Source organism: Kogia breviceps, chromosome 3 (genome assembly GCF_026419965.1).
Source record: "Kogia breviceps isolate mKogBre1 chromosome 3, mKogBre1 haplotype 1, whole genome shotgun sequence".
Taxonomy (NCBI): Eukaryota; Metazoa; Chordata; class Mammalia; order Artiodactyla; family Physeteridae; genus Kogia; species Kogia breviceps.
In genome coordinates this window covers 75,147,342-75,216,094 of record NC_081312.1, presented here as the reverse complement: position 1 = coordinate 75,216,094, position 68,753 = coordinate 75,147,342, and the positions used below count along the sequence as shown (strand labels likewise).

General features: G+C 48.9%; 6 protein-coding genes across 20 annotated transcripts; 2 read left to right on the top strand and 4 right to left on the bottom strand.

The window, feature by feature from the left end:
- Positions 1–1,128: 1,128 nt before the first annotated feature.
- Positions 1,129–6,773, bottom strand: PSMB5 (proteasome 20S subunit beta 5). Its single transcript, XM_059058769.2, has 3 exons — positions 6,221–6,773; positions 5,181–5,487; positions 1,129–1,636 (listed from the first exon to the last, which is right to left on the bottom strand). Exons 1-3 carry the CDS (start codon positions 6,416–6,418, stop codon positions 1,350–1,352), a joined length of 792 nt encoding a protein of 263 aa, XP_058914752.1. The 5' UTR covers positions 6,419–6,773; the 3' UTR covers positions 1,129–1,349.
- A 5,429-nt stretch (positions 6,774–12,202) lies between these two features.
- PSMB11 (proteasome subunit beta 11) lies at positions 12,203–13,078 on the top strand. Its single transcript, XM_059058766.2, has one exon. The coding sequence runs from the start codon at positions 12,203–12,205 to the stop codon at positions 13,076–13,078; it is 876 nt and encodes a 291-aa protein (XP_058914749.1).
- Positions 13,079–17,124: 4,046 nt separating this feature from the next.
- Positions 17,125–27,660, bottom strand: CDH24 (cadherin 24). The gene is made up of 13 exons (XM_059058713.2): positions 27,468–27,660; positions 25,609–25,912; positions 25,134–25,428; positions 24,823–24,942; positions 24,578–24,745; positions 24,232–24,419; positions 23,630–23,883; positions 22,310–22,446; positions 19,825–19,946; positions 19,630–19,741; positions 19,020–19,268; positions 17,254–18,265; positions 17,125–17,163 (listed from the first exon to the last, which is right to left on the bottom strand). The coding sequence occupies exons 2-12, from the start codon at positions 25,807–25,809 to the stop codon at positions 17,775–17,777; spliced, it is 2,337 nt and encodes a 778-aa protein (XP_058914696.1). The 5' UTR covers positions 25,810–25,912; positions 27,468–27,660; the 3' UTR covers positions 17,125–17,163; positions 17,254–17,774.
- Positions 27,661–28,550: 890 nt separating this feature from the next.
- Positions 28,551–60,489, bottom strand: ACIN1 (apoptotic chromatin condensation inducer 1). 14 transcript variants are annotated; one of them, XM_059058699.2, is made up of 19 exons: positions 60,178–60,489; positions 58,705–58,770; positions 56,568–56,679; positions 56,026–56,145; positions 48,984–49,072; positions 46,855–48,114; positions 46,139–46,354; positions 45,520–45,635; positions 37,983–38,124; positions 34,483–34,525; positions 33,480–33,613; positions 33,233–33,385; positions 32,108–32,249; positions 31,730–31,875; positions 31,237–31,344; positions 30,989–31,096; positions 30,431–30,755; positions 30,215–30,315; positions 28,551–29,486 (listed from the first exon to the last, which is right to left on the bottom strand). In XM_059058699.2, exons 1-19 carry the CDS (start codon positions 60,487–60,489, stop codon positions 29,160–29,162), a joined length of 4,020 nt encoding a protein of 1,339 aa, XP_058914682.1. In that variant the 3' UTR covers positions 28,551–29,159. The 14 variants fall into 14 exon arrangements, with proteins under 14 accessions (XP_058914682.1, XP_058914683.1, XP_066884861.1 ...); XM_059058700.2 differs by having other exon boundaries at positions 33,233–33,349; positions 33,480–33,610; XM_067028760.1 differs by having other exon boundaries at positions 33,480–33,610; positions 60,178–60,395.
- A 157-nt stretch (positions 60,490–60,646) lies between these two features.
- On the top strand, positions 60,647–63,620 carry C3H14orf119 (chromosome 3 C14orf119 homolog). Of its 2 annotated transcripts, none has more exons than XM_059058776.2 (2): positions 60,647–60,825; positions 62,230–63,620. In XM_059058776.2, exon 2 carries the CDS (start codon positions 62,231–62,233, stop codon positions 62,657–62,659), a length of 429 nt encoding a protein of 142 aa, XP_058914759.1. In that variant the 5' UTR covers positions 60,647–60,825; position 62,230; the 3' UTR covers positions 62,660–63,620. The 2 variants fall into 2 exon arrangements, with proteins under 2 accessions (XP_058914759.1, XP_066884872.1); XM_067028771.1 differs by lacking the exon at positions 60,647–60,825 and adding an exon at positions 61,737–61,813 and having other exon boundaries at positions 62,230–62,747.
- A 170-nt stretch (positions 63,621–63,790) lies between these two features.
- On the bottom strand, positions 63,791–68,242 carry CIROP (ciliated left-right organizer metallopeptidase). The gene is given in 15 exon segments (XM_059057530.1): positions 63,791–63,946; positions 63,948–64,002; positions 64,872–65,070; positions 65,246–65,459; positions 65,865–65,968; positions 65,971–66,136; positions 66,242–66,338; positions 66,407–66,476; positions 66,653–66,958; positions 66,961–67,029; positions 67,169–67,253; positions 67,457–67,622; positions 67,714–67,807; positions 67,932–68,164; positions 68,166–68,242. Coding segments are annotated over 15 exon segments (2,091 nt in total).
- Positions 68,243–68,753: the final 511 nt, after the last annotated feature.

The window sequence follows — 68,753 nt, the reverse complement described above, 5'->3', positions numbered from 1 at the left end:
TTTGACTGTAGAGCAGGTCTAGGTCCACGCTGGCAGCTCCTCGGCTCCAGGGGCTCAGGAGGCACCTTTCAGCAAAATGAATCTCCTTAGGCGCGAGAGTCATTTGTTTTCCAAACTCCCTTCTCTGGTCTAATTCCCAATTTCCCTGCATTTTACAAATGCAATTAACAAGCCTCCATCAGTTCCTGGCCGACAGCCCTCATCAGTCAATACGGAGACTGCAGGAGGCTGAAGGGGGAGGGAAGGTTCAAGAAGGGAAGGTTGTTGCAGTATGGGGGAGAAGAGGCTTTACCCCTCTATTTCTGTGGATAACCCTTCCCAGCCCCTTGGCCTCAAAGGATGACACTGCACTGTCACCCTCACCAACCACTTTCTTCCTTCTTGCCAACTAAGACAAAGCAGTGTTTATGCCCTCCTCTCCCATTTCTTAATTTCTCCCATCAACCTCCTCTATCTCCCCTATGTCCTATGTCTTCTCTTTAACAGAAGGCCTTGCCATCTGCTGCCACCATAGCTTGGGAAGCCCCTCAGCGCTGGGTGTGATAAATCAGCCATCTCTGCCCTCAGCAGGGCCTCTTCCCCACCCACAAGTTCCAGTGAAAATTTTGTGCCGCTTCCTGCCCAGGAGACTATAAGTCCACCATCATTTCCCTCTGTCTCCCACACTGGCACACACTGCAGGGACAGGACAGGGTTCACCAGGCTGGTGGTCACTACTGCTTTCACACACACCTCTTTGTCCCCTTTTCCCAGGGTCAAAGCCTTCCCTTCCCAACTGGCTTACCCTCTTCACCTTTCTGCTCTGCATGTAGCATTAGCCTCCCCTCCCCCACCACAGGAGGAGAGCTTTTTTCCTCTGCAGCTCAGCCTGGTACAGCCCTGTGCATCTTTCCACCTCATCAACTTTTCATCTCTTTGCAAACAGAATCAGGAAGTCTCTCCCTCCTCCCTCCCTCTCCTTCTCCTTTGTTATTGGCTTCATGAGTGGGGACATTAATGTATTCACTAGACAATGTCTTCACACCACTGTTTCCTGTAATTACAGTCACTTCCCTCCCACTGTCCCGGCTTATTTGACTGTAAAGTGCTTGGAGGAGGGACAGTGTGGAGAAAAGACACAACACAGGCTGAGATCGAGTAGTGTAATGTTAACATCCAAGAAAGTAAAACAAATAATACCTCTGCAGTAGCTCAGTAACAACGGGTAACACATGGAGGTCAACGCACCAGAGATTTTAAAAAACTGATCGATACAATCAGGGACCCCCTCCACTAGAAGATGGGGAGCTGTACCCATATTACCAACAACAGTGACCCCAAGCAAGGCAAGCAGCCACATCTGCCCTCCTTCAGGGGGTAGATCCACTATACTTGTCATGTAGATCAGCTACATTGTCACTGGAGACTCGGATCCAGCCATCCTCCCGGACATGGTAGAGGTTGACGGAACCTCCTGAGTAGGCATCTCTGTAGGTGGCTTGGTAGATGGCTCGACGGGCCAAATCATAGGCCTCTTCCACCTCCAGGTCATAGGAGTAACCCCTATCCATGACCCCATAAGCATACACAGAGCCAGAACCTACAGAGAAGGTGGCCCCTGAGATCCGGTTTCCTTCACTGTCCACGTAGTAGAGGCCTGGAAAGAGAGATGAGGTTAGTAAGAAAAAAATGATCACCCCTTCTGACATCTGATTCATCCTCCAAGGCAACAGTTCTCCATTCCTGTTGAAACCCAGGGAAGACCAAAAGAAATACAAGAAAATAGCACTTCTATAAAATTACTTTAAAAAAAGGTGAAGAAATCAAATTAAACTTTAAGACTTCAGGATTCTACACATACCATCCCATCCTACCTCACATTACAGTAACTGCCTTGTCTGTCTCCTCTGTACAACCAAAAAGCAAGTATAATTCAAATGACTTAGGTTTCAAGCACAGAACTTCAGGCACTGTGAGAGGTAATATTTAAGACAATCCTGGGATTCCCCTGGCGGTCCAGTGGTTAAGACTCTGCACTTCCAATGCAGGGGGTGCAGGTTCGATCCCTGGTTGGCGAACTAGGATCCCACAGGCTGTGCAGCCAAAAAATGAAGGAAAAAAAAACCAAAAAGACAATCCTAACCCTCAGAGTTTAGACTATCTGGAGTGCAAAGCACACCTCACACAGTAAGAGAATAAAGCCTATAATTTAAAATCATATTGTAAAGACCTGCACTGTCCAGTATGGTAGCCACTAGCCACATGTGACTACTGAGCATTTGAAATGAAGCTAGTACCACATCATAATAATATTTTGGATCTACTGGGTTAAATAAATTATTAAAATTAATTTTCCTTTTTAATTTTAAAAATGTGGCTATTATAACATTTAAAATTACATGTATGGCTCACCCTATATTTCTATTGGACAGTGCTGATACAGTGGTAGGCCAGGTCAACCACCTATTTTTTATTTTAATTTTTAAAATTAATTTCTTTTTTTTGGCTGCACTGAGCAGCCTGTGGGATCTTAGTTCCCCAAACCTGGGCCCTACGCAGTGAAAGCGGACAGTCCTAACCACCTGACTGCCAGGGAATTCCCCCAACCACTGATTTTTTTTTTATAAAGTTTTATTGGAACATAGCCACAGCCATTTGTGTATATATTGTCTATGACTGCTTTTTTGCTAAAACAATGGAGCTATGTAGTTGAGACAAAGATCATATAGCCTGCAAGCCTAGAATATTTACTTATATTTGGCCCTTTATGAAAAAGTTAGCCAACCTCTGCTATAGACAAAAGTTTAGACAAAGATGTAGTAAAATTTTTATCATTTCCATCTGCCCACTGGGCCTCTCCAGCTGGATGCCTTTGTCACCAAATTCATATTTAAATTTCCTGTCCTCAAATACTTTCAGTGGTTCTCCATTACCTACCAAACTCACCTGTCTTCTGCCTCATCAATCCACTTCCTTCTGTATTTTCAAATTCTGTCAATGCATCACTAATCTTTTTCCTATTTCAGTGGTTCTCAACACTCACTATGCATCAGAATCATCTAAGGAAGTTTTGTGTTTTGTTTTTTTTTTTCCACAACAAGCGGCTTGCAGGATCTTAGTTTCTGGATCAGGGATCAAACCCAGGCCCGGGCTGTGAAAGTGCTGAGTCCTAGCCACTGGACCACCAGGGAATTCCCAGGAAGTTTTTACAAAAGATGCCTAGGACTTACTCCAGGTATTCTTTTTCAACTGGTCTGGGTGGGGGACAAGCACGGGTCTAGATTCGTAAGTTCTTCAGGTGATTATGATACAAGCCAGGTTGAAAAGCACTGCCCTTATCAGTTTTCAGGTTCCGATGGTTCTAACATGGAGCCCCTCAAGTCTCATTGCCACTACCTTGCGTAGTAAGCCCACCATCTGGTTCCAATTGCTTCACAATTAAACTAGACTTTAGTTCCAATTAAATTAGATGTCCAGTTACTTCCCCCAAAATCTCATGCTTCTTCCCTGTCTTTTGTTCATTGTTTCCTTTCTCTCATTTTCACATCCAGGAAAATGAGTCCTCCTCAATTCCTCCCATCAGAAGCAATCCCCTCCACCTCACAAATTCCTTCAGCATTTTATTGGTTCTCTTTAAAGTGGCATTCATCTCATTCAGCCTTGCATTAAGTAATCTGTGACCCTTTCTCAGTCAGCTTGAGGCCAGGGGCTGACTCATCCTGAATGGGACAGCTTGTCAGGAGGGCTTCTTGAGATGGTACAATTTAGGTTATGCTATGACTTCCTGGGTTTTCCTTACTAGCCAGTTTCTGTACTTTCTTACACTGTTTTCCACCACCTGGGACCAATCCAATAGCTAAGGGTTCAAAACAACATTTCTGAAATGCTACCCTACACCACACAAGATGTATGGAACTGTTCTTTCACACTTTTCAAAGAGAAAAGTGTTTCCATTTCCAAAGTAACAAACTGAGCTCCTCTATCACATGCACTTTTAAATCTCTCCTCATTCATCCTCAATATTGAGTAATGAACTAATATTCTCCAAAGCAAATGAAAAAGTGGCAGGTATCCTACAGTTGTTCAAAAGAGGAAAACTAGGCATTTAGAAAGCAGGTAAATGAGGGAATTCCCTGGTGGTCCAGTGGTTGGGACTCAGTGCTTTCACTGGTCAGGAATCCCTGACAGTTCAATTCCTAGTCAGGGATCCCACAAGTCGTGCAGTCAAAAAAAAAAAGGGGGGGGGGGTAAATGAATGAAGCAAAACCAATAGGAGGAAAGAGTAACTATTTTCAAGCACCAAAGGGGAAAATTAAACAGAAAGTGACTAGCTGTATCCCAGCTTGACTAAAGGGACATTCAAAATTGGCTGAAAAAGAACTGATATCAGATACAAGACTGAATTTCCTGGAAAGGTTTTTATATACCAGAAAGAAAAATAGGCTAAGGAATTTCTTTTCAGAGATGACAACAGGACCTAGGTGATTATATCAAGCAAAGAAAGGAGATGAGCCCAAAGGGCCCCCCTTCTAGGCCAAAGACTCTCTTCAGGAAAAAAGGGAAGAGAAATAACTTCTGAGTAGGAACTTAGTTTCGCTGTCCAATATGGTAGACACCAGCGACATGTGGCTGTTGAGCACCTTAAATGGGGCTAATGACACATGCCAAAATGATAATATTTTAGTTATTTTGGATTAAGAGAACTGTTAAAATTAATTTCACCCATTTCTTTTCACTTTTAAAATACAACCATTAAAAAATGTAAAATTACATGTGCGGCTCACATTGTATTTCTATCAGACGGCACTGACTAGAGTTTTTATGCCTATTAGCCGATTTAATTATAAATACAACTCTTTGCAGGTCTTATCATTTTACAGGAGATGCCAGAAGGAAATACATTATGTGTCAGACACTACATGCTTGACATGTATTACCTCATGGAACCTATGTAACAGATGATGAAACAGTCTGAGAAAATAAGCAAACTGCCCAAGGTCACATGGGTGGTCAATGACACAGCTGATCTACTTTCCTGCCCCTTCCTACACTACAGCCCTTCCTTGAACAAACAGACAAAAGGACTGAGAACTAACCAACACATCCCCAGCATTGACATAAGCTCCTTCATTCACCTGTTCATCCAACCCCTCCTCTCTGTAGTGCCAGCCCAAGAATCACATGGTTGCAGCTTAACTCACCAGGGCCTCTCTTATCCCAGCCACAGATCATGGTGCCCATGGACAGCCCCATGCCTTTATACTGATACACCATGTTGGCAAGCAGCTTGGAGGCAGCTGCTACCGAGATGCGCTCCTTGTTTCGAAGCTCATAGATTCGACACTGCCGAGCCAACAGCCGCTCCCAAAAGCTGCAATCCGCTGCACCCCCAGCCATGGTACCCAGCAGGTAGGGGTTGATCTCTATCACCTTCTTTACTGTCTGGGAGGCAATGTAGGCACCTGCTGTGGCCCGGGAGTCTGCTGCAACAATGACTCCATGGTGAAACTGTTAAGATCAGAGGAAACACAAAACAGGCCACATGAGACGACAAAAACATCATCTTTGACATTTCTTTATGCATCAGTGCAAACCCAGAACATCTCTGTCTCTGCCGTTTTATACTTCACAACATCCTTTCCCTCATATTAATATCACTGGAGCTTCACATCAATCCCTTGACATGGAAGTACCTTCAGTATTACCTTCACTTGATGGCTGAGGAATGAGATCGAATGACTTACCCTAGATCATACAGCCAGTTATTGCAAAGCTGGGCCAAGAATCCCAATTGTCTGGCTCCTAGTATAGTGCTTCCTCCCACCAACCTTCCTCCTCAAGCCATAACGTTTCGGTAACCCTGGCCTATCGGGGCTACTCAGTTTCTAAAACCTTTGGTGGTTACAACAGCCTTCCCTCTGCCAGTGTTCAGTGCTGCTGCGGCCTTTCCTGGACAGGAGCACCCTGGGGTCGCCTAGGTATCAGCCCAAGCAGTCTCGGGCTCCTTCTCCCACTTACCACACGCCCCGCCCTTCCAGCCCCATCGCCCCCCACTCCCGCCAGAGCTAGAACCGAGGCCTCTCGGGGCAGTGAGACAGCGAAACCGCCGGGACGGGGGTGAGAGGCCCGAGCCTCCGCCTGGGTTTCGTGGCCGCGGCCACCGCGGGTTCCGGACCCGCTGGGAGATCGGGAAGGGCGAGGGCGCGCGCAACTCAGCCCGGCGCGACGGCTGGGTCCGCACCTTGAAGGCCAGGGTGGTGGTTCCATGAAGCATTTCGATTCTCGGCTCCTCTGGGACACCCCAGCTGGGCGCGACCAGGCTCAGCCCATCGCTGGGACTCCCTGGACCCAGGTCCAGCAGATCCGCACGACCTCCGAGCCCGAAAAACCCACGCCGGTTCACGGGTAGCGGCCTCTCCAACACGCTGGCCAGCGCCATGTCTAGTAAGGGCAAAGGGAAACTGTCTGCCAGAACGCCTAGCAAAGAGCGGCCGGGCAACGCCTCGTCGTCACAGCTTCACTCCCTATTAAATCTATTACAGGGAGCAACCATTTTAACTCCTGGCAACCACGCCTCCAAACACAAGAGCCAGACGCGAGTGATTATTTTCACCGAGGAGGAAAAAATAAATGGCTTCACTCCCCTTAAATTACAAAGGGATGTGGCTGCCATCTTGATTTTGGTCACGTAAACAACACGGGATTAGATTAACCTCAGATTCATAGGAAGCAATCGCAAACGTCCAGGTTGAGGGAAGGAAGTGGGGCCGGCCATCTTTCAGCAGGGCGTGACTGGATGAAAACCTGTTCTAAACCAGTAGCGGTAAACCAGCCCCGCCCCGCCCGGTGTCCAAGCAACGCTTACATCACTACTGCTTCAGCAGTCTGTTAACGCGACTGAAGTTGCCATTTTGTGTAAGGGCACTCTCTAATACTGGGTAATATAATGATCTACGCTGAGGCCATTTTCCTATGAAGTTAGTAAAACCACAGTAGTTTGTGCTAAAAAGCGCAACAAAATAAGAGCGCTATACCGCTTGTTGTTTGATAACATCAATCGCCACGCTAGCCATGTTCTCTAACATTAACCAATTTTTAAGATTCAGTATTGTCTTTACTCCCACCCTCTGGTGGAAATTCTACTAAGTAATGAATTGACCAAACGGCAGATAGAAGAGTAAAGAAGGAAAAGCAAAGGGCCCAGTTAATCCACAGACTGGGTTCGCAATTCAGCTCCTGAATAACTGAGTCAATAGTAATTTACCATTTCAGAGCCCGGAGGAAAGTTGAGGCTCCATAAAGACGTACATAGAGGTTTTCTGACTTAAGTTAGCTAAGATAAGCTCTTATTCAGGAATGTGCTGTATTTCATTGTCTCTCCCTCTCATCACCCACCTTCATTTTTCAACCCTTTTGGGAACCATAACAAGCAAGGAAGTGGGCAAGTGTATGAAATGTTGCCTCCTGCTTTATGGTTCTATGAAGTCAGCATCTGCCCTTTCTTGTTGGATTCCAGCAGCATCATCCATCAATATCTAAATTCCTGGGCTTCGCTGGTGGCGCAGTGGTTGAGAATCCGCCTGCCAATGTAGGGGACACGAGTTCGATCCCTGGTCCGGGAAGATCCCACATGCTGTGGAGCAACTGAGCACATACGCCACAACTACTGAGGCTGTGCTCTAGAGCCCGTGAGCCACAACTACTGAGCCCGTGTGCCACAACTACTGAAGCACGCACCTGGAGCCTGTGCTCTGCAACAAGTGAAGCCACCGCAATGAGAAGCCCGTGCACCACAACGAAGAGTAGCCCCTGCTCACCGCAACTAGAGAAAGCCCGTGTGCAGCAATGAACACCCAACACAGCCAAAAATAAATAAACTTATTAAAAAAAATATATATATATATATATATATATATATATATATATCTCAATTCCTCTTTCCTCTGATGCCCAACTCAGCCCCTCCTCCTCCCAACAGACTCTGAGAGTGTTGTGTTTTTTTGGGGTTTTTTTTTGCGGTACGCGCGCCTCTCACCGCTGTGGCCCCTCCCGTTGTGGAGCACAGGCTCCGGACGCGCAGGCTCAGCGGCCATGGCTTACGGGCCCAGCCACTCCGCGGCATGTGGGATCCTCCCGGACGGGGGGCATGAACCCGTATCCCCTGCACTGGCAGGCGGACCCTCAACCACTACGCCACCAGGGAAGCCCCATGAGAGTGTTGTATTTTTAATGCTGAAATTTGGCAACTCTTTCCAAACCCAAACATCAGAATGTAATGAAGCAGAAGATCTTTCTGTGGGTCTCACACTTGGATGGTGTGGAAAATGCAGAGTGCCTCTGTTTACTGAGCATGTATTATTTTGCAGTCACTCCTGCAATGCAACTAATCCTCCTGACTTCTCTCAGTGGTTCTTTCACTCTGCCACTAATGCTGTCTGCCTCTCTTAAGGCACTTTCACATTTTACCTGGTTATAAATACACATTTATCTCCCACTGTATTGTGAGCTTTTAAAGACTGGCATTTCTCGGGAATTCCCTGGCGGTCCAGTGGTTAGGACTCCACACTTTCAGCGCCAGGGGCCCAGGTTCAATCTTTGGTCAGGGAACTAAGATCCCACAAGCTGCATGGCATGGCCAAAAAAACCCAACAACTGTAAAGACAGGCATTTCTCTACTATTTACCTCTGTGCCCACTGTGTGCTTAATACACGTTTGCAAAATGAACACATGAAAGCATGACAATAATGTTGTTCCAGTCACAGAGGCTTGAAGCCCTGGCTCATCTTGACAATTCCCCTTCCTTTACTCCATGTCCACTAGGTTGCCAAGTCCTGTTCATTTTCCCTCTACAGTGCTTCTCACATTCTTTTTCATTGCAACTGATACCACCTTTGGATTCTTATCTCCTCACTCCCGAATAACTGAAACATTCTCCTGATTTTTCTGGGTACAAACTATGTCTCTAATTTATTCTGCACAGCACCAGATTGATTTTCCTGAAACATCATCTTGATCTTATCATTTGCCTGCTTAAAAATGGTCTGTAAGGTTCAGTTCCTCAGCATGCATTCAAGGCCTTCCATAATCTGTTCCCAATTTACCTTACATTAGTTCTCTGCTCCAAGGTCCCACTCAGGGAGACCTCAAAGAGGAGAGGTACAAATGATCAGTGCTGCTGTTGGTGGGAATATAAATTGGTGCAGTCACTATGGAGAATAGTATGGAGGTTCCTCAAAAAAAATTAAAAATAGAACTACCATATGACCTAGTAATCCCATGTCTGGGTGTTTATCCAAAGGAAATGAAATCACTATCTCGTAGAGATAGCTGCACCCCAATGTTCATTGCAGCATTATTCACAATTGCCAAGACATGGAAACAATATCCATCATCAATGCATGAATGCATAAAGTGTTATATATGTAGTAGAACATTATTCAGCCATAAAAAGGAAGGAAGTCCTGCCATCTGTGACAACTTGGATGAAACTTGAAGGCATTTTGCTAAGTGCAAGAAGGCAGATGGAGAAGAACAAATACTGTATGATCTTACTTATATGTAGAATCTAACAAAGCCGAACTTTTAGAAACAGATAGTAGATTGGTGGTTGCCAGAGGCTCAGGGTTGGAGAAAATGAGATGTTGGTCAAAAGTGTACAAACTTCCAGTCATATGAGGAATAAGTTCTGGGAATCTAACATACAGCACGGCAACTATAGTTAACAATACTCTTGTATACTTGAAAGTTGCCAAGAGAGTAGATCTTAAATGTTCTTATCATAACAACAACAAAAATGGTAATCAAGTAAGATGAAGTATTTAACTTACCTTATGGTGTAAACATTTGCAATACACAGACACACACACAGAGGTATCAAATCATCATATTGTACACCTTAAACTTACGCAATGTTATATGTCCATTGTATCTCAATAAAGCAGGGGTTGGGGGAAGAAAACAATGATAAGTGCTGTAGTTCAGAGGTGAGAGAGTTTGGTATAGATTGGGGTGAGGTTGGGGTTCCAGGAAGGCTTTGCCAAGGAGGTCTGGATCATTTCCTTAAATATCACTTAGATCCCCTTTCTTCTCAAACTCACAGCCCCTCCTCTCTCAGCGCAGATCTGGGAAAGATTTTCAGAATAGGTGGTACTTAAGCCAGACTTGGAAAGATAGGATTCAAAAAGATGAAGGGGAGGTGGGAGATGTGTTAGGAATCGTGTGAAAAGAGGTTGTGGTGGATGGATTAGGATTGGACCACAGTGGGCCTTAAATGGCAGCCTGGGGTGGACTTGATCTTGTAACCCTTCAACGTTTCTTACTAGAGGAGACATGGGATTTGAGTGATACCTTAGGAAATCATGTCAGTGTGGAGGATAAGGTTAGAGGGGGAGACTGGTGGGTGGCCAGTTACTGGGCCACTCACCTGGGCAGATCTGACTTAATAATGGCCTGACTTAAGAGACGTGGCAATCCAGCCATATATAGTCTAAGACTTAGTTGTTAGAAAGAGGAGACGTTCTTATCTCTTTGGTAAGATTCCCATGTGGTCCTACACCAAGGAAGAAAGAAGGACTAGTTGGACCTTTGTGTGACTTCCTGGTTTCTCCAGTCTTCCCCTGACACGTTACACTTGCCCTTAGTACTGAGACTCCGGGAAACTATGATGCCACAGCCTCAGCATCATGATGTCTGGAGGGTCCGGGCTCTTTCCTTTGCATGTATGTCTGTTTCTTTGAATAAACCCCTTCCCATAGCACCTCTCTGAGCTGTAATGTTTAGTAAAACATACTCCATATGGAGGAAGCTGTAGCTTGTCACTCTGCCCCAAGTACTTTATGTTTCTGAAGGGCCAGCTGTCAGGGTCCACCCTTGGTTGGTCTAAGACTTAGACTCAGCATTACGGCATCAAAGTCCATTGTTTCTCCTGCCTTGGAACCACAAACCAGTCTCTTGCCATTGAGAACTATTGGGCAGCAGGGGGACCAATAGATCCTTTCAGTTACATCCTCAGAACTTTAACACCAGTCAGAGAAGCTATACTGCCAGAGAACTGTCAGAAGTGCCATGTTTGTATGCAGCTGGAAGTTCATGTTCACCCCCAAAGCGGAGGAGAAAAAGATCTCCAGGTTCTAGCTCCCCTTCACCTGGCCCCTCAGTACTCTGCCTTTCTGAAGTTAGCTGAGCGCCCCATACCAGGCTCTCTTGCTCTTGTCTCTTTTGTCCTTACCCCAGGCCATTTCTCTTTCCTCACCTTGACCATGAGGTGAACCTGTGAACTCAGTGTCATAGCTCCCCGACCCCACACCCCGGAAGAGAGAACCCAGCATTAGAGACTCCCGCCACGGTGGATCCATGGCAATCTATTCCGTTTTTTTTTTTTTTTTTTTTTTTTGCGGTACGCGAGCCTCTGCCTGCTGTGGCCTCTCCCATCGCGGAGCACAGGCTCCGGATGCGCAGGCTCAGCGGCCACGGCTCACGGGCCCAGCCGCTCCGCGTCATGTGGGATCTTCCCGGACCGGGGCACGAACCCGTGTGCCCTGCATCGGCAGGCGGACTCTCAACCACTGCGCCACCAGGGAAGCCCTATTCCGTTTTGTTGGCCAAACCGCACAGCTTGTGGGATCCCAGCTCCGCAACCAGGGATCGAACCCGGGCCACAGCAGTGAAAGCCCGGCATCCCAACCACTAGGCCAACCGGGGAACGCCCATGGCAATCTCTTCTGGCTGTGCCATTGCACTGACTTGTCTCCACCTTTCCCTAGGCCGGGAGCCCTTTCAGGGCAAGGGCAGGGCCTTATTTATCTTTGCGCACCCAGTGCCCCCCACAGGAAAACCCAGAGGAACCCAGCTCTGCTCCTTCCATGGTGCCCCTTTTTCTTTTCACTTACCCAGCCACCACCCAACTCCAGGTGCTTGGAGGATGACAGACAGGAGACTCCTTGGATGACGCTTGGGTGTGTCATGGGCAGCGTCTCCCCAGCGCTGGAGACTCTGCTGGCCTCGTTCTGTCTCCCCTCAGCAGTCCTCTGAGGGAGAGGGCGTTGCTCTGTCAGCCACTCCCAAAGCCTGGCTTGGGGTTGGGGAGAAGGGAAGCCACAGATCACACGCCTTCCCAGCTGGTTCTGGCTGCAGCCCAGCTCCTCCTTGCCCTCTCTCTTCCTCCGCCTGACCCAGCTCACAAAACCCTGCCTTTCTCCTTCCAACCTTCGCTGGCCCCCAGGGATGGCTCTGCAGGATGTGTGCAAGTGGCAGGCCCCCGACACCCAAGAAGCCTCACCTCACCTGCCTCAGGCTGGTGGCTGGGCTGCGCCCCAGGGCTGGGACCCTCAAACCTTCCTGCAGATCCATGGCCCCAGGCTGGCCCATGGTACCACCACCCTGGCTTTCCGCTTCCGCCATGGAGTCATCGCTGCGGCTGACACGCGGTCCTCCTGTGGCGGCTACGTGGCCTGTCCAGCCTCACGCAAGGTCATCCCTGTGCATCAGCACCTCCTGGGCACCACCTCTGGCACCTCGGCTGACTGCGTCACATGGTACCGGGTGCTACGGCGGGAGCTGCGGCTGCGGGCACTGCGGGAGGGTCAGCTACCCAGTGTGGCCGGCGCCGCCAGACTCTTATCCGTCATGATGTCGCGCTATCGGGGGCTGGATCTGTGCGTGGCCACTGCCCTGTGCGGCTGGGACCGTTCCGGCCCTGCCCTCTTCTACGTCTACAGCGACGGCACCTGCCTGCAGGGGGACATCTTCTCTGTGGGCTCTGGATCTCCCTATGCCTATGGTGTGCTAGATGGCGGCTACCACTATGACATGAGCACCCAGGAAGCCTATGCCCTGGCCCGCCGTGCTGTGGCCCATGCCACCCACCGTGATGCATACTCAGGGGGCTCCGTGGACCTCTTCCACGTGCGGAAGAGTGGCTGGGAATATGTGTCCCGCAGCGATGCCTGGGTGCTGTACTCGGAACTGCGGCAGCTCCCAGGGCCAGGGTCAGAGCAGGAACGGGAGGAGGAGGCCACCCCGGACAGAGCCGGTGAAGGCGGAGAACCGTCTGTGGCGCCAGCCCCGGGGGACTCGAGGATGCCCGCAGAGACGCTGTGAGCAGCAGTACCTGGGGGGTCCAGCCCAGGAGTGGGTGGAAGATGGGGCCGCACGGGGGGCTGACTCACGGCGTCTGGCTCCTGCTCTTGTGGGTTGCCGGCTTCATTTGTTCCAAGTCTCCATCCCTTTCTCCTCCTGGAGCCATTGACGGCTCTCTCCGACATGTTCCTGTTGGCACCCAATAGATTGATCCAGCCTCCTTCTCAGCACCGAGTCCTCTTTCAGCAAGTACTTATTGCGCACCGGCTGCACGCCAGATGCTGTGCTAGGTGCTAGACCCTCTTTTCTTGCCATCCTCCTTTCTGCTTTTTCCCCTCCTATCCCCAGTCTCTCTTCCTCTCGTGTTTTAGTCTTTAGCTCAGCTTCAGAGTCTTTGCCACTTTCTCACCTTGGGGAGTGGAGATGGCAGGAGGAGAAAGAGGTGGGGATAGTAGCCCAGAGGGCCCAGGCTGGAAGGGACAGGGACAGTGCAGCATGCACAATCTGGGGGTGGTGATGGGCTTCCCACATCTGCTTTTCTTCTCTGCCCCCCTCCCCGACTTGACCCTAATAACTATGATGCAAACTCCTTTACTGAACGCAGTTTTCATGATAACTCTTTGAGGTAAAAGTGATCCTCACTTGACAGAAGAGGAAACAGGTTCACAGGGTTCTGTGAGTTGCCCGAGGTCACACAGTCAGTGCAGAGATGATGCTGGGATCCAGGCCTTCCGCTCCAGGGCTGTGCTTCTTCAGCTCAGTTTCTCTCCCAGGGGCTCTTCCTGCCAGGTGTCTGGGGAGTGATGGGAAGAGAGCAGCTGGGCCGTGCCCCTGCCTGGTGGCCAGGGAAGGAGGAACCCAGAGGAGCCTGAGGGCCTGGAGGGCTGAGCCCAGGAAGCAGCCCCCCCTGAGCCCTCTCTACCCCCCCCCGCCCCCCCCCCCCCCCCCCCCCGCTTGTCAGGGCCCAAGCCATTACCCCAGGCACCTCCCCCCTCTCTTGCACTCTGGCTTCCAGGCATGTCATGGCCGTTGCCCGACTTCTCCTCCTCCCCCTATCCCTTTGCCTTCTCTCCAGCCTCGCTTTCCAGTAGCTCCCTCTGGGCATGAAGAAAAGAGAGAAGTGGCTGTGCTAGTGGGAACTGCTGGGTTAGCACATCCTCCCCCCCGCCCCCCCACCCCGTCCCCTTGCTGGTCCCTTGTAAGCTCTGACTTGGCGATGCAGGCTGACAGCTCCAGGAGAGATGCTCCCCTGCCCTTCCCTCCCCAGGCCAAGTGAGGGAGGAAAGCACGGTCAGCCTAGGAGGTGGCACCTGAAGGTTCCTGAACCTTCTTTCTCTATCCCACTCCTACAGCTTCCAGTCCCAAGATGAACAGTACCTTTCCTCCCTCCTGGACACCCCTCCTCCCAGCCTCCAACCCAGTCGTGAGCCCCAAGCCTGCACCTCAGGCTAAGAATTCCTCCAGGCAGGAGCTGGCCAGACAGAGGAGCCCCAGCAGGCTCTGGCTTTCAGGGGATAATGGGAGAGGAGGGAAGAAAGCTGAGGGAGTCCCAGGAGGGAAAGAAGTAGGGGAGAGGCGGGGAAATGGTCAGGGGGAGGGGGGCTGCAGAAAGGCGCCCAGTACAGGAGGACTAGGCTTCGAGCCAGGATCTGGGCATCTGGCTGGTGGCCTCCATAGAAATTCTTCATTCCTCACCCACTCCTCAGCCTCAGCGGAGGAGGTGCAGGACACTGGGAATGATCACTAGAGGTCAGGGACCCCTAGGCCAGCTTGGTCCTGGAGGAACACAGGAGGAAGGGCAGCTTTTGTCCAGGGTTCAAGTGTTTGATTGACTCAGACATAAAAGGGGGCACCTCCACATGCAGAGGTGAGGGTGGGTCTGTGACCTGTTGTATGTGAGTGATCCAGGATAGGCGATGCACGTGCAGTTCCTATGTGCAGAGACAGAAAACAGGCTGGAAGTTATCAGGGAGAAAGACGGGCCTTATCACTTCTTTTGGGGAAAAGAATTCCAGAGTGGGGTGGGGCAGGGCTCACCCCACTTGTTCAATACTTCTGCATCTTCCCACCCCTGTCCTGAAGCCCCAGGGGTGAGAAAAGGCAGGGAGGGAGGGGTGGGCTAGCTTGGGGTTGCCACTTGAGCCCAGCCCAAGGCTCCCTGGGAACCACATGCGGCTCACCCCCTGGAACACTCTGTGCCCCTCCTCTTCCCATTAATCAGGGAAGGAGGATTAAACCCAGATAGGGAGGGCATAACAGGGGGGGAGCCCCACTCTTCTTGCATCTCCTCCCATCACCTCTCCACTTCTCTCTCTCCTCTTTTCCTTCCATGGTTCTGCCCTACTTCACTCCCTTTGACAGATTCTGTGTTTCCAATGGTGAGGTATTTAAGACCAGAGATAAGCCTGAGGGGCTAGCTGAAAAGCCTGTTTCCCTACATTGTTGTTTTCCTTGAAGCTTAATGAGTTGGGGAGGACCCCAGGAGGGTGTTAAGGAGGGCCGGGAGAGCAGGCAAAGGCCTGCATCCCACTTCCATGCAGGGGCGGCCCAGGAGTCAATTCCTCCTTCTCTCCACTTACTCCTGAAGGCTTGATGCGGACATCAGGGGAGACCAAAGGGGTGGATCTAGCTCTGAACAGGAAGACTTGTTCTTCTGGCACCCTGCTTGGAGTGCTGCCTCCTAATTGTCTCCCTCAGGGGCAGACAGTCTGCTCTCACACAGGCCTTCAGGCAGGCAGGGGCCCGGTTCCAGCCTTCAGCAGAGTCAATGACAATGCCAGCATCAGAGCAGGGTCCTTGTCCTCCCACTGCCTGGTTGCCCTAACCAAACGGTGTAGAAGGTACAAGAAGGCATCTTCCCATTAGAGCAGCTGTCCCTGATTATCAGCACTCCGCACTTGGAGGGGAAGGTCACAAGGACCTATCCTGACCCATCTACTTGAGTCCCCAGGAGCCCTGCCTGGAGTTACGAGGCGTGGGTGCTAACAGTTGACTTTTTTTTTTTTTTTTTTTTTTTGCGGTTCGCGGGCCTCTCACCTTTGTGGCCTGTCCCGTTGCGGAGCACAGGCTCCGGACGCGCAGGCTCAGCGGCCATGGTTCACGGGCCCAGCCGCAGCGGCATGTGGGATCTTCCCGGACCGGGGCACGAACCCGTGTCCCCTGCATCGGCAGGTGGACTCTCAACCACTGTGCCACCAGGGAAGCCCCCCCGAGATGACTTTGATTCAGCCCTTCTAACAGCCCGCCTCTCTGGTCCCTCTCCCTCCTCTTTGTGCCCACAAAGAGTAAGACCAGAGACTGGGAAGAATAAAAGGTGGGGCAGCAGGCCCCAGATCCACTGTGACTGTGCCACCTTGCCCTGGCTCACCCTTTCTCCAACTGGGACCACAGGCCCCAGGAGGCACTGGCTTGCCCCCCCTCTGCTGTTCCCCACCCATACTTACTCCTAGTCTAGAACTCCTCTTCCTCTCTTCTTAGTCTTTTATAGCTCCCCCTTTCTCCACTTTCTCCTTCCCACTTTCCCCTCTGGCCAATCTCCACATCTTAATTTCCTTGGACAGTTTGAGACCAACAGAGAGCCCAGAGGTCATGGGGGTAGAGGTACATGTCATTATCTCCTTCTTCCCTGAATGGTGTCAACCCAAAGCCTCCTCTATTAAAGGGACTTGAAGCAACTATCCCCCAAAGGAGAAAGGAGAAGGAGCCGAGGGGGTGGGCTTAGGCCTCTCCTCCAGCCCTTTGGCAGAGTGAAACTCTTACAGACACCTGAGTGCAGAAAGGAAAGCAGGACTGCACCTTTACAAAATAAAGTGTTTGTTTATTATGAAATTAGAGATGGAGGCCCCTCCCCTTCCTCCTTCTTCTCCTTCCCCAGCTGCCTCCCTCTTTCCTTCCCATCCCTCCCCCTGGGGCCTGGGAAGCACACAAGACAATGCCCAGAGCTAGGATGCCCAGGGCCGGCTGACTGCTGGGCAGAGCTCCAGGGAGGCGGCCACGCTGGGGGCTGGAGCTCTTGCCCCCGGAGGTGGGCTGGCTCCCTCTCTCTGCTGGAGGCCAGTGGAGCCAGGATGAGGCCATGAGTGATGGATGGAACCATGCGGGCAGGTCTGCAACGACAGGAGAGCCCGAGTGAGAGGTGGGGCGTGAGGGAGGGCTTTGGGCTACCCCTGTTTTCCACATAGTCTAGGGACACTGACCTGGGGCAGAACATCCTCTGCAGGAGGGTGGGCAGCAGTGGCTGGAAGTTTCTCTTGTTTCTGGGATGGACAACGGAAGAAACCAAAAAGCCAGTCACAGGGACCCACAGAGAATGCGGGCAGATGTGGGCAGGAGACAGACAGAGAGCATGTGTGCGGGCACGGGAGACAGACAGAGCCGTGAGTGACAGACAGATTTAGAACGGGGGAGACCAAAACAGAGCCACAAGAAAGTGGAATCACAGTGAGAGAACGGAGAGATTCAGAGTCTGAGCCGCACAACGCAGACCCAGACAGGTCAAGTGTCAGAGACAGAGACAGAGATCCCTGGAGAGAGACGAACAGACGACTCAGGACGAGGGAGGTAAGGAGGAGGTTGCCCTAGGGAAGTGGGGAGGAGGGACACGGGGATCGGGGAGGCCTGGGGACCCCTGGGCTGCTGCCGCCTGCCTGGACCCCGGAGGCTCACTCAGAGGGCCTGTGCGGCCGCCGTGCTGCGGCGGGCAGGGCCAGGCCGGCTCTCAGGGGGCCGGGGGCTCCTTGGCCCCATAGAGCTCGGCTAGGGTGCGGAAAAGCGGCCCCCAGTCGTCCAGCGGCTCAGCGGGGCCCGGGGCACCGCCGATCTCGCTGCCGGAGCCCAGGGAGCTGAGGGAGCCGCAGGAGGAGCCCCGGCCCTCGTAGCCATACACCTGCACTGAGTCGTAGGGTGGGACGCTGGGGTCGTCGTCCGCCCCGCGCAGCCGCAGCGCCAGCAGCTGCGCCACGTCGGCGGGGCCGGGGGGCCGGGGCTGGCGCGGCGCCCTGGCCCAGGGCAGCACATCTCGGCGCACGGGCGGGCCAGGCGCGGCCCCGTCGGGGTTTTGCAGGGCGCTGATGTCGAAGGCCTCCGTGTCCTCCTCGCCGCCGCCCTCGTCGTCGTAGGTGATGATGTTCTCACGCACGTCCTCCTCCTCCAGCACCATCAGGGCTTCCTGCTTCTGGCGTCGCAGGGCCACGAAGAGCACCACCAGGGCTGGGGGAGAGGCGCACACAGGCCGCTGAGCCAGCAGGGCCAGGCATGGGGCAGCCTGGTTCCAGTCAGAACGGCCTAGGGGTGGCAAGCCCTGGGTTTGACATCTGGCAAAGCTCGTTTGAATACTGACTTCAACCCTTTACTCGCTGTGTGACCATGGAAAGTTGCTTAACTTCTCTGAACCTCTTTCGCCCTTAGATTGCTTGTGTGGAAAAGAGGGAAAACATATTTACACCTCAGTGTTGTTGAAAGGATGAAATACCAAGTGCTGTGCCCAACGCCACACGGGGCCCAGAGTCAGGGCTCAATGAACAATTTTTATGGCTCATGACTGTCATTAGATTGACAGGCCAGGGATATGAGGCCAGAGCTTTTGTCTCGGATGCATGAGGCAGTGGGAAAATCCAGGCATGAGGGTTCCTTCAGGACCTAGGATGGATTTCCCTATGTCCAGTGTCCTCGTTCCTCTCCACACACCCTGCAGGCCTGGACCCCACATTTTTTTTTTTTTTTTTTTTTTTTTTTGCGGTACGCGGGCCTCTCACTGTTGTGGCCTCTCCCGTTGTGGAGCACAGGCTCCGAACGCGCAGGCTCAGCGGCCATGGTTCATGGGCCCATCCACTCCACGGCATGTGGGATCTTCCCGGAGCGGGGCACGAACCCGTGTCCCCTGCATCCGCAGGCGGATTCTCAACCACTGCGCCACCAGGGAAGCCCGGACCCCACATTTATGTCCCACTGTGGCCTGACTCACCAAGCAAGGTGCCCACACAGGTGATGATGGCAAGCAGGGCCCCGGTGCTGAGCCCAGCAGGTGAGAGCTGAGCCTCGGGCCGGCAGGAGGCCACGGAGCCATCAGGCCGGCAGCGGCACACGCTGACAGTTACTGTGGCAGTGCTGCTCAGTGCCGGCTGCCCCCAGTCCCACAGTTCTATGGGGACCAGGTAGGGCGCCTGGCGGGGCGGAGCGGGGCGAGAGGGCAGCAGCAGGCTGGCAGAGCCATCTGTGGGAGAGGAAGGTGTTGGGTCACCTCCTGGGACACCTTCCTAGTAAGGTCGGTGCAGCCCACGGAGACAGCTTTCTGTGGGGAAGGTTTGCAAAGAGCAAAACCACATCCACCCCGTCTTTTTTTTTTTTTTTTTCCCCACTGCGCGCACAGCTTGCAGGACCTCAGTTCCCCAACCAGGGATTGAACCCAGGCCACGGCAGTGAAAGCCCAGAATCCTAACCACTAGGCCACCAGGGAACTCCCCAAACCACATCCACCTTCTTTTGGGTGGAGGGCCCAGGTAGGTGGGCAGGGCCGAGGGTGGTAGAGGAGAGGAGGGAAGCAGGCATGGGCACGGTTGTAGGAGGCTACCCACCTCGGTTGTCCCGTACAGTGAAGTTGGCATCAGGGTCCAGAGGACCTTGAAGGGAAATACGGCTATTGTTGCCGACTTCATCTCTGTCCAGGGCCCTGATGACCTGAATCAGCTGGGAGGAAGAAAAGAAGCCTTGTATGGAGTGGGAAGCTGGAGAGGTCTTGAGTTCCCAACCCCTCTGCCTCAGCGGCTCACCTGCCCGGGGGCTGCAGATTCACACACAAAGGTGTCGTAGGGCTCAGTCAGCTGGGGAGCATTGTCATTCTCATCCAGGGTCTGGATGGCCACTTGCACCCGGGAGGCCTGTGCGGAGCTGTCTGAAGCCAGAACACAAACACATACACCCCATGCAAGCACACACATCACAGTTACACACAACACATGGGGTGTGTGGGCATGGATGCCACACGTAGCACATAGCATGCATGTGGGACACATGATGATAATGCATGCAATATGCAAGTAGCAAACAATGTTGTGAAATGAATGGAACAAGTGCATACAACAGCCATGTGGTACCCAAGATATGTGCAATACATATACCATATACACTCAACAGGAGTGTAGCACCCATAACATGCATATACAATAACCCACAAGCAGGGTACACGTGCCATAAAGGAAAGGTAGACAGAGGATGCATACCCGATGCACACAGACAGTAGCCATGAAAGATACAAACACATTCATACCATCCATTTGATGTACACTCAGTGTTTTAAAACAAATGCAACATACATGAAGTGAATGTTCGACATGTACAGTGAATGTAGTATCACGACCCCCAGGATGCAGAGAATTCATTTTCATGCACAAAACCGGTGGATGGACACACACACACACACACACACACACACACACACACACACACACACACACCATCAGAGGTCCGGGAGGCTGTGGTGTAGCAATGAGTATCACTTAGAGTTGACCTTGGGGAGGGAGGAGCTACGTGATACTCAGGGGCAGAGCCAGGCCAGCCTGGGTACCATAGCCAGACACAGGCCCCCTCGTCATTGAGTGGCTCCCACCATTACCCTGACTTGCTCCTCACTGCCAGTGGCATCCAAGAGAAAATAGAAATTGTACATCCCTGCCTGCTCCAGTGTTCACCTCCTCTAGGCTAAACCTCTCAGTTCCTTTAGTCTTTTCCCCGAGTTGAGGGAGAGCTGGCTGGCTCTTGGGAAGGTGCTGAGCTGACAGCCTGGGCACAGGAGCAGACTGCCTGGCTAAAGGGTCTGGGATACCCTGAGATGGGACGGGGCTGGGGTCCATTCCTTCATTGCAGTTAAGGCCCAGGGCCTGCTGGTCAATACTGGGACTTCTAGGGGTGGGGAGCAGGATTTGGCAGGAGATGAGAGACACTGAGGGGGATACACATACACACACACGCAGGGCTACGTATACAGGCAGCCACAAACACACTACATATACCACAAATACACACAGGGATGTTCACACGGACAGACACGCGTGCACTGCCACACAGCTGCATGGTCATACACATAAACCTATCTATATACAATTCGACACATATGAGAGGCAGTAGGGCAGAGGAGATAACAGCTGAGATTCTGCAGCCTGACTGGGACTGAGGGCCCACAACTTAATGTCTGTGTGACCTTGGGAAGTTACTTAACTTCTCTTTGCCTGAGTTTCCTCCCTTCAAAATGGGGGACAAAAATCATACCTTCTTCATAAAGTTGTGGTGATGATTAAATGAATTAATCCATATTTGATACTTAGAACAGTGTCCGATACACAATAAATAGTAAATCATTACTATCTGTCCACAAACACTCACACGCACAAAACAACATATACGAACAGCTACTTGTATCTATCACTATACACATCCAATTACACATATGCACAAATAATATAAATAAATTGTATACACTCAACTACGTACACATATATGCAGCTACAGACGTATACTCACAAACATATGTGTATGTATGTATATGTATTTTCCACACATATGGAATCATACACATGTAAGTACAAACCAACGTGTACACCACACGTAGCTCTTCACTGACATGTACAAGTACGTATGCACACAGTGACAGCTCCCCTAAACAGGACACAGACGGCAAACGTAGGAGACCCTGAGGCATGAGCAGGCGTGGTGAGGAGAGGTTCACAGAAGGGAGGGAGGTCTAAGGCTGAACCACACTACTGGTGACAGGTGACTGACATGGGCAGTGCATAGAGCTGGTCCCTCTCCCTACCCTTGAGGGCTCCCGGCAGGGCTTCCCAGAGAGGGGCTCCTGGCACCACCTCCCCACCCTGGCCCCGGTCAGCTCCCAGAGGAGGGGTCCAGCCCCTCCCTGATGCCCCTTCAGCCTGAAGCAGAGAGTGGGTCAGGCAGGGTCTCCCAGGGTGCAGGAAGCTATTCAAGGTTAGGTTTATTTCCGGGTTGGGGAAAGTCAGGTATGGGAGCCAACTGAAGGTGAGGAGAAATGCTCAGGCAGACCCACTGTGCCCAGCCCAGCCAGGAGACCAGAAGGCCTGCCTGGTGGTGATGATGCAGGCTGGGGACCCAGCGGCTGTACGCTGGGTGAGAGTGTGATGGCATTAGCTGCCCTCCCCCACCCCCATACGTCCCCAGGGATGGCCCCTCTGCTGGGAGGCTGCTGCCTCCTCCCGGGTCTCCCAGGGTCCCAGGACTCCTCACCGACTTCTGTGGCCAGCACAGTGAGGTTATGCCAGACACGAGCCTCGCGGTCCAGGGGCACCGCCGTGCGGATGGTACCGTCTTCAGGCTCGATGGAGAAGCAGTGCTCCGGGTCCGAATGGGGGAGGATGGAGTATCTGGGGAGATGGAGCGGGGCTGGGGGCTGATCTGCGGCAGGGCCAGAGCTCGCAGCTACCCCTCCCTCCTTCTGTTCACCTTGCTGGGCCTCGTGGCTCAGCTGGGCAGAGGGCCTGAGCTGGCCAGAGACGCGCACCCAGAGCCATAGTTCACGTTCGGGTCCCCTCAAAAGACAGATATCCCCGGGGAGTCATCAACATTAAACACCTGTCCTAACATGCCGGGGACTGGGTTTCATGGGCATGCAGGGAGAGAGAGGTGACGTCGGGTAAACACTGCCTGTCTTTCTGACTTCTGGGGCTCTGTTCTGGGGACCAGGGACCCAAGTTCTAGCCCTGCTCTGTCTCAGGCCAGCTGTGTGACCTTGGGCAAATCTTTTAACCTGTTTCCTCAACTACAAAAAACCTCAGTGCTATGACAGGGGTGCTGGCTGGGGCGGCGGAAAGAGTGGGTCTTCTTGGGGCCGACAAGTCCGGATTTGAATCCCAGCACTGCTACTTACTGACTGTGTGACCTTGGGCAAATTACTCAACCTCTCAGGGCCAGGCCTCTAAAGCAGGGGTCCCTAAACCCCGGGCTGCAGACCAGTACTGGTCCGTGGCCTGTTAGGAACTGAGCCGCACAGCAGGAGAGCAGAAGGCAAGCGAGCGAAGCTTCATCTGCCGCCCCCGGTCGCTCGCATTACCGCCTGAACCGTTCCCAACGCCCCCCCAGCCCCCTCCGTCCGTGGAAAAATTATCTTGCACAAAACCAGTCCCTGCTGCCAAGAAGGTCGGGGACCGCAGCTCTAAAGCAACTGGAGCTGATACGGTTACTACCCTTATCTACTATCCGACTCTCACAGGTTGTTGGGAGAAGGAAATGTTGTCAAGTGGGTAAAATGTGAAGCGCTGAGCGAGTGATCCATAGCCATGGCCATCAATTGATCCATCGCACTCATCAGATGAGATTCCGTCCGCTCGAACTGCCACTGGGAGGCGCTACTATCATCCACCCAGAGGGATGGGTGGAGAGTGTGGGAGGGGTTAGCAAGGTCCTCCAGCCCTGCCCTGGCCCCAGGCCTGCAGCGAGGGAGACTTCTGTCAGGAGGTGAGCGTGATTTGCAGTAAAGAGGGCACATCCTCGGGCGGGAATAGCCTGCTGCTGAGCCCTGGCCCTGAGCCCGCCTGCACCCCAGCTCACCTGATTGGGCTGGCCCCGGAGTCCAGGTCAGCAGCTGACACCCGGCCCACCAGGGTCCCGGGAGACTTGTTCTCGGGGACTGCCAGGCGGTAGGCAGCCTGGGTGAAGGCAGGTGGTTCTGGGGCGTCCTGCACAGCCACGCGCACTGAGGCCACGTCCTTGAAGGGCCCTCGTCGCAGGTAGGCTGGGTCGATGAGCGTGTTGGTTGCCTCCACACGGAAGGAGTAGGAGCGACGGGTCTCGAAGTCTAGGGGCTGTGGTGAGGGAGACGGAGTGACTGAGGCCGGGGGGCAACCCGGGAGGTGGGCACCAGAGGGGCAGTGGCCTCGGTGGTCGGGGTGGGGTGGGGTGCCGGTTACTCGGTCAGAACTCTAGGTCTGCCCCCAGTTCCATCACAGACTTGCTCTGTGCAAAGTCCTGAGCCAGTCACTCCCCCGTTCTGGGCCTTAGGCCCTCATCTGAAAGATGAGGAGATGACCGTAATCTCTAAGCTCCAACACAGGGATCCCGACCGAGCCTGTTCTAGCCCTGTTAGAAGCGTGTCCCGTGGGGCAGGAGGCAGGTGTGAGTGGGTCTGCAGCGCTAGCAGATGGGAGGCTAACCTTGCGGACAGTGAGGAGGCCATCTCGACCCCGGGAGTCTGTGCTGATGCTGAAGGCCTCGGACCCCTCCCCATCCAGGATGCTGTATGCCATGAGGGCGTTGTCCCCCAGGTCTGGGTCCTGGGCCCGCAGCCGGCCCACCAGGGTGCCCGGCCCAGCGGTCTCCACCACGGAGAACTGGTACAGGCCTTGGGGTGGATGGAGGGAGACGTTCTGAGAGAGGTCCCCGGCCCTCCTTCCTCCCCCAGCACGTCCTTCTCCAAGGCCTGGCTGGGGGAGGCTTCTCCCGAGGCTGTAGGGCTGGGGGTGGTCAAAGGGCGGCTCAGGCGGGGCACTTGTCCCTTACTCTGAGGGAACTTGGGGGGGTTGTCGTTGACATCGCTGAGGGTGACCGTCACCGTAGTGCTGCCCGACAGCCCCCCCATGTGGCCGCCCATGTCCTTGGCCTGAATCACCACCAAAAACTCCTCCTGTGTCTCGCGGTCCATGTTGGGGATGGCGGTCCGCACCACTCCTAGGGGGAGAGATGATGAGTCAGGGGGTGCCTGTCCCCACGGCCGCCCTACCCGCCCCCCCAAGCTCTATCCTCACCAGTCTGGGGGTCCACAGAGAAGAAAGGCAGTCCATCCAGCACAGTGTACACCAGCTTGGCGCTGTTCCCGTAGCTGGGGTCATCGGCATCGTGAGCAGTCACCTGGATCACTGATGTCCCTGTGGGGGACCCCGGCACCCCGCTCAGCTGGGGCAGAGCCAAGTGGGGAAGAAGGGTAGATGGGTGGGACACAGACCTGAGCAGGGCTGGCTTGCAGGAGGTGGGTTCTGGGGCAAAAAGCAGTGGGGGAAGGAGAAGTGACGGCACTCTAGGAGATGGGATCCGGGATGTCCAGACCTGGGGTACTCACCGACATTGGACATCTCGGGCACTGTGGCGTGGTAGGGCCCAAGGGGAAAGATGGGAGGATTGTCGTTGATGTCTTGCACCTTGATAATGAACTCCGATGGGGGCTCCAGGGGTCGGTTGGAGGCTCGGTCCACAGCTTGGGCCAGTAGAACGTACTGTGCCTTCTCCTCCCGGTCCAGGCTCTTGGTGACATGGATATTGCCTGTGGCCTCGTCAATCACAAATACAGTGCCTGCCCCCTCTCCGGTCAGCAGGTACTTGGTGCGGCCCTCACCCCTGTCCACATCTGAGTGCAGCTGTAGGGATCGGGGAAACATGGCAGCTGGTTCCAAGCATAGGGACAGAAAGTTAGAGTCTAAATCTAGGATTGGGTGGAGTGTTGGGTGTCCTGAGGGACCAAGGTCATTGCAGAAGTGATGAAGTTGCAGGGCAGGGCCTTGAGGGTCAGGGTAGACATGGGAGGGGTTGATCCTTACCTTGCCAATAAGGACAGGCTCTGGTCCGGCATATTCCTCAATGACAAAGAACTGGTTCCACACCCAGCTCCTTCGGGTCCGAAGCAGTGCTGGTCCTGGGGCCCCCCGGGATCCTGCCCAAGCCCGGGCTGGGGCTGCCAGGCGCCCCATGCAGCTCCAGCCACCCAGCCAGGCCAGCAGAAGCCTCACCAGGCCCCACATGTTTGGGCTCAGCCAGGACTCTGTTCACTGCTCCCGGGTGCTGAGGCATGAGCTGGCTGGGGCAGAGGGGCAGAAGCTTTGGGGCTGCCCCATGGATCCACACCTGCAGGATGGGTAGCTGTTTACGGTTAAGGAAACCCTTAAACCTCCCCTCCCCAAAGTTAGATGTGGAAGATCACACCTCCAAGGAACCAGACGCCCCACTGCCCAGAACCCAGACTAAGACAGAGAGCAGACAGTCTGATCTTTCCCTCCACCCAGGCTCTGCCTGTATTCACCTCCAGCCCTCCAAGCTGATAACTCTCCGGCCACGCAACTCTGAGTAGAGAAGCTTGGTAAGAAAATAGGAGAGGGGATGCTGGGAGGGCTTGGAACCCCAAACTGGCCCCTGTGCTCCCAGGGTGGGCATGCAGCTTGGAGCTGGAGGAGATGGGGGCTACCAGGGAAAAGGCTTAAAATCCAGGGATTGGGATTCATGGAAGTGTGGTCTCAGGGCGCCTAGGGCAGGCTGAAATGACAAGGAGGGCAGCCTCAGACAGGGTTGAGAGCCTGTGAAAGTCCATCCTCCACAGGAACTCCGCCTCGCCTCTTCAGAACCTGCCCCCGGCACACAGCTAGCTGAAGTCCTTGAAGGGGAACTGGGTTCCCGAGGCAGGGTGGGGGGCCAGAGCTGAAAGAAGAGGGATGGTAGAGGCCGAAGACTGGGGAGGGGGAGCAGAGGCAGACCCAGAGGCTAGAGACACAGCGTGATTAAGGGTGAGACCAAGACTCAGGGACTGTCAGAGACAGAGACAGAATGGCAGCAAGAGACAGGAGGAAAGAGATCAAAGGATGTAGCCTGGGTGCCTGAAAGGCAGAGAGGAGTCACGGGTACCAGGCTTGAGAATGAGCAGAAGAGGGGACAGAGGGGCTTTCAGTACGTGTGATGAGCAGGAAGGGGCAGATTTAGCTGCCGGGGTCAGACCAGGCCGCCCCGGTGCGGAACTTCATTCTGGGAGAAGGGGCAGCCAGGAGGGGCTGTGGGAAGGAAGCTAGAGGACCCTTCCCACCACTGTCTCCTCCCTCTCCTCCAAGGGGGACCCCTCAGGTGGCTGTGGCTGCGCCCCTCCTCCCCTACAGCAGACATACACCTGACAGTCCTTTCCTTCCCGAGGGAAGAGGGAAGCCGGGGCCAGAGAGGGAGGCGGGACGAAGAGAAGGAAGGCGATAGAGGACTGGGAAACAGGATAGCGGGAAGGGAAGGGAAGGGAAGAGGAGAGAAGAGGGAAGGAACGGGGAAGGAAAGGAAAGCGGGAAAAAGAAAAGACAGGAGAGGAGAGAAAGGTGGAGGAAGAAAAAGGCAAAGAAGAAGAGGAGATGGAGCAAGACAGGGCAAGAGGGAGAGAGAAGGGCTGGGGAGCCAGGGAAGGGGCAGAAAAGACAAACAGGCAGAGAGAAGGCAGGATGAAGAGAAATCGAGGGAGAGGAAGATGGGGAAAAAGAGGGAGAGAGGTGCGAGGGAAGAAGGGAAAGCGGTAGAGCGCGGGAGAAGGGAGCCGGCAGTGGGCTCCCAGCCGCGGAGCGCACCGCTCACCGCTCTGAAGACACCCGCAGGCTGCGGGCCCCCTGCTGCCCCTCCGAGGATTCCCAACCGCGGGCTCCAGGGCAGGCGCCCTTACCTGGCAGTGCCAAGGGGCCCAGCCCGGTGGGGAGCGCCCCCGCCCGCCCCCGTCGCCGGGTCCCGGGGGCGCAGCCCCGAGCCGATCAGAGCGGGCGCCGCGGCTCCGCTGCAGGTCTGAGCAGCCCCGGCTAGAACAAGGGAGCGAGACGGAGGGGGCGGGGGAAGGAGGCTCCGCCTGCGGAGGAGCGAGGCGCCTCCGCGCCGCGCGGGAGAGCCCAGCCTCCGACCCTCCCCGGCCAGCCCGGGCCGCGCAGCGGGGGACGGGGGCGGTGCCTGCTGCCCGCCCCCTCGGCGCTGCCGGGCGCATACAGATGCGGTGCCCCTCCCAGGCCGGGCCCGCAGCGCCTGGAGGGGCACTTGGGAGGGAGGGCTTCCAGGTCAAGGCGCCAGGCCGTTTTCCGAAGAGCTAGCGGAGAAGGCGCACCCGGCAGCGTGAAGCGGCCCGCACGCCCCCCGCAGCCGGGCGAAGGGCGAGCGCACGGTGAGCAGGGGAATCTGGAGCCCACTGCAGAGGCCCGGCTCGCCGCCCCCGGACTAGCCTTGGAGGCTGGTGTGGACCCCGGCCGTGAGGCGGCGGCATTTTGGGAACCTGTGCAGGGAAGGGTAGCGGGCCGGCTAGGGGCCTTAAGCACAGCAGAAAGGTCCAAGGAGTCCGCGGGCTGGGCCCTGGGAACAAACAGGTCAGGGACGGAGGCGACGTCGGCGGGAGGGCACGGAGCCTTTTTGGGAAGCTCATTTACAGGAGCCTACGGAGCGAGCAGCTGCCGCCCCCTGGTGACGGTTATTGGCGGCACCTTGAAGGTGGTGAGCAGGTGACCAAATGCCTCTAGCACAGCACCGGGACACCCCTCTTCCCAGGGCATCTTTCCCTCGGCCCTCCAGTGAGGAAGATCCACAGCTGTGTGTGGCCAGAGCCGAGGCAGGGATGGAAGGAGGGTGGGAAGTCCCTACTCCGGGAAGCAGCAGCCTAAGTTAAGTATACGGAATGCAAGCAATGCTGGCTGCGCTGCATGCTGCAGGCTCCTCTTCAACATGGCTCTCACCCTGGCCCTGCCCAAGGAAAGCCACTCAATCACACTAGTTAAAACTAAGTCAGATTTTTATTATTTTCCATAGACCACATCATTTAATAATAAAAAAAATAAAAATAAAAATTGAACAAAAGGAAAAGGTGGATATAAAGTGGAACCGGTGGGCAGGAGGCATGGGCTGCAGGACCAAAGAGACTGGGAACTGCAGGGGCCCTGGGACTCAGGAGGAGATGCTGATTCAGCTCATAGGTGACCCAGTCCTGGCCCCGGCTGTTCCCAAAAGGTGGGTGCAGGTACCAAAGGAGGTGGTGAGCAGGATGGAGGAAAAACGAGAGAGGTTTGGGGCTCCTGGCTGTTTCCCAGCTCTGGGCCAACCACCTCCCTCCCTAACATAGCTCCTCCCTCTCACAGACTTAATGGGAAATGAGAGGGAGGAGAGGGCTAAGTCCCAAGAGATAGATTACGGGGGTAGGGTGGGAAGATGCCCACTGCTCCATTTGGTATGTGGGGACAGGTGGCAGCCAGACTTCAGCACTGGGCAAATGGTGTGAAAGACCCCTGGTTCCAGGGTGGTGGAGATTGTACCTACCCCTCTGTGGCCTTGAACCCCCCTGGGGCAGGGTGGCCGATGTCTGCAGCTCTCCCTAGTGTTCTCCCAGCTAGCGGCGCCCACCCCGGTCCCGCACAGGCGTGCTCCGACTCCGGCTCCTGCTGTGGCGCTTGGTGTCTCTGCGGTCCCTCTCCCTGCCTCGTTCACGGTCCCTGTCCCTCTCCCGATCTCTATCTCCCCTGTCCCGCTCCCTGTCCCTCTCTCTCTCCCTGTCCCTCTCCCGGCTGTGCTCTCGCCGCTTCTCCCGCTCCAGCTGTCGGGTCCGTTCCCGCTCCGCCTCCTTCTCCCGCTCCTTCTGCTCTTCTTCTTCTTGCTCCTTTCGCCGCTTCTCCCGCTCCTTGGCCCGTTCAGCGCGCTCTGCCTCCTTCTGAACAATCTGTAGCAGGCAGGGAAGGCAGAGAACAGGTATCTCAGCCCTGCTCACATGAGTCTCACCTGGTCTCCCTGCACCTGGACCCTGCACTCTTAGCTCGGGACCACTGTCAGCCTTGCTGTTGCTATGCAGGAAGGGGAGGGCCTCAGCAGTCACATCTGTCCTTGTCTCAGAGCCCCAAGCCCTCCTCCCAGTCTTCTCCTCTTATGCCCATGACAGGTAGTGGCACCATCCACACCTGGCCTCTGGTATTTCCTAAGCTAACTAGATGTGAGCAAATCTCTATTCTCTCTAGTGGAGTAGGATAAGCCTTCAATTCCCAAAAGGCCCATCACAAAGAAACGTAGATTAAAAAAGCTAAAACCCCTAGAAATTAGAAAGAGAAACGGCTGAGTTTATTAAACACAGATTTCTCAGCTAACTAAAATCAACTTCCAAGAAGCATGGCTGGCACTGCCAGCTTCCTGGGACACACACAGAGTTCCGATCTCATGTCCACCTCTATCCTTTTGGGACTGGCTTCTCTATGGCCCACTCAGTCAATTGGGCCTTAAAACTGCCTTTCTGTGATGCTTAGCTTCTGCCTTATTATTCTAAGCCAATACCTGGGCCTATTCACTCTCGTAGTCACATGACTCTCCCCTTGCTCACTCCCAAGCCTTGATGCAGCTTGGCAGGTGGTTCCTTCTGAGCTTGAGAGTGCCTCTCAAGGCAGGAAGGTGGGCACTCACCTGGCTGTCAGTCAGTGGGAGCCAATAGATGCAGGGAGCTGCCTTGGTCTTACGGAAAAGGTCGTCCAGCAGCTTGGCAGGTGGTTCCTCCTGAGCTTTCTCTGAGGTGGAAGAAAGTGAGTCAGACTTGATGCATATGACTCTGTGCCCCGTCCCATCTGGGTCCCTTTCCCACCTACTATTGAGTATGTGTGCCCCCCATAGCTAACTAAGTACCTTTCTTCTCACTCTTCTTTTCTTTAGACTTTGCGCGTTCCTTGCGGCGGCGGTCACGGGACCGTGATCGGGAACGGGGCCCTTCTCGAACTTTGTCCCGATCCCATTCACGCTCTGATCGAGTTCGCTCCCGCCGCTCCATCTCCCGTTCCCGCTCTGCCCACTGTTCCCGCACCGCCCGCTCCTGCTCCCGCTGCTCTGCCCTGGGGTGCTGTGGTGGCTGGGCTGGGGGCGGGGGCGGGGGGTGCAGCGGCCGTGGTACCCCTTGCTCCTCTGTCTTAGTTTCAGAGGGACGGTCCACCAAGAGGCCTCGGTGATAATCCAGCTGCAGGTAGAGGAGGGACAAGGATAGTCAGGATGAAGATGACATCACTCCCACCAAAGGAGCCCAGGTACCGGTGAACAGACTTTGGAACCCCATGGTTCAACTAAAGGAACCAAAGAGGAGGGAAAAGGAATCTCAGTGGCTGCAGGTTTGGCTGGGATCTCAGCTGGAATCTAGTAGATAACAGCCTCCCCTGCCCCTACCCTCCTCCTTCCTTTCCCTTGATTTCTTACCTCATCTTGCTCAGCATAGTCAGCACAGAGGAATTTGGGGTTGGACTGGGGCCATTTGACCCCATGTAGGGCTGTGCGGGTGGCAACTGCTTCCTCTACTGTCGAGTACTGACAGAGGGAAGGAGAAGGCAGAGGGTCATAACAGGCCTTCAACCCCTCCCACTTGCCACAATGCCCTCAAATCTGCCCACGATGGTCACAAAAGGAAATACAGGCCACAACCTAGAGAATCAGCTTCTTCCCCTCACCGTTACAAAGCAGTGAGATTTGATCTTGTCAATCCAGAAAGCCTCTTCTACCAGAGTTCCCGTACGTCCCAACAATTCCTTCAGTTGGCCTAAAGTGAAGGGACGAACCTGCCAATGAAAACGAAATTTCAGGGTCTTAAAGAAGGCAAGAACTATACTCATGTAACTAGTCTGAAGATTTCCCACACCACTGTCACAGGAGTATAGCTTCCAAGTCTGGGTGAGGCCAGAGAGGTTAGGAACCCTCCATCAGGAATGTGAGAAGAGTGGTAACACTGTCTGAGACGTCACGGGCCAGGCTCTCTACAAATTCTCAAGACAACCCTGCAGGGTAATACTTTTTTCTCCCCATTTTTCATATGAGACAGGTTGTGAGGTTAAATAACTCACTCAATAAGTGAGTAACCAGCAGATCCAGGAGTTGAACCTAAGAAACACGAGTCCAAAGCTCAGACTCTTAACCAAGCTGCACTGTGGGAAAAAAATGACTTACCAAATTGGAGATGTGGACGATGTTACTGATCTTGCCCCGGGGTGGGGAGGGCACTTGAGCAGTCCGGACTGGGTCATCAATTGTAATGGAAACTCCCGACTTCTGCTGGCTAATGGAACGTCGAGTTAAGGTATCTCCTAAAGTCACTATCAAATAGAGCACAAGAATGACTTTCAGCAGGGAGCAATGCTGGCTCTTTCACCTCCAGCAGGACTTACAGATTCAAACCTAGCCCTCAAGCAGCTTGATAACTAGGAGAAGACATGTGTAAAATATTAGAACACAAGGCAGAAAACATTATATGCTTTAAAAGAGGTCCAAATAAAGTGCTCTGTGAATTCAGGGGGCCGCATGTTTCACTCATAATGCTGCACTTACCTTTCTTTACTTCATGCTCCACAGGTGGGGGCAAGGCCACCTCTACTGAGACCTGGGGAGGTACAGGGGCTTCTGCTTCAGGCTCCTTTTCTTCTTCCTCCTCTTCCCTCTGCCCATTCTCCTGGCCCTCAGAAGGCACCACCTGTAAGGCATCAGATAACAGACAGATTCTTTAAAAAAAAAAAAAAAAAAATTTATTATTTATTTATTTGGCTGTCCCAGGTCTTAGTTGCGGCATGTGGGATCTAGTTCCCTGACCAGGGATCAAACCCAGGCCCCCTGCATTGGGAGTGTGGAGTCTTAGCCGCTGGACCACCAGGGAGGTCCCTACAGAGTGATTCTTAAACACCAAACAGGTACATTCTTTTCAGTTTCTAGTTTCTCGGGGAGATATGGTGGTAAGTCAACCTAACATGCTTCTTCCACTAGGGAGGAGATTTCATTATTAGGTTCACCTCCACCAGATCCTGGGATTTGTAGTGCCTCAATTCTGCCATGAGGAAAACTAAGGCAGGAATTGGCAAATTTTTTCTGTAGAGGGCAAGATATTAAACATTTTAGACTCTGTGAGCCATATGGTTGCAATTACTCAATTCTGATATCATAGCACTTAAGCAGCTGGAGACAAGAGTAAATGAACTGGGCTTCCCTGGTGGCACGGTGGTTAAGAATCTGCCTGCCAATGCCGGGGACACGGGTTCGAGCCCTAGTCCGGGAGATCCCACATGCCGCGGAGCGACTAAGCCCGTGTGCCGCAACTACTGAGCCTGCGCTCTAGAGCCTGTGAGCCACAACTACTGAAGCCCGTGCACCTAGAGCCCGTGCTCTGCAGCAAGAGGAGCCGCCGCAATGAGAAGCCCGCGTACCGCAACAAAGACCCAACACAGCCAAAAATAAACAAAAAAAAGAGTAAATGAACTGGGGCGGCTGTGTTCTTACAGAACTTTATCACAGGCTACAGGTTAGATCTGGTAGCCTGCTGACCCCTACCCTACAAGGGCCAACTAACCCAACCCTCTGCACAAATGGCAGACTTCCCTTCTAGAACTCCGCCTTAGCTCCTCACTCAGTTGCCCACTCTGCATCCATGGCCCCCTCCCCCAAAGTGGGGTGTAGGAGCCTTACCTGAGTGACAGTCCGGCATATTTTCAGCCCCTTGTCATGGGTCCCATCGTCACCATTACGCTCTGTCTCATCCTCAGAGATTCGGGAGTCATCAGCATGAAGATCCACAACAGCCTCCTGCCCCGCCAGGGGTTTGATGTCGGGGATGAGGCTCTGGGACACAGATACCCCCCACCCCGTTACACTGGGCCCATGTCTACTCCCACGTCATGTCTCATCCTCCCTTCCCCGGCCCCTCCCACCTCACCTTGAGTGATTCGGTGGTGATACTGATGGAGGGTTTCTTCTGTGTGGTGGCCGTGCTGGCTCCCCAACGCCGCTTCCGACTAGGCTGGCCCCCCTCTGTGTCGCTGTTTCCAGCTGGCACCCCCTTGGTAGCTGCTGTCCCCAAGAAACAGGACCCCACAGTTAGATGCTCTCGGGCCCTCTGCTGGTTCACACCACAACACCCACAGAGAGCCTTCGACTGGAATTTGGTGACTGGGGTAACCATGCTTCAGAGTAAACAATAAAAGGCCTGAAGCCACTTCTTGAAAGATAAAAACTACTGATCTCTGAAGGCAACAAGGAAGAGCTAACTAGGCTGGTAAGCAATTTAAACTTTTAGTGGTAGAAAAATCTAAAGTACTGGGGAAAACATATTGAGGACGACATGGGAACGAGAAAAACAAGACTATGTGATACTAAAATCCAAGTTAATTTAATTTTAGATCATGATGTGACCTGGTCATGCTTTAGGTTATTTTCACACTACAGATTGATATATTTAAGTCATAAAGACCTATTACACTTCTGTCAACTTGGAGTTCCTCACTGGGAAAATGTTAAAGATGTTACTGTTTGAGGTGTGGGCACTCTCACTTTCTCAGATGTTCTCTTAGAATAAAGCATAAACTGGTAAGCATTTTATAGGAATCCCTCAAACCCACTCCTCATTCTGAGGGTTTAGACATCTGAAATAATAAAAGCAGGAGAACTAGATAAGAAATGGTAAGACATCTCATGGTGTATCTCATTAGGGTTAAGAAAGAAGTGTGACGGGAAAAATAACAAGGATTGTTTGTGAAGTTCTGAATTTTAAAATGGAACACTACCTACGCCAGAAAGATGTAGATTTGCTGGGTTGAGGTGGTGGCATGGCAGGGGGTGACGCAAGAATGCCACTGACAGAGAATGGGTATCTACTTCTCTATCAACTCTGATTTTTATGGTATTCCGGACCTGTATCAGGGATTTGGGGCTAGACTTACAGACAACGGAGATCTTCCTCTTGAATGATTTGGGCAGCGAGCTCTGTATAGAGAAGAAAAGGGGAAAAAAGAGAAAGAGACACACCCCACAGAGAGGGGGGAAAGAGGTTAGATGGGGCAGTCTTAGCATAGGCTCCAAAGACACAGAGAGAGAGAGACACAGAGACAGACAGAGACCAAAACAGAAGCGGCAAACGGCAAAAACGAAGCAGAATCAATGCAAGTTAGAGAAAAAAATAAAACCAAACATCACAGCAGGGAAAAGTCATCTAGTCCATACCACATCTATGTATTAGCTTAACCAGAAATAAGCCGGAAGAAGAATTTCAGTAGCCTCCCAGCCCTTTAAAAGCATTGGTCATGCCCTCTTCCACTGTCTCTACTGGTCGAGAGGATGCCAAGCCCAACAAGCTATAAACAGAGCTGGGTCATCTAGTCCTTCTAAGGTCTTCCTTGCTAACTCGAGGAAAACACGAGGAAACAAGGAAAACCAACTTTGGGATGGCACTTTGACAACATAACCCTCCTCCTCTTCTCAATGCCCAGCCTGACATCCACTGACATTGGCTCTGAGTGGCTTGGACAGCAGACTGTTAAGACTGCCCAGACGCCCATCACACTGTGGAAAACAGCAGCACCAGACTCACTGGAGATGAGCCTCCTGAGCCAAGTGCCAGCAGAAAGAATTTAAAGGTGTCTTTGGTAAAGACAAGTTTTTATGCAGGGCAGACTGTCCCTAGGGAGTTTCAGACTTTCTGACCACTGTACGGAGCTCTAGCAGAGCCTTACTGTTTCTTCTCCAAACAGGGCTTATGCCTTAGGGGCTCTGCCAAGGACCAGAAACTTCCAAACTTGCTTTTGAGCAAGTTTCTGCCCCAAACACTCAGTGGGAGAAAGACTGTGGACAGAGCAAAAAGAGGAAGAGAGAGAGCAAAAAAGGGAATAGAGCATTTTTAGATTTAAGTGCTTATTTCTGGAAAAACTAAGACCTACCACCCTTCTAAAGGGTAGGGCAGGAACCCTCCTGATGAAATCCCTTTTCCCCATCCACCCCCCAGCCCCGTTTGTGTCGTCTAACCAAGTCTCCTTGGTCTCCGTTAAGGGCCAGCCTGACCCCTAGCCAGGCCGCTCTTGATGGGTAAGTTAGTGAGAAAAAAAAAAGTCTTAATTAAAACAGGAAAAACATGAACCAAATAAATAAACAAATCCAATAAAGAAATCAGAAATAAAGATAAAGAAAAAAAATAAAATAAAAGATTAAAAAAAGAGAAGGAAGAAGAAAATAAAGAGGAAAATAAACTAGGAATATGACAAATGTTCCAGGTACCATCTCACACCTGGGATCTTCAGTTCAGCCAATCGCACCTCACTGTGTACTGTATCTAGTCAACCGCCGGTCCAATCAGAATGAGCCCTCCCTGCTAGGCGCTGTGCAATTGGTGGGGGGTTGGGTTGGCAAAAAAGGTGGGCGCACGGCGTGGTGGTCAGCACGGCACTGCCAGAGTCCTCCCAGGGGCGCAGGGGGGGCGGGAGGGAAACGTGTGGGGGGACGCTGCCCAGTTTCCATGATGTCAAGACAGTTCACTGGTGGTGGCCAGGCTCAGCGAGGGGTACAGGGGGAAAGGGGGCAGAGACATCAGTCCCAGCCCTGTAGGGGCATCATCTTGCAGTCCCTGATGAGATGGCCTGTAAGTAGCAGAAATGGTCCTGGCCTTTTATCGTGAGAGGCAGGACCCTATGTCCATCAGTGGCAAGCTGCAGCAACACCACCACCCAATACTTGGAATCCAGGTGATGACTCCAGAGTCCCTTTCTCCTCTGCCTGTAACTGGGGAGGGGGTCCTCTCACCGAGTGGGATCATGGAGCCTCTGTTGAAGGCAGCCTGGGGGTAGTAGATGGGTAGCCCCAGGACCTGGCACACATTCAGCAGCAAGGTCAGAATACTTTTCTTCTGCGAGTGGTGTGTGGCATCTCCTCAGGGACTCCAGCTGAGACAGCGGTTCCAGTCAGGTGGGTGGATGAGCCCCTGCCTCCAGGGATGGAGGAGAAGTTGGAGCAACCAACATATGCTGCCCTTCACCATGGACAACAGGGACCAAAGGAAAGTCCATCTGATGAGCAAGTGGTGATACATGGCTGGGCTGTCATCAGCCTTAAATCTCTGGGCTCAGACTCTAGACTTCTCTGCAGGGTTCCTAGTCGTCACAGCTTAAGCCGAGAGCCCCACTCAGTATTTTACAGCATGGCACTGTGATCACAAACATTGACTCTTTAGGAGGTCTTGGTGCCCTAGATGGGGATCCCAACAGTCTGTAGCAAATAAGGCAACCCAGAGTCCTCAAAAGGGCAAGGGCGTGTGGGCAGGCGCCCCAGCACTGACACAAGCTCTTCTTGGGGTGTCCCAAAGAGGGAGATGATGCAAGTCCACCCCTTTCCAAATGCTTTTTGCTTTCTCAATACAAGTCTCTCCAGAACAGTGCTCTTCTTGGCCCCCTGATGTAAGCAAGGCAGGGAGGCAAAAGGGGGCCCATCACAGGATCCCATACACATGCCCCCCTCTGGCCAAGACACCTGGATAGCAGACTCGGCTGACTGGGCAGCTCAGGAGCAGCGGGTGGGTCCAGAGGAAGAGGCGGCATCAGCGATTGGCCAGTTGGGCAGGGTTATATTTTACGGGCGGATTACCGTACATGAGGTACTTGGACAAAGTTTTACGGGGAAGAAGGACCTTGTAATAAATAATATTCTGCACATCAAATCACGTTCACCGGCCCCCACCCCCGCAACACACACCAAAGAAAGGCTACACACACAACAGTCCCTCCCACCCTATTACCCTACTCCCAAACCCAGCTAAGTCTTGCTCTAATCACTTTAAGAGCCAAGAAGACTTCGCTGGCTCTAATGGGGGGAGCCCCCTGAATTGGGTTCAGGACACAAGATAAGATATATGCCAAAAAAGTAAGTAGAGAGGTCACAAAAATGGGGAAGGGGCCTTTGGGATGACCCCAGGGGCTGGCTTCTAAGTAGCTACATCTCTGCAATGGGACCACTAGGGGGCAGATGAGGAACAAAAATTCCTCAGCATGGTGGTCAGCTGAGAACCACCATGGCCCACTAGATGGCGCTGATCTCCAACACACTTTTAAAAAGGAGGGAAAGCTAGAGGGGTTACCACAGAGAGAAGCTAGAGAAGGTAGCCGGTAAAGCTGAGCCTGGGTCTTAAAGGGCCATTAACTGACTTTCCCGCTGGTTACAAACTTCCCCACCTGCACTACTTCCCCAACAAGGAAAGGGGAATAAAGGAGCCCTGTTCCCATCACAAGGGGTCTCCCTTGCTAAACCAGCGAACTCTCCCTTGGCCCTATCCTGATCCAAGTCTTTGCCTAGTCCCTTCTTTAAGCTATCCCACTGTGTACAAGGGATCACCAGAGTGCTCTATTCTTTCCCCCAGGTCCACTCCTGCCCACCCACCCCAGCAGGTAGCTTGGATATTTACCTCTTTCTTCTCCTCATCCTCGGCACTGCCCTCTGGGCGGTCATCATTGCTGACTTGGTCTGCAATAGGCATGGGGGGCTCTGGAACCTCATTTTCAGGTCTGTTTTCACTTGTGTCCATGGTCACTTCCTCCTTCTCCTCACTGTCAGTATGGGGAGAGGTTGGGAGGAAAGGGCAGGAAAGAACCAAGGGGAAGAGAGAGCAAGACGTTAGGTTTTGGGTCAAGGAAACCCCCATGCCTCGTCACTTGGGTGGGATTGGGAGGGCTGCTTTTTACATCAGACTAGAGACCTTGTCCCCCCAGGAAAACCAGGAAACGGTTTTCCTAGGGGAAAGAGCACAGATCACAGCAACCACATTCACTCACTGCCCAGATGGGATAAAGCTGTGATGTGTGGGGTCAGGGCTCCAATGTTCTTAGGTAATCCACCGGAGTACCCCTATATGAAGAGGAGAAACATCCCTCTCTGCAAAGTCCCTCAAAAGTAACTGTGATTTGCCCACAACCCCGTGGCCTCCCTAGACCTGGGCGCAGACACCTTTATTTAACCAAACTACATGAGAAACTAAGGGAAGCCTGATTCCTTAAAAAGAGGAGAAAGAACAGCCAGGGCTGTGGCAGATGATCCCAACCTTGGGTTTAATCAACTGCTTAGTAAGTAAAAGCCTACTGACCCTCAGGGTCTGCAGACACCAGGATTGGAGAAATGGTGGGGGTGAGGGCTGCAGGGAGAGGAAGGCTGGTGAGGGTTCAAGCTTCAACAGGGACCCCCTCTAATCCAAAAGGAAAAACAAAAACTGCCAGAGTATGAAAGCTCAAAGAAGCACCAGGCCACTTTTACCTGCTCAGAGGTGTAGCAATTGTTCTTACATTCGGCCTTCGCCCAGTTTCTCCCACTCCCTTATTCCAACTTCCAAGAGATAAAGAGAGCAGGCCTCCCAGTCAGGACACACCCTCCCCTACACCACGCATCCCCCCCACAAACGCATCCCCCCCACAAACGCTGAATCCACTCCCCCAACCCTCTGAATCACACAAGTCAGCTCCCATTGCAGGCAACGAATCCCAGAGGTTCACTTCAGATAAACTATCTTCCCATCTTCTTTTTTCTGTCTTCATCCTGAACTTCTATGTCTAATCTCATCCCCACTACCACCCAAACACTGAGGGGTAAAAAAATCAAATCAAGATGATCAGGGGCCTAAGTCTCAAGAGAGGGGAAAACAAGCCTCCCCAGGGTGATCATCACCAGAAAATTCGGCATTCTCGACAGGCTGCCTGACACCCAGAGGTCAGAACAGCCTCCCCAGAGCAGGCAGGGAGGGATGCATGGGAAGGGGGGGAGGAGAAAATCGGAAATGTGCCCCCAGCTAATAGGCTCCCACAGAAACACGAGATTCAACTATCTAAATCTAAAGAAAAGTCTTACCCAAAAAATATCTATTTCCCACACAGAGAGGGCAAGTGGGGCCAATTAGAAACCGGGCAGGAAGGACAAAGGGGGAAAGCAGAATGACTGAAGACAAATCAAAACGAAAAGACGGAATGAAAGCCATGGGGAAGAGAAGGGAGATGAAGGGGGCTAGAGCGGTGGGGAAAAGGGATACATGGAAATGTGAAGCTCTCACCCTTCTTTGCTTTCTGATAACATGATTTTTTTTCTCCCCCTGGAAGTGCTGTTTATCCCTTTCTGGAATGGAAGAAATAACAAAAACCAAACAAAAAAAATCCTAAAAAATTAAAAAAAAAACCAAAACACCTTCCTTGTCCCAAGATCCCACCACCTCCTCCCCAACCACCCGATCCAGAGAGAGAAAATCGAGATGCAGCAACTGGGGATCCAAAAAATGGTAAATGGAAGGGGAGGTGGTGGTGGTGGTGGTGAGGGGAGGCTAAAATAGATCTGGCTTTTAAGAGATAAGCGTTAAGTCCTCACGGCAAACCCCGAATTCAGCTGGATTGGTCTCTCTGGAGAAGGAGGAGGAAGAGGGCCAGGCTGCTGGTAGTGGCTGGCTCTATTGTATTGGCGGAGCGGCGGCGATCAGCCGGAGACATGCAGGGGAGCCATCTTGCCACTTACCCAGCAGCCCGTGTGTGCGGATGGGGGAGGGCCCTGCTGCAGCAGGGGAGGGGAAAGAAGAGAGGGAGGGCGCTGAGTGAGCAAGGCTCTTATCCTCTGGCAGGCCACAAGGAGCTCACTGCTGGCTCAAAAGGCCTGGCCTTTTTCCTCCTTTTCTCAGGTTACAACAGCTACCGAGGCCTAACCCCACAGGGAGAGGGTGCTCTCTCCTCCTCTTCCATGGGGGCGGGGGAGGGGGCTGGGTGGAGAGGACATACAAAGTTACAGCTGCTTGCTTGGAAGATTCCAGAGAATAGAAGGAAAGGAAACAGCAGAGCTGGGAGTGAAAAATGATAAGAAGGAAGATAACAAAGCCAAAGTTGCAAAGAGACAGAGGGGAGGGTCACGAGCACTTTTTAAATGCCCACCTTCCTCTATCTGAGAAGCCAGGCATAGAACACTGAAACCAGATCAGCTGGTTCAAGGCGGGGAGGTGGGATGAGATTTGGCACTATCCAATCACTGTATGGTAACTGGCTGCTCACCACGAGCAATGACCACGTATTACTACTCCAACCCATCCTTTCTTCAGGGAGATGGAAGGAGTGGATAAGGAGAAAGTTCCTTTTTGAATTACCAGTAGAGGGGAGAGGTGTCTCTGAAGAGAAGACAGACAACTTTGTTTCACAGAGTCTTTAATAAGGTCACCCTGCCCCAGGGTCTGCAGGAGCCAAAAAGGAAAAGGATAAACAGGGCAAGGGGACCTTGGGTAGCTGAAGCATGAAGGCCACTTACTTCTTGGAGCAAGGGCTCCAAAATGAGGGCTCTGAAGTAGATAAGAAACTGAAATGAGAGGACTGTTATTGGGGACAGGGGTGGTGGTGGTGACGTGTGTGCAGATCTGCTGGGCAGAAAGCGGGAACTAAATGGAAATTACTCATCAGGGGCATCTTCAGACTAACGTAAAATGGGAAGCTGCCTCTACGCATTCAAAAAAGCACTCAGATGCTCAAAATGCCCATTTGTTGACTGCAAAGGTGCTCCTTTTGTATCCCAGTGGCAGTAAAGGTTTAACACTAAGACAAGCTTCTGTGGACTTAATCAAAAACTTAGTATTATCTCATTTGTAATACCAGAGCGTTAAGTCAAAACTGAAATTTCCTCCCTGCTGCTTAAAATCTTAAACTTACAGGTCAACTGCATGCGAAAGCAGTCACGTTTATACATCACACTACGGTTCCTTTTCACTGAGTGGTCCCTGGCTGCTCAGTAAGGTTGAGAGCTCTGGAGTCAAACTGGCTAGGTCCCAATCCAGGCCTTGGCCCCACGCTGCACACAAGTAGCATAATACTGGGCAAGTTCCTGATCCCCTCTGTGTATCAGTTTCTTAACCTGTAAAGTAGGGGTAATAACAATACCTATCTCATCGAACAGTGTGATAAGGATTTGCTCTCAGGAGTCTGGCTTGGAAGATACCCCAAGTCAAGGTAAGGATATGCATAAAACATAGGTATGTTTAATAGCCCATTATCTCATTTGATGACACCTATGGAGCTTTTTTTTTGAGCATCCTCAAAGAGTAGACTGCTCTTTCTCTGATGTAAAGGCACTAATTGGTTTGACAGGTTCTCAGCAATGCCCTCATCACTGTCTAGTACCTGCTGGTTTACTTGCCCCTCACCTCTACCCTGCAGAGTTCCTCAAGGTCAGAGACTGCATCCCTTGACCCCTAGCCTGGGGCCTAACACAAAGAAACGCTCAGTAAATATTTCCCAATTAGGGTGTCATTGGGGGTACCAAGTGGATATTTTAGTAAATCCTTGCTGAATTAAAGGTTTTCTTCTTAAGAAGTATTTTTGGATAGAATTCCCACAGACACCGTTATCCTACAGAGAAATGTTACCTTCAAACATCCTCAAATACATGTTCCCTGTCCATCAATTGTCCTAAAATACTTTCAGCTGCCAATATGCCTCTCCAAAAGTGGCATCCCTGGAGGAAGAATCTTCTTTCAATTGGAAATTCTATTTTGTTTTTTTCAAGAATAAGAATTTTATGACGTTATCTTGGCCTTCTTAAGACACAATGAGTTTGTGCTGTCTATTTCCCCATGATCAAACCTGTGGGACCTAAGAATTCCCAAAACTTTATTTTCATAAGAAAAAGAGGAAGCCTCAAAATTATCCCAAAAGGGAACTCAATCTACTTGCAGGACTAGTCCCAAAGCCTTCTTAGCTATGCGTCAAAGCCCCACCCAGCTTTTCTTTGTAGTCTTTTATGCAAAAGGCATCTCCTTTCCCACTCTTTAAATTCTTACACAAATATTTCTGATACCTTTGAAAAAATAAGTGAAACTGCATGGGGATGGGGGTGGGTGATATCTACCCAAAATTAAACAGTGCACAAACCATTTGTAGCCCAGAAGAAAAGGACAGAACTACTTAGGGGCTAATAACATCACATTAGAGTTCACATCTGAATAGGAATGAGATTCAGAAAAACTAATGGAAAGGGAAATTTCTATAGACATATATGTTTGAACTTTAGTTACTATAGAAAATTCACAAGGAGCTGAGGACCTGATGTGAAATTTAGTAAGAAACAGTAGGATCTGACTAGCCTTAGGCAGTGAGATTTAAACATAGAATACCCTCAGGTGCACACTAGTCCCAAGATAACTGAGGTCGGTATGGTTTTAGAGGGTGTGTCCTTAGATACCAACTTCTCAGTGAGCAAACTCTATTGATAACAATAAATTTTACTTTTTAAAAATTATGCATAAAAATTATGCATCATTTGTCATACTGGCACTGTAGGTCCCCCGAGGAGTATCAATTACACTGTCATACTGGCTTAAAGGACCATTTCCTTCCTCCTACTCAGGAGAAAGGACAAATAAGCATAGTGCCAAGAGCCTAACGCTGCTATTGCCTGCAAGGTTTGTGTACACAGGAAGGTTGTATTTAGAAAAATTGGGGTTTGAATTAACTATTACTGGATGATACGGTTGCCCACACAAAGTTTTTCCTTTCCCTTTTTTTTTCTCTATTTTTTTAATGTAAAAAGAGAGTACCATTATTTTCTGCTGTATGAGGAAATTTTTGTTGTATCTATAAGCAGGCAGAGGACTAGATTCTGGAACAGGGCTCAAGTGAAACAGAACTGAGGGCTCACAAATTCCTGCCCCAAGAAATGAAAAAGATACCTTACCTCATAAACCTAGAATTCCTCAGGGCACAATCAGAATCACAATGGATTTAACCAAGCACAGCAAAAAAAAATTTAGGCAATCTCTTCCAAGTGGTGAGAGGTCCTTGAAGTAAAGTCTAATTTTTTTTTTTTAACACTTCACTGAATCAACAGGCCCCAGCTCTGTTTTTTAAAAGTTATGTGACTTCTTGTTGAGACAGAGAGGAAAACCAAGATTAAGCCACAAATGGTCTTTTCCACTTAGCACTCACTGTTGATCCCACTTTTAAAATTGGCCAGGGCTCCAGAGATCACCAGGCTCAACGCTAGCACTCTAGAGGGGTGAAAGACCAGGAGGAATGTTGTGAATCAGTTTAGTACGGCCTCCAGAAATGTAGGCAAACTTCTCAAAGATTCATTTACCAAATCCAGTGCCAGAAGAGCCTATGGGTTTTGGGCATCTCATTTTGTTATGCTGAATAGACCATGTGGAAGGTAGGCAGAAGGAAAGCAAGTAAGAGGGATGTGTGAGAGCCACTTCTGAGCTCAGACTGCATTTCTAACCTATGGGCTGCTCCACTGAAGCTTGCCTAGGCAACAATGGACAATCTCAATATTTGCCCACCCAAGGTGCCACTTGCTATCACCTTGCCAGAATCAATGTGACTAGATGACCTCAGTCATAAATGAAGATCAAAGCCACGTTTACCTGAGGAGAAAAACTCTGTATATGACTCCAAGGTTCATTTGCCCTGGACTTGCATGCGAAAATCCATTAAATAAGGTGCTTCAAAACAGCACAAAGTGCCACTCTGTTGCCAGGATCTCAGAGACCCACAGGATTTTAAGACAAGCAAGGAGCTTTTCAGAAAATTACTTGCTTCTCAAGGTGCAGAGGAGGCACTTCCTCAGGCCCAATTAGTAGCAGGTTGTCAACATCTACTTTGAAACTGCCATTACAGAAAAGACATGCTATACTCCCATGGGATGGGGGAGGGAAAGGCAGGCATTATCTCTGATTGATGGATAGGGAAGGGAAGGTGTCACCCCATTTCCTCATCGATGGTGTAGCTGGGGAATCCTGAACACCTTCCAGAATCCGCTGGTTTTTCACTTTAAGGTCCTAGAAGAAAAACCCTTTTCCAAAGGATAATGTACCCATTCCAAAATGGAAAAACAAAAACTTTTTTCAAAGGCAATAGTGAACTTTCAGCTTTCAAACCAAAAATGTAATGGCCACAAGATGGCAGCAGAGGCAAGAATATTAGAATAGACAGTAGCAAGGCAAAAGCTATTATGAGTACATAATTATTGTTAAAGTCTCAAGAAAATGAGATAATAAACCATGTCACTGCCCACCACCCTCCAAAATCAGAGGCAAAAGATAGTCTGAAGCTCTTAGAAGAATATAAATTATTAGATGTACATAAAGGGAAAAATCATATTGATAGTGTTAAAATGCCATTACAACAAGTAGTACAGGATTCCTGATGTCTAAAAGCTAAGCACTCTTATTTCCACAATGCTTTTCTTTTTCACTTCCCATGAGACTCTGAAGCCAGGAATTTTGGTTCAATGGCTTCTTAATTTGTAATACCTAGCTCAGAAGAATGAATGACATACATGTTCAATTACAAATTTAATTTGACATGACAGTATTTTTCTAGGACTACACGTAAGGAATAAAAAAATTCACGTTAACTGTATAAATGGTAAAATCAATCCAAGGGTCTTAGAAGGAATAAACTTCTGACTTGATATGGACTTCATATTTTGCTGTATTGTATGCTGTAGGAGATAACTAGGATAGACTGTGCTTAATAAAATGATAGCTTATAACCAGAGAAAATAAAAAAACTAAAAAAAAGCACTCTCTTGCAAGTTGCTCTGTAGATCCTCAACATCCTTTATTAAACTGTATTCCCAGGCTCACATGTAGCTGGTAAATGTGAGTTAAAGACTGAGTTAAAAATGCCTGGGTCAATTCCCTTACACTGTCTTGAGTTAACAAAAAGAAGCCTCTGCTGCCTCCTTCTTAAAGGAATTGACTGTTTTGGTCAGATGATTCCAGATATGGGGTTCCTTTTGCTCTCACCACCACTTTTCAGACTACCTTAAGAGTTCTGGTGGCAACTCTCAACATAGTAACTGAAGTCTAGCCTTAGTCCAGATAAAGCTTTGCCTTCACATTTTATAATGAAACTAGGACTTAGCCAAAGAACCCTAGGGAGCCAAGAACTAGCCCACAAACTGGGAGTGTTATACCCCAGTTGAGAGAGATCACTTACACAGTGTGATGAATCCTTTCTGATTCTGGTAGGTGGGAGGTTGGAGTCTCTGAGGTCTGGGGCTGTGTGGCAGCTGGCGGCTCTGCCTCTTCAGCTTCACACTTCTTTGGGCTCCCCTGTCAGGACAAACACAGCAAAACAAACATAGCAACGTACTTAAATCTACTTGGTTCCTTTTCTTTAACGTGGAGCTGGTAAAAGGCAGAGCACAACATACACAGTACCAGCTCCACACATAACCCTATTTATCTTCATTATTTCATTTTAGAAAGTGGAATGGAATACTGCTTACAGAATTTCTATGCCCAAAATCATTTTATTAGAATTCTTCTTTGAGAGAAATGAGAAACACCTTCCTTTTGGGCAGAAAAAAGGGAGATGTTCTGAGGAAGAACTGACCTTGAGAGCCCTGAAGATGAGAACCCTGTTGCTCAGCCTCATGGAGAACTTTCATGAACCAGGGATTTGGAAATAAAAGTAGACTCTAACAGGTTTCCCCAACCTTCTCCATTTCTACTGAACCTTATCCAGACTGCACTTTCAGTTTTATAGCTAAGACAAAAGGGAGAATCATGCCTAATCCTCCGTCTCCCTCTAGGGAAGGGGCATAATACCCTACCCGCTCAGGCTGTAACCTCTGGGTCACATGCTTTTCAGCTGGCTCAGGTTGGCTCATACGCCTCACTCGGATAGAGGCTGAGGTGGAAGTCCTCTCCTTTGGCTCAAGGGCCTGCAGCTGTGGCAATGGTGGAGTTGCAACCTCCTGACCAGAAGAGGGATCTTTGGTTTCAGTGTAGCTGGTGCTGCTGTCCCTGGAGACTCCAGGGCTCAGAGACTGAAGAAATGAAACACATTAGGCAAATTATTTTATATGCCATATGTTCAGTAGATCACTGAGTTTTCCAACTTAATATTTTAATACTTTGGATCTTTTTATTCAAAGATTTTATTTAAATCTTTCCCTAGGTTTATTCCTGTTTGACTTAGTGACCTCCTTGACTTCCTAGATTACTCAACAAATTGTTTATTAACTCCCAACTAGGTGCTGGGTACTGGGATACACATGTAAAAAGGCATGTCCATACCCTCAAGAAGTTTATAGTCTAGCAGAGGAAATGGGTATGGATTCAGCTTTCTTTGCAATCAAATTGAAAAAGGACCCAACTTAGGAATCAATGAGTTAAAAGTGAGACTCCGAAATGAGAAGAAAGTAATCACTGAACTGGAGACTTAAAGGAAGGTTTTCTGCTGGAAATCATGATAGGTTCTCCAGGGGTTGAAAAACACTGCAGTACAGACAGAACATCAACGCACCCAGGATTCTCCCACACTTACTTTTCTGCTGTTGCTTGACGCTGAACGGGAACGGGAACGGGAACGGGAACGGGACCTGGACTCTGATGTTGACCTGGAGCCCATCTTGGGTCTACCACGAGGGTTGGAATGAGTACCTGCCTGAGATACATCTCTCTGCTTGGATCTTGGAGGTGAATGAGACTGAGAGCCTGAGCTGTCAGGAGAGCGAGATCTTGATCTAGAACTGGAGGATGAAGATGAGGAAGATCGGCTAGAGGATGAGTCAGCTGAACGTTTCAATCTGTGGCTTGGGACAAGGGTATGAGAAGCCCTCCTGCCTTCCTTCTGTTCCAAAGATTCCTCCGTGATCCCTTTGGCCAGTGTGAATTCCTCGATTTTTAGAGGGAGTGGTTGAGCTGATTTTTCTGATTCAGTTTCAAGACCCTTCTGGGTTGAGGATTCAGCTTGTGTGCTTTTCTGAACTAGAGGCAGGACACTCTCCTCTGGCACTTTCTCTACTGGAGATTCTACTTTGGTGTCTGCAGGGCTTGACAAAGGAGACAGACCTCCCACCAACTGCACAGTATGCTGAGACAGTAAGAGCTCCCTGGCCTCAGCATCTGTATTAGGAGGAGACAACTGAATGAGGACAGGAGGGGCTGGGCCTTCCATGGGTTCTATTTCTTCTTCACTCTGGAGTTGTGTATTAGGTGGTGGAGAAGATGCTTCCTTGGTAAGTAAAGGTGGGGGAGTCTCCTCCTCACTGGCAGTTTGCTCTGGTTGTAGCACAACCGGGGCCTTCTCCAGATCTTCAGTCAATCGAGGAGGGGAAGGGGACTTGGATTTTTCCTCCAAGCTTTTTGGAGGTTTTATTTCTCTTTCTTCTTCCTCAAGGGGAGAAGCTGTTTTCATCTCTTTCTCCTGCTGATGTCTGGCCAGATGACTTCTTCTGGCCTCTTCCTGGGACCTTGTAACTCTCCCTCCTCTCTCTAACCCCTCCTGTTCCTGGGATCTTATAGTTTGGGTTCTCTCATCCGTTACCTCCTCCACTTTTACATGGGGCATCTCTTCCCCCTCTTCTTCCTTAAACTGTTTCAGGACTGGTGCATCCCTAGATTTTTGTCCCTCATCATCGTCTTCCTCCTCTTCCTCCTCTTCTTCCTCTTCCTCGTCCTCTTCTTCTTCCTCCTCAGTTTTCAAATTTCGATCTGCTCTGAGCCTCAGATTTCTGGAAGGTGTTTCTTGATCCTCTTCCTCCTCAGCAGCCTGGCTGCACTCAGAGAGTTTAGCTGCTCTTGCCTGAAAGAAAAAATATTCAATGGTTCCAAGTATATTTGCTCACTATCAACAGAGGAGAAAAAGTATCTCACAAGACACACACAGGACGAAGAAACTCAATGATATATGCTTTCAGCAACACAGAAAACAAATGTGACAAGAGACACGCATGACTAGTATGGGCTCTTACAGGAATCAAAACAGATTGACCAAAAGGAATATAATAATGAAACTGCTTGTACTTCATTTGTTAGCTTCAAGCTTTAAAAATAAATATAAACTGAACATCTAGAAAGGGTGTGGGGGGGTGGGACTGACCTATTATCAATAAATGTGATTATTTTGATCATCTTTGGGGTATATTTAATTTTTTCCCATTGTTTCTTTTCCATAGTTGTAATTACACTATACATATACTTTTGTATACTGTTCACTTAACACTGTATCATACAGCTTTAAGGTTTTAATTGAATAATGAATTATATCTTTTCTAATAATGTGCTGCCTTAGGAATACAGACCAGCCTGCTAACTTTCACAGTTATTTTTTTATATATTCATTTAGATATTTGAAGGCTAGGGACTTCCCTGGCAGTCCAGGGGTAAAGACACCACGCTTCCAAATGCAGGGGGCGTGGGTTTGATCCCTGGTCAGGGAACTAAGATCCCACATGCTCACAGCATGGCCAAAAAAAGAAATCCAAAGGCCAGAGCAGATATAAATTAGAAAACAAAAAACAAGAAAAATGATTACGAAGAGAAAGAAAATGACTGTACAGAAAGCTAGAGAGATACCAACTCTGAAATAGTTTGAGAAAAAGAGGAGGAGGAGGAGATATCCAAGGCATTACCCAAAGAGGTGAAGGATGCTTTCAGAGGTAACTGAGTTACCTGTCTGACTCTGGATGATCGTCTTTCTCCTTTCCTTGGTTTCTCATCATCAGATTCACCTTTCTCTTCGGAAATAGAGGCGCTTTTTCCTATCAAATGAAAGAAATCCAAGTCAGACTCATAACATGAACATTCATTCAAGACTACTTTCTAAATTCAATCGATCAAAGCATATGAGCTGCTCAATACATACCTGTATTAATCTCTCTGACTTCTATGTGGAAGCAAAGACTATATAAAGCCCTAAGGGTCAGGGTCATGTTGATAATTCCTGCTATGCACATCTGGAATGTTTTTAATATCGAAAAGCCAATTCACATATTATAAATAATTCAAGTAAATGTAAAATAACTACCAGGGGCTTCAAATTGTCTAGCACAAAGTACATTTATTTCTGTAAAATGTTTTGTCACTGAATCAAAGCCCAATACTTCACTGTGTTCAGTGTCCATTTTTTTGGACTGCCTATTGCCACCACTAGTTTTGGCCAAAACATCATGATTAATATACCAGTTTGTAAAACAATAATTTCATGATATAAGTACTTAAGAGAAATGATTTTCAGGGCTCAGGGCTTCAGAAATGGGCCCTCTCAATTATGTTTTATATATGGAGCTCAAGGTGAGATTATTTTAAAGAAAAATAAGCTCTACTATTAAAAGAAAGCTCGTGGACTTCCCTGGCAGTTCAATGGTTAAGACTCCATGCTTACACTGCAGGGGGCACAGGCTGGTCATTCCAAATAACAACTCCATGTAAAACTGGAAAATTTTTCACTTACATTCCATGAAGGAAGGTAACTGTGGGTAAATCACTTAAATAATTTGGGTCTCAGTGTCCTGACTGAGAAAATGGAAGGGATGGACTGGAAGACCTCTACGTTTCCTACCAGCATTAAAATATTACACAGAGTAGCAATGCAAATACTGATGTGAACCAGTTTAGAAAACAGCCTAAAGATAATTATACTTCAGATACATACAATACAGTACAAAAGGTTTAAATGATCCACAGAAACCTGTGCTACCCTAACAGTATTTAAACTAGTGCAAATAAAGCAGATGGTTTGAGCTCTAATCCAAGGTGTTCTCTCTTATTTCTTTATTCCAGCAATCTAAATTGAACTAGTCTCTGCTTCTGTAACTAAAAGAAGGCAAGAAACTTACAAAATGAACTAGAAGACTGCACATATTTCATAAAACTTTACTCCATGATCACTTGATTAACAGGATCTTTGAATATATACCATTTTATATCTGGGTTAGAGAATAAAGACTTGCATTACAGGTGTGTGTACAGGAACTAGGGTTAGGATATTCAGTGACAGGTCAGATTCTTTAGCAAAGATTTAAAGAGTAATCTATAAGATATTAATAAATAATGTGGTGCCTATAATAATCAATAATTTCATAATTAAATGACCTGGAATAGGTTAAATTACAAAATGAGGAAAACCAAAAGAAAACCTTTTCCATGAATTTCAGGAAAAGTTCCTTGGCATGTATCAAAATAAGGGAAAGAAGCTGACTTATTGTAGTTTAACAAAAAAGAAAAAAAAAGGCAGAGGGTGGAGGGAGGGATGCACAGGCAGAGCAAAGAGGAGTTTTAGGGCAGTGAAAATAGTCTGGTATGATACTCTAATGATGGATACATGTCATTATACATTTGTCCAAACCCACACAACATACAACATCAAGAATGAACCCTAAGGTAAACTATAGACTTTGGTTGATTATGATGTGTCACTGTATGTTCACCCATTGTAAAAAATGTACCACTCTGGTGCGGGATGTTGATATTAAGAGAGGCTATGCATATGTGGGGGCAGAGGGCATATGAAAAATCTCTGTACCTTTACGATTTTGCTGTGAACCTAAAACTGCTCTAAAAAAATAATGTCTTAAAAAAAAATCACTATCCAGATGCTCAAGAATTTTTAAAAAAAGAAGAGGCTTCCCTGGTGGTGCAGTGGTTAAGAATCCACCTGCCAATGCAGGGGACACGGGTTCACGCCCTGGTTGGGGAAGATCCCACATGCCACGGAGCAACTAAGCCCGTGCGCCACAACTACTGAGCCCGTTTCCCTGGAGCCCATGCTCCGCAACAAGAGAAGCCACCGCGATGAGAAGCACGCGCACCACAACAAGTAGCCCCCGCTTGCCCCAACTAGAGAAAGCCCGCATGCAGCAACAAAGACCCAACGCAGCCAAAAATAAATTAATTAAAAAAAAAAAAAAAAAAAAAGAAGAAAAAGTTAACCAGGTTGGAAGGAAGGTAAAGATTTGAAAATTGCAGGTATCTTAAGCTTATAAATAGGCAAAGAAAAGACTGGGAAATTATACAGCAAAATATCAACTGTGGTTATTTTTGTTTGTGGGACTTCTGATGATTTAAAAACCTGTTTAAAGGGCCTATATGGGAAAAGAATCTAAAAAAGAGTGGATATATATGTATAAGTGATTCACTTTACTGTACACCTGAAACTAACGCAACATTGTAAATCAACTATACGCCAATAAAAATTTTTAAAAATTAGGGAATTCCCTGGTGGTCTATTGGTAAGGACTTGGTGCTTTCACTGCTGGGGCCTGGGTTCGATTGCTGGTAGGGGAACTAAGATCCCACGAGCTGCAGAGCGCAGCCAAATAAAACAAACAAACCAAAACCTGTTTTTTCCAGTTTTTCCAAAAAGTTTCTAATAAATACACACTACTTTTTGTAATAAGAAAACAAACATTTTTAAAACAATAAAATCCTATACCCTGGAGGGAAAACCTACAGGAGAGATTCTCTGATACGCCTCAAATACTATGAACAGCTAAAATTCACAGGCCTAGCCAACCCAAGTACTTGCTTTTACCACTGCAAGTTCTATATAAGAAACATTCTCTTTGTTGTTTTGTTTTCAACTTAAAAGCAAGTGTTACAAGCACATATACCAAAGATGTTTTGCAGTGAATAACAAAGCACCTATATGCTCTGAATAAATAAATGTGATTTTTAAGGGGGGGAACAAAGGCACGTACAAAGTTTACCAGAGATAAATGTGCTAAACAGATCAAATAAGAGTTCTGGAGCTGTGATTTTAAAATTATGTATGCACAAGCAAATAGCCTTTATCTCCATCAATTATACACTGTATGCTATTCTATTAGATCATAATGTTATTTTGATACTGTAAAACTGCAGTGATAGGATTCTAGATGATCCCTCCTCTAGAAGCACTTGCCTAATAAGTCATCAAGGAGATGTGGGAAAAATGGGAAGGGCTGGTCAGAAAGTTCTGGACATCATTTTTTTGCAAAGAAAATGACAACTGGAGGGGAAACTCAGACATGAAAACAAGAGCCTAGTAAGCAATACAAAATATAAGAAAGAGATGAGGAATTTCTTCCAGCTCCTTGTAAGGAGCTGATGTGATGCAGACAAGGTTCTGGGAAAGGTGCCATCTTCTATTATGTGCACATGGCCACATGAGTGTCTTCAGCCAGATGTTAATAATATGTGCAGAAACTGAGCATCTTAGCAAAGAGTGGTATGAATACTGGTAACAGGTTAATAAATGTATTTCAGGAGTTAAAAAGCAAGTCAGGGTGAATGTAAGATTTCTAAGATTCCAAAGCCAGAAGCCTTCAGGAGAGCAAAGGCAGTGTAGAATGTATTAGAGTGAAGAATGGGGCCTTCCCTGGTGGTCCAGTGGTTAAGACTCTGTGCTCCCCCAACGTAGGGGGACAGACAAACTGAAGAATGTTTAAGGGTCATATAGGAAGGTAGTTTCTTCATCCTGGAAAACAAATCCCTTGGCAGGATTTGCAGGATCCAGGTTAGGTAGCTACAGAGATCAGAGCAAAGCCTGTGGCCAGAGGATTCCTTGGGTATGAATACGAAGCAGAAATTAAGAGAATGGAGACCTGGCAATGATGTCAACCCTTAATCTGACTCATGTTAGCTGTATAAGTAACTTACCAAACATTTCTTTATAATCTCAGCATCCAGATTTAACACAAGAACAGGAATGAGGGCTAAATGCTCTGTAAGCCAAAGGCTGGCTAAGATCCCCTGAGGCTATACCTTTGTTAATCAATCTATATTCTGAATATTCATTTTTTAATGTTTTTGTATTTTTCCTCCTAATTTTCCTAGAGTGGTCTCTTTTTGAAAAAATTAACTGAAGATAATAAGGACTTCTGTACACCCAGTCATGATCTAGGAGGCAACTTCTGACTATGGAGGGCGAATACTGACTCCCAACATCTTAGAAAAATCTGAATAAAGTGATGGATGGAAAGATAAGAAGTCAAGAAGGAGAGCCAGGCAGGGTTTTATAAACCAATCTTTCCTTCCTATTTGGGACTGTGACTACAGCACATTAATGCAAGGTTGCTGGCATATAAGCCAAGGATCTTGATTAACTATAATGCTGAAAAACTATTCTTTCACTTAGTCATTCATAAACTGAGCTGATCAACAGAACTACCAAAGGACTTTTTAAAAATGTAAGGTCTCAGGACTTACATTCTTTGAGATTCTTGGGGCAGGGCCCAGGAATTCATATTCTTAAAATAAATAATACCCAGGGGCTTCCCTGGTGGCGCAGCGGTTAAGAATCCACCTGCCAATGAAGGGGACACGGGTTTGAGCCCTGGTCCGGGAAGATCCCACATGCCGCAGAGCAACTAAGCCCATGCGCCACAACTACTGAGCCTGTGCTCTAGAGCCCACGAGCCACAACTACTGAAGCCCACGCGCCTAGAGCCCATGCTCTGCAAGAGACGCCACCGCAATGCAACGAAGAGTAGCCCCCACTCGCTGCAACTAGAGAAAGCCTGTGTGCAGCAACGAGGACCCAACGCAGCCAAAATAAATAAATTTATTTTTTAAAAAATTCCTCAGGTGCCACTATTGATTATCAAAATATGTTACTAGGAACCTTACTTTAATCAAAATCTTACTAAATAAGGAACTCAAACATCCAAAGCTAACAAATAAGCTGGAAGCCTAATAGTTTATGAGCCTATGGCAGACTGATGCTGTACACCTGAAAAAAATCTAATTTCTAGGTAAACTCCAGGCATTACTACCGATCCAACCAAGCACTGCTAGAACTCCAAACTACCACTCCATTTAGGACCTTGACCAAATTTTATGCCACATCTGTTATGAAATTCACATTCTAGCCAAGATCAGAGGTAGGAAAGGTTATGGATAGAGTACACCGAAGAGAACACACAGCAATTGTTTGTTGTATTCTACAATTTACTACATTCATTTCTTATTTATTTTTCACCTCTTTCCTTTCACCTGTTTTTTTTCCCCTCCTCCATCAATTACAGCCATAGGCATAGTCCTGCTGAAGACACAAAGCACTGAAGAGACTACTGGCCACCTTCACTCTAAATCTTTTCTTGCTTTTGAAACCTTATATCTATTTCAGGACATTCCTCATTTTCACTTCAAGTTACGTTTAGAACAGAGAGAGGCTCTCTCTTTTTCAAGAGTTCCTTATCAAATTATATTGCTATCAAGAATTTTCAATGGTTCCCCCATTACCTTTAAAATTAAATATCACCTTCCTTCCTACCTCTGTGCCTTTGTTCCTTCCTAAAAATACCCTCGTCTTCTCTGTGCCAACTCAAATCATACTTATTTCTAAGGCTCACTCAAGTCCTACACCTCCTTCATGAGGCTCTCTCTAATCTCTCTAGTCCTCAGAGAATTTTTACTCTTTGGAATTCCAGTGGTACATGTGTCCGTACTACTTGTATGTCACTTAAAACATGCCATCTTCCATTGTCAGTTTTATGTGCAGTTGTCTTCTCTCTCCCTAATAGATTTTACAATGTGCTGACTCCCCACATACTCTAGCACAGAGACATGTATACAGCAGGAATTCTATACATAATTTTTTGACTTATTTTTATTTGAGAAGAAACACTGACAATTTATTTATAAAAGAGTTTTCCCCTTCCACCTGGCTTTACAATCAGGGGAAAAAAAGTGCTAAGAGCAAAATGGATCAATTGGTGGTTTGCTGTTTTTATTTTGAAGAGAAAAGAGATCTGTATAAGAAATTATTTCTCTCCCATCATTAAATCTCTCCTAAAAATCTGCTTTCTGGAAAGAGTTCTATATTAACCAGAAGAGCTAGCAACTTCTATACATTCTAGAAGTATTAAATATGGAGTGATCCCCTTCCCCATGACCACTAACTTTAATAATCATTCAAAATACTTGTTAATTTACACACTGGCTTACTTTATCTACCTACTATTCACATGTCTTATATGCATGTTCTCCTAAAGGCATACTGTTTTGACAGGTAGTTCCTAGAAGACAAAGGCTGCATTTACAGACTTTTGCTTGAGATACTATGCAAAAGTGGGTGCTTAATATTTTTTTAAATGTGAAAAAATTAATCTTACCTGAACCAATTCCACACACTGGGTTTGAGCTCCCCGTAATATGCTCAAATAATACTCTGCACTGCCTCTCACAGTACATAGCATAACTCCAGTTAATTATGTAATAATTTGTTTAATGTCCATCTCCTCACTAGACTGTATGTTTCATTATGACAGAGACTTGCCTTTTTCTCTACTATATTCCTGGTGCCTAGCACATGCCTGGCATACAACAGGCAAGTTTTTACTTGTTAAAAACTTGTTGAATGAATTAATAAACTGCAGATGCCCACTTGGGGGGGATGACTGGATGTGTAACACACAATATATACAATTGGTGAAGAGATGAAAAAGAGCTGTGACTGTTGCTAAATTCGGAGGCAGAGGAAGTTAGAGAAGTATACAGATGAGAAGAAAAATCAGACTGCCTCATAAAATACTCTGAGAGGTCAACACAACATAGAGGTGGATGCAGACTTCAAAAAGGACATAATTTCCATGAAAAACAGATGTCAAATAACACTGTCACAGAATTGCCCTGGGACTTCAATGGAGGCTTAGCATGAAAGGAGGTGTAACTACCTCCCCCCACCAACTACGCAGGATTGACAAAACAGCGCAGTGGGGAGGGAGATACGTACTGGGTGAATGTCTGCTGAGCTCCAGCTCTGGTCTCTCCAGGCTGCTCTGAAAGTCAGGAGGCAGCAGGGAAGCCACTCCCTCGGGATGGATCATCTCGTCCTCCGACTCAGCTGAAGCTTCTGCAAAGTACAGATTGGGTTGGGGCAGGGAGGGAGTGAAGGGCTCAGCATGTGGGAATATGTAGAGGAGTGAAGGAGGTCAGGCAAAGTCACGGATACAGAGCATATACTAAAGAGAGCACTGTACATAGAGAAAAACTCCCTAAGATAAGGCTCTAGTTTATCTAAAGGGTAGCTTAATTTACTTATAACTCTTCCTGTTGGCAGGAATCCTCTTCTAGTCAAGACAGTCAAATTAAGTGTCTTCTTCCCTGACAAAAGGTAAATAGTAACTCACTTGGCACCACAAACTACCAAAGCAAATAACTGGCAGTCTCAGCCTGACTTATATTCCTGAAACTGCCTAGTGAAACAGCCCCATCTACTCAGTGAAAGGAATAAGCAGGAAGAACTCCTTGTAAGAAGTGACAGTCTGGGCTTACCTTCAAGTTCTGCAGCTTCTCGAGCTTCACGTTCCAGACGCTGCCTAAGCAGCTCCTGCTGCTTTTCCAGATACTGCTTTATGAAACTGTTCTGGCTCATTTCCTCGCCAATCTGTGTAGAAGACATGGAAAAAGATAGTCTAGGAAAACAAACCAGGAAAAGGCAAGGTACAAAATTCCATGAAGCAAAGGAATGCCCCTTATATTTGGACCCAAGGAAGATAAGGAAAATGTTGGAGGGCCCTTTTCTCTTATTTATTTATTTATTTTTTGAGGGCCTTTCCTAAGCTACTCCTAAGTTGAGGACCAAAATATATAGCCCTACGATTCACAAAAGATGGCAAAGAGGAACTGCACACATAATTTTTTATTTTAAATATTCAGTTCTCAGCCAAAGAGGGATACACAAATAATTTTACAAAATAAAAATTCCTATAAAATTATGCATTTAATCTAAATTTTTAGATAACCTAAATTATATAGATATCTAAATTTTCCTTTTAATAATATCAATAACTGAGGGAAAAAAATACTAGTTCATACTAATTCATCTTTTGTTCACACAAAAGATCAATCTCCACCTATCCAGGAAACATTCTGTTAAACATCGCCAAAATTCAACTACCAGATGTAAAAGCCTGAAAGCAAGAGACTAAGAAAAGGGATTCAGCATTTAGACAGAGTTCTAACTCCATTTTCTTTGGATGAGAAGAAATCTTTGGTAACAATTTTTAAAATCCAGGAGCTTAATCCCTTTTCCCATTTTTTTCTGCAACACAGACTCCCATGTCACTCTTCTGCCCTTCAGCTTTCTCTTCACAAGTCCTCTTCCCGAGAAGCTTCTTGCTTAGCAAGTCCTATTAGAACTCCAGAAAAAGGAAAGAAATCTGAATAAATACTTTCTATGTCATTAGTCATCTTTCCTAAGCATGGTAAATGTTGTTGTTTTTTTTCCCTAAAATAGAGATGAGTCTCTTGGTAGTCAGTGGACACTGATGAAGTGTGAGGTGCAATTATTAGAGAGTGTATGTATTTGTTGCAAAAAACCTATATTAATAAAAGCAAAACTTCAAAGTTGAAAATGTAATGGGCAAAAGGAATAGAATGGTAAAGTGATTAACTTATGCAGTTTCTTATTGCTTGTTAAAATACTTAACTAAACCTCTGTAAGCTAGTTAGATTATACTTTCAGCTTCATGAGCTAATAACAAGGGAGTAGGAAAGCTCTCTTGTTTTTCCACTGTATCTTGGGACTTCATCTAGTACTGGAGCTGCACACCACTGCACTAACAAAGACCTGGATTTTTCCTTTAAGTGCATGACACAATATAATGAGGGGATGTTAAAAGCTAAAAAGAATCTTAGGAGACCACACAGCCTAAGACTTTTTTTTGAAACTGGGAATGATTTTTTCCAAAGAAATCTTATGCAGAAACTCAATATTCAAAGCAGACAGAAGTAGATCTAATCTAGTTTAAGAGGGGAATGTGAACCCCTGGTCATTTAGGAAGAAATTTTCTCTAGGAAGCCTCCAAAAGCAGCTCCACAAGATCCCAACAGAGTAGTTATAAAACTATGGATCTAATCCAACCCTTTCTCATCTTACACACAGGGAAATTGAGGAAGCCAAGGCCGCCAAAGGTTAAGTTTCTTGCTCAAAGTAACAGCAATTAATGACATTTACGAGTAACTGCATAGTTAATATTAAAACTAGTAATGGTGGATGATTTCCAAAGGACTGAATTCTTGGAAAATCTATGTCAACACAAGAGTTCTTCTTGATAAGCAAGTATTTTCCTATACTGCACTGCTGACTGTCTACTCATATCTACATTCAAAGACATCAACTACTTTTTCCAAATTGATGTCAACAAATGTCTTCAGATCCTTGTACTCCACATAATCAACTACAGCCACATCTTTCTGCACACACCATTTCAAGAATCAGAAATTAACAGCTCTTCTGATTCTTGAATTCTTTATTAGAATTCAACTGTCCTAGTATGAAAACATTTTCAACCCAGGGAACTGAGGAAAATATTGGTGAGAAATCAAGCATCAAATATACAACATCATGTCCTTCCATGTCTCCGTGCATCCAAAGAGCCCCCCACTTCTAGTGAACCTTCTTTCTTACCTGGGAATTTGGCTGGAATGCAGCATGGGGTGTTGAGTGTTTCTGTAAATTTTCTAGCATTAGAGCCTGGTATAGAGAAGGGCAAAAGTCAGAAACCAGGAGGAAAAAAAAAAACAAACAACAAAAAACCCCTCCCCCAATCTCTTCATCAAAGGCAAGGACTAACCGTACACACTTAAACTGTACTCCTTTTCCAGGAACCTAAAAGCCCTTTACTAATTCCGTCTTCATTCGTCTTTAGAAGACCCTTAAAGGTAGCCATGGTCACTGCTCCCAAATGTACAGATGTAAAATGCAGGCATATTGGGAAAATCTGGCTATGCAATAAAATCAGTGACAGTGACAGAACCAGTACTACAATCCCTATTATCTTCTGCACTTCTGACTAGTGTCCCTTCTATATCTGGCCCTTCACTTCAAATATTCAAACCAGGTTCAAATACATGAAACCAACATGGTTTTGGCCTGACTGAATTCCTTGGTCAGTTACCCAGGACTAGATCTACTTGAGTGAACTTGTATCGTTTCCAAAAGAGTGGCACCTAGATCTACTAAATTTATAAAAATTTCAGAGGAGGCTACAGAACAAAATGACCACAGACTCTGTAAACTGTGTTCTGATCCAATCCCTCCACACACGGAACTGTCAGCTTCAGTGTAAGCAATGGTTTGCCAACTTAACCCTTGAGCCAACCCAGCCCGAATCTGTACTACTCTTCACGTATCCTAACTAACCCTCATTAAAACCAAGGAATCCTCACCTTCCCTCCGCTTACACCAAACCTATACACACCAATCCATCCATCTACCTCTTGACAATCCCACCCTAATCTACTCAAACCGATTCAAAACCCCAACATATACCAGCCCGCCTCACCTCTCATCAATATTCACCAAACTCTTATCCACCCGAATTGCTTCTGGACGTCCTATAAATTATACACCCCTCCCTCACCAAGTCCCTTCAGATCAAGGTTTCTCTTCATCTCACCTCCTAATCTAATCAACCAGACATTTATGCCCTACCCCAATTCTATTCTTTGCGATACCGATACCAACCCCTCATCCCCTCTGCCCAACTATACACCTAACTCCGACCTAGCCCATCTCGCCCCCCTCAGGCCAGCAACGCCGGTGGTTGTAGTGGGATTTAACTCCTTCTGCAGCGCATGCGCCGAAACCACAGACACAAACAAGGAGGGGGTGGGGGAGGAGGAAGGAGCTTAAGACACTCCGGGAGAGTAGCGCGCACCCTCCCATTTTGGGCTCGCGCCGCTATCGTTAAGGCGGGAACCAGCGCTATTTCCACTCCAGCGCGAGCCTCCCCAACCACCGTGCGCGCGGATCCGGAGGCTGGCGCTGGCGGCCTGAGCGAGCTCGCGCCGAGCTCGGACACTGCGCCTGCGCCGCGGCAGAGACTCGGCTCTACCGGGTCAGCTCCCCTCCGACACCCCGGCAACGCCATCTCCTCACCCCTTTGAGCCGCTTGACCAGGGCACTCTTCTGCCCGCTCTTGGCTAGGCCTCGCTGCTCCAGTGCGGCCTTCAGGTCGGTCACCCGCAGCGCCTGAAGAGGCTTCCCGTCCAGAGTCACCTCCTCCAGCTCCGCCATCTTGCGTGAGGTACTCGGGTCCGTCCCGACGGCTTCGGGCATCTTCGGTAATTTCCGCCAACGCCCTTCGAACGTACCGAGTTGGCCCCGCCCACTTCCATAGTCAACCCCTCGATTACCACTCAGAACTCCCCGGGTTCCTCCGGAAATGCTCGGGTGTTTCCGTCTCCACATCGGCACCAATTGGTTCTTTCCATCCTCCTAGTCGCTCACCCTCCCTCATCCTGCTTTCAGAGCTCGGTTCTCTTCGTCTTACCGAGGCTTTGAATCGAATCTGTTCGGAAGCTCTCGACTCTGGCATAACCATAATCGGAATTATTCGGCTATCTCCGGACCTAAGGCTGAGACGCTGTGGCGCTTGGGTGTTTGGGGCTGGTCCGGGACCGGAAGTGCGTGGGCTTCCCGGCTGGCTCTCCTTAGGGTTTTTAGGAAACCTGGAAGCGGCGGCAATAGTTGGAGTCCGAACACCCTTGTGACCGTCTCCGGGTGCCCTGTGAGAGGAAAGGGGAGGTAAGCGGGGTAGAAGTACCTCCCTGGGCCGGGTCAGACTCGGTGTCTACGGGCTACCCTTAGTAGGGCAAGCCTCCCGCTCCCCTACGGAAACAGCTGCCGCCTCCCATCCTCCGAATCCCCGCCACTCCCATCTAAGACTACGTTGCTCTTTGGGACCACGGAATGCCAGGCTCCGTGGCCTCCAAAGTGGCAAGTGGTAGCACCGTGTCTTTCGACCCAGCCTGTGAACTAATTCGTGATAATTGAACTTGAGCTTGCTGTGGAAGCCATGTCGCAAGACTCGGGAAAAGTTAGCCCTTTCCCCGAGTAAGGGGAATAAAATTCCTTTAGGAGGAACTGCTTCTTGTAGGGCCACTGTGAAAAGACAACCTCGGCTGGACCGTTTTGGTACTGAACTGTTGTTAATTGCTTCGGGGTTCCTTTCTTTGTCACTACAAATATTCCAACTTAGAGCAGAAGAAACACAAACAGTAAAATAGATCGTAAACAAGTAGTTTGTTTTCCTTGTTAGAGATTCAAACTGTGGGATTTGAAAACTATTCAAGTTGGCTGACCTTCCAGTTGCATTAGTGATGTGAATCAATGGCAAGTCATCAATAGGTATTATATTAAACATGAAGGAAAATTGTTCAGACATGAATTGTCACGCAGCTACAACAGTGTAACAGTTGTTAGATCCCTAAGCCAACAAACCAACTAGACTGTTTTTTCAGTACTGAATAAACACTTGGCTTCTTCTGTTTTTCTTACTTTGTTATCTTATTTTGGACAAGGCGCGTTTACTAACTCTGCTCTTTAATTTTTCCTGGTGCTTTACAGGAAATATAAGAAAATAATGGAGTTTTGAAGTTCTTGGCATATTTCAGAGGCTACATGCACATTGTGGAGAAGGCTCTTTCGTCATATATGATGTTTTCCCTTTCTTTTTTTTCCTTCTGTTGATAGCTCTGGAATGATTAGCATCTAGGCCCTGACCAGCTGCTTGGTAAATTTAAAAACGTGTACCTTTTATTCGTTTTAGGTTAGATGTGTTGGACCAATATTGATCGTTGGTTTTTTTTCTTTACTGAATCTGGAACATAGAATTAGGTGGCAAAGAATGAACAAGGAATGCTTTGGTTATTTTTGGATTGTTTATAAGAATGATGGAGGGAGGCAGTGGTTGGGAAGGGTAATGGGTTTGAAAACGAGAGAGGAAGGTTGGCAAATAATGAAATGAGGTTATTCTTGAGTACCTTGTCTAAGTTGGATAATAACCTAAATAAAGGACCCTGTTGTTTTTCTGTAAACCAAATTGGTGAAAAGTAATGATGATTGAGTGTGATAAGATTCTGTGTTGTTGGGAAGCTGTCTTTTGGTTGCTCTATCCAGAGAGTATATAACAGTGCTCTTATGTTTCAGGATGCCACTGGGATCATCTTCCTCTTCGATGCCGCTATCCTTCCCTTCTCCCTTACCCTCGGTACCAGACAATATTTCTAACTCTTCCCCTCCCCCAATGTCTTACATCACTTCCCAGGAGATGAAGTGTATTCTTCACTGGTTTGCCAGCTGGTCAGGTCCTCAGCGTGAACGTTTCCTACAGGACCTGGTAGCTAAGGCAGTACCGGGAAAATTGCAGCCACTGCTGGAAAGTCTGGAGCAGCTTAGCGTGTCTGGAGCAAACCGACCACCTTGTATCTTTGAGTGCCAGCTACGTCTTTGGGATCAGTGGTTTCGAGGCTGGGCTGAGCAGGAGCGCAATGAATTTGTCCGGCAGCTGGAGGTCAGTGAGCCAGACTTCGTTGCAAAGTTTTACCGAGCAGTGGCTGCTACCGCTGGTAAAGACTGATAGGCATTAAAATCAAAGAAGATAACCAGAGCTAATGGAGCCGAGGCCACAACTTTACCATGAGAACTTCAAATGTATCACTTAAAGGCTTGGGGATGGTGTCCCGATCAGCTGACTGAACTCGCTGACCAGTACAGGCCTGGTGGTTTCAACAGCCGATCAACTGGACTCCTAGGGTAAATGTTTTCCATCTAAGCAAATCCAGATCAGCAGTCTGTCTCCTAGCTTACTTCTTTCCAAGAGATGTCAAACCCTCAAGAATTTAAAGACTTCTTTTACAACTATAACCGAAAGGAATCTACACCATTATAACTCAAAAGCCTACTGCCATGGGCTTCCCTGGTGGCGCAGTGGTTGAGAGTCCGCCTGCTGATGCAGGGAACACGGGTTCGTGCCCCGGTCTGGGAGGATCCCACATGCCGCGGAGCGGCTGGGCCCGTGAACCATGGCCACTGACCCTGCGTGTCCGGAGCCTGTGCTCTGCAATGGGAGAGACCACAGCAGTGAGAGGCCCGTATACCACAAAAAAAAAAAAAAAAAAAAAAAGCCTACTGCCAGCCCATAGGGGTATAAAGTAGAGCCCTTGTACTCCAGAAACAAGAGAGAAGGACAGTAGAAGGTCATGTTTTTATAATTTAGCTAGATTCAGATGGCTGCTTTCACCACTGTTACCAAATTCTGACATAATTATGTGATATCCCAACTACTAGCTTTCCTAGTGATGATTTAGTAAAATTATGGAAAAATCAGGAGATGGAGATAATTAGCTACTCCTTCCTGCACACTGATGTTTGTTTGAATCCAAGTAGCAATGACTTTTTTCTAAAGTATATGTGACATCCTTGGAGCTGGTAGCAGATGTTCCTATTCTATAAGTTTGCTTTACAACAATATGAAAACAAGTTCTTTACAGGTTGAAGGGTTTATTTTTTGTATCAAAATAAAGAACAAATTTTCAGAACCATAAGTCTCTACCTTTTTTTTCATTGCAAGGCTAGTGTAATGTTGATATACAGAGAAGGAGGCATTCTGAGAAAAGTAGAACTTAAGTATAGACAATAGATCGACTTTCCATCCAGTTTCTCCTAAGAAATCATCTCTGCTCTAACCTGTGTCATGCTCTGAGTAACATCACACCTCCCTCATTCCTCCAACTGGGCCCCCTGTTGCACCTTGGGGCTCTAGTGAATGGTAAGGGGCAGGAGGTCCCACCTGAAGAGTAGCTCGTTTCTGATAGGCCATGGTTTCCAATGCAACCACCAGGATAAGCGACATTAGGCAGAGTCCCCATGGACAGACTGAGGTGTGTCATGGAAGGATTATGGTCCGAGGTAAGTAGAAGCCTAGGGATGTAGGGGTAATATTTGGCCTGGAGTAATGCCTAGGCATAGGAGGTGAAGTGCCCTACCTTTATTTTAATACCTAGAGCTCATTCTTCATCCAAACAGTAAGCTGAACAGGAAATCAATAAGGGATATAGAACCTGAAAGGAAAAAGACCAAGATCCAAGACTGCCAGCAACTTAAATTGTTGGAAGGAGGCCTAACTTGGCAGTGAGGGAAATGGCTTAGGGGAAGAGTTAAGACTATAGTGTTTAGGCAAGTTGCCTGGGTAGTGCTTAAGAAAAGAGAGGGGGTGGGCTTCCCTGGTGGCGCAGTGGTTGAGAGTCCACCTGCCGATGCAGGGGACATGGGTTCGTGCCCCGGTCCGAGAAGATCCCACATGCCGCGGAGCGGCTGGGCCCGTGAGCCATGGCCGCTGAGACTGCGCGTCCGGAGCCTGTGCTCCGCAACGGGAGAGGCCACAGCAGTGAGAGGCCTGCGTACCACAAAAAAAAAAAAAAAAAAAGAAAGAAAGAAAAGGGGAATTCCCTGGCTGTCCAATGGTTAGGATTCTGCGCTTCCACTACAGGGGGCCCAGGTTAGATCCACGGTCAGGGAACTAAGATCTCACAGGCTGCACAGTGTGGCCAAAAAGAAAAAATCATTAAAAAGAAAAGAAGGGTATTAGGAGCCCCTATGTGCTAGAGATAGGTGAACTCTATTATTGCTGGGGAGAGAGGTGTCCCATGGTGATAGGCACCATGTTAGGGATACTTGTTTTCTGAAATATTAACTCTATAGGACAGTGTATGTATGAATGAGTGCTTAATATAATTTCAAATATCTGGATTCCAGGAATTTGAATGAAAACTCTTGGAATGTTACCTTACTTGCTGTATTCTATGGTAAAGGTGGCTCCTCCATAATATACTTCTAGAGGTTTCTTCTGGAGAGTCAGGGTCAGGGCCCTGTGCAGCATACCAACTGAAGGCCCTTGGCAGCCAGGGAATTTCCACATATGCATAGTGAAGACCAGACTGGTGGTAATCAAGAGACTGTGGAAATAGCACCAAATGGACGTTTGGATCTCTGAATGGAAGTATAGTCCCTGGAAGAGCATATCTCATGAAACAGGTGCAGGCTTGGGACTGGGATGAATGGAAGGAATTTAGAGGAGGGTTATAAAGTAAAGGACTTGAACATTCTCCTTGGCCCACTGTATAAATCCTTAGCCTGAACCATTGATTTACCTGCCAGTGCTCACCAGAGCCTTGTAGAACTGCTTCAGTTAGCTCTTTGCCCTCTTCCTTCCCCAGGGAGTGGCCTGGGGGACCCCAGCTAATCCTAAAGACAGCTGAAATAATAGGTCAGGTTGAAAGACTTACGGGTGGGTAAGTAATATTGATAGCATCGGTACCTTCATTTGTCTAACAGAGCCAACCCAGGGAACAGAAGAGATGGCCATTGTTCCCAGGTATCTGCAAGGAAATATGTAGCAGGGTATAGTTATAGCCTCAGTCACCTGCTCAAGCCCTCCTTCTAAGGAAAATGTACATTCTAAATCAGATTCATGGACTCAGTAGCATACTTAGTAAAAAATAAATGAAAAAATAAAATAAATGAACATCAATAAAGAAGCTACAGGGATATATTGTACAGCACAAGGTATAGAGCCAATATTTTATAATAATTTTAAATGGAGTCTAATCTATAAAAATATTGAATCACTATGTTATACACCTGAAACTAATATAATATTGTAAATCAACCATACTCCAATAATAATAAATTTAATGAACATCAAAACACATCAGATGGTACTACCGTAAGAGCACTTCCAAAATTTGCCAGTGTGCTACAGCTGTTCCACTTCTGATACCCACCTGAATAGCCTTTCCTGGAAGGCATGGGACCCAGGGTGATCACCCCACCTGCACCTTGTACACTCCCCTCTCTGTGCACTGATGTAAGTAGCAGTGGCCAGGGGGTTTGCTTCCTTGAGGTGTGGGATCTGAGAGGGATGCCTGATCTTGTCCACAGGAAGCAGCTGTGAAGTGAGGTTGGCAAGGAAGCAACAACTATGGGGATGGTAGATCTCCCCATGGGGATTCTCTGCCCCAGGTGGGAATCCATTTTCCTTCCTCCGGCATTCACTCTGAAGGTCACGGCAGAAGGTAGAATAGTGTTTGTCCAGATGCCTTAGAAGGAGACTCCTCTCCAGCCCCACTCGGTTTCATTCCCCATTCTCTAGGCTACCCGCTCCACTGGCCAAGAGCTTATACCTGCATCAGCCTTCCAGCATAAGGTGTGAGGAGCAGCTTCCCTTGTCCAGGTGCAGGTAGTAGCAGCCCCGTCCGCTGTGTGTAGAGGATGGTAGAGTGACACTAGGGTCACTGACAGCTGTGCAGGCCCTCAGCACACGTACCTGCCAGTACAGAAGAAGTCTGAGGTGCCATTCCCACAGGTGGTCACCAGGCCAAATTCCAGGCCAGACCCTGCTTGAGAGATAGAAGAGCCCTCAGAAGAAATGAAGCCCCCAGACCCTTCAGGGCCAGCCATGCTCACAGCTTCAATTACACTTTAGCAGGACATAATCCCTTCCAACCTCTCTCACTCCCCCCAAGCTGACTTGGGTCATGAGTGCCCTCTGCAATTCTCCCTTATTTCTCACCCCAGCCCCACAACAGCTCCTCTGCAGTGCTGTGGTTGACCTGGCACCAGCCTGAGTCTTTGAAGGCAGCGAGAGTGATTGGGTCAAGCCGAGTGCGCTGGGTGCCATCGTAGGTAGCAGTCATTATACAGTTCTGGAGTAGCCAGGCCTCCCAGTGTGAAGACAAAGGGCCCCTTGGGAGGAGATAGCTGGTGCCACCTGACCGTTTCTTCTTCCTTCCATCACCCCAAGGTGTTCTCATCCTCACCTCTTCTGACAAGGGAGTGCCCAGGGAAACCCCTAGCAGTCCCAAGTGTTTGGCCAGGCTGTGGTGAGAAGCAGCTGTCCCCACTCATCTCGCCTTGTCACTTGTTGACTTGTAGAACAGTTCTCGCTGAGTGTAGAAAGGGAAGAAGGCATCTGAGGAGAGGGAGACCTCAGAAGGGTGAGGAAGAGTTGAAAGGAAGGACTTGGTGAGAGAGCAGTGGTTCCCTCTGGTTGATGTGAGGAGACCTTGCCCTCATTCCTCTCATTTACCGCTGGGTCCTGAAGGGTAATCCCTCCACTTCTCGAAGAGCTGTCCAGAGAAACCCAGGGCATGGAGCAGTTCATGGAGTGTGGCCTGAGGACAAATGACTGCGGAGTGAAGGGGACCGCAGCAGGACGGACTGCACTCTCTCGCCCCTCTGCCCAATCAGCTCTTCTTAGAGCTGGAGGCACCTTCTATTCCACCCTGAGGAGGTCCTTCCACTTCATGGGAAGCTGTGTGACCTGTGCTCCCTCCCCAAACTGTTTGCTTCTTCCTATTCATCATGCAGCAGTCACCATGACCATGTCACTGTGGCTGAGGCTGGGGCTGGTGAGATGGGCACAGAAGACAATTGTACCAGCAAGGGTACAATTGCCTTCAGATCCCCAAATGTGCTAAGTCATTCTCACCTTGGCCCCCAAGCAACTATGTCCTTGGTATCCTGGTTTCAAGAGGCTGCACCTGGCAAGAATGAATACCTGTAGGTGAGCTGGAGACATTTCTGGGTATCCCTGAAGAGGTACTGTATACACTCTCAATGACATGAACTCACCTGTGGTAGTTTGGGGTGTCTGGGTCTCCCCAGACAGCATGGCAGTACTGTGCAGGGTCTCGATGCAGAAGCAGGAGTCCTTGCCTTGGAGGGGCTTAACAAGATGAGAGATCAATTTCACCTTAACACTCTAGACGTCAGTTTCTTTTCTGTGTGGTCTTGCTGCACTAGCCCTCTCTGCCCCTCCATCCTCCTGAGCCCTCTGCTCTCCCACTCACCTGCTAGGACACCCTGGAGCTGCTGAGCAGCCTCTCTCCCTGGTGCCAGGGCTTGGGATTCCCCTCTCACCCTGCCTCCCTCAGGACCCCAAGCTCCCTCTGATACAGGATTTCCGATATGACAGGTTTGGATTTGGAGGGGTTGAGGATCCTGGGAGCCAGGGAGGGTGAGGGAGGAAGAGCGGAGATTTGGGGGAAGCTGGGAGAAAGGGGGCCTGAGAAAGCTCAAACGTCTGTGTCTTGTCATGTAGACACGTGCTTGTGGCAGTCCTCCAGGGGGAGCGGTGGTGGCAGCAACGTCTTGCAAACATCTTTCCATAGGCTGCCCTGGATCCAGCCTTCGGCCTCCTTTCTCCCTGCCTTACTTATTTCTGGCTTTCCTCTCTTGACTATCTCTCTCCAAATCTCCTCCACCATGCTTGCGTTATTTTGTCAATATTTGAGTGTTGTTGAGTAAATCTATAGTTCCTGCCAAGAGGTCTGATGTGAGCTACTACAAGGGCCAAAGCTGCAGCCCCCCACCTCTCCTCCCTGGGGTGCCAGAAGTAGAGAGCTGGAGGGGGGCAGTATTCATTCCTGAGGCCTCAACTGAACTTTCCAAAGAGAAGCCTGCCTCATCCATGAAGGAACTCTCCTATCCCTCTTCCATCTCAGCCCAATTCGTCTGCCATGCTGGGTGGACAACATTGGAACCTTCTCAGAACTAAAACACTGGTGTTAACATAATGGTGTGTGTGTGGGGGGGCATTCTTTGCTTCACAGATGCCTGCCTATCTCATTGGAGGTGGACAAACAAGGCTTTTGCACTCCACTAGCCCCCAT

Bases quoted from the DNA above. Each gene is read 5' to 3' on its own strand.
- PSMB5 (XM_059058769.2), bottom strand. From the start codon at position 6,418: ATGGCGCTGGCCAGCGTGTTGGAGAGGCCGCTACCCGTGAACCGGCGT. The intron at 5,488-6,220 runs GTGCGGACCCAG...TGATCTTAACAG, and splicing joins CCACCACCCTGGCCTTCAAG to TTTCACCATGGAGTCATTGT. The intron at 1,637-5,180 runs GTGAGTTAAGCT...CTCTCTTTCCAG, and splicing joins CTGGGATAAGAGAGGCCCTG to GCCTCTACTACGTGGACAGT.
- PSMB11 (XM_059058766.2), top strand. From the start codon at position 12,203: ATGGCTCTGCAGGATGTGTGCAAGTGGCAGGCCCCCGACACCCAAGAA.
- CDH24 (XM_059058713.2), bottom strand. From the start codon at position 25,809: ATGTGGGGCCTGGTGAGGCTTCTGCTGGCCTGGCTGGGTGGCTGGAGC. The intron at 19,742-19,824 runs GTGAGCCGCTGA...TCTTCCTCCCAG, and splicing joins AATCTGCAGCCCCCGGGCAG to CTGATTCAGGTCATCAGGGC. The intron at 19,269-19,629 runs GTGGGTAGCCTC...CCTCTCCCACAG, and splicing joins CACTGTACGGGACAACCGAG to ATGGCTCTGCCAGCCTGCTG.
- ACIN1 (XM_059058699.2), bottom strand. From the start codon at position 60,489: ATGTGGAGACGGAAACACCCGAGCATTTCCGGAGGAACCCGGGGAGTT. The intron at 31,097-31,236 runs GTGAGGGGAAGA...TCCCTCTGTCAG, and splicing joins AATCTCACTGCTTTGTAACG to TACTCGACAGTAGAGGAAGC. The intron at 29,487-30,214 runs GTGAGTGCCCAC...TGCCTGCTACAG, and splicing joins TCCCACTGACTGACAGCCAG to ATTGTTCAGAAGGAGGCAGA.
- C3H14orf119 (XM_059058776.2), top strand. From the start codon at position 62,231: ATGCCACTGGGATCATCTTCCTCTTCGATGCCGCTATCCTTCCCTTCT.